The following is a 72,089-nucleotide window of genomic DNA, read 5'->3' on the forward strand; positions in this document are numbered from 1 at the left end:
TAATATTTACTTATAAAGTTTTTAGCTGTGGCTTATAAAAATAAATGTTTAAATTAAATTGATAACATTTTACAAAAATTTTTAATGGAATTTACAAACAAAAACCTATTTGATGCTGAATCTGACATAACTTTATACATAGATAAAAATGTTTATGTTAAAAATAAACTAATTATAGTTAATATTAAGTACTAGTGGTAATAGAAAAACTAAACTATATTGTTTGTGTAACTTGAAGCTAAAAACTTGTAGAATCTCACATAATCATTAAACAAAATATACCGTTTCCTTAAAATAATCAATTAGAATGTTTTAGTATAAAAAATTTAGATAAAATATTGTAATGTAGCATGTTAAACATAATTGCTTGAAATGCTTTTACTTTGATACTGTAACTGTTTAAGCTAATTACTATAGTTTTTTCATATAGTAATACTTAAGTCAGTACATAAATAGGTAAATGTTTTAATGATATATCCTTTTTAAAATTTAAACAAGACTTTTAACAATTTAAATGAATAAATTATAAACAAACAATTTATTTTATAATGTTATTTATGCGGTTTCGTTCAAAGTTAGTGTTTAAAAACTGATATTGAATATAAAAATATCAAAACAACTAATTTAATAATACTAGTTATTAAAGTATATTAAAAAAATAAATTTTTACAGAAATAGGATATTTAACCACCTTTAAATGATATTGATCATTTTAAAAAGTATTTGATAGTCTATACTTTTAAATTAATTAGTTTTTTTTTAGCTCTCCATGTACTTCTTGTATTTTAAAAAGAAAAGGGTCCTGCAATTACCACCTTTAAACCTATGGTAAATATTTATTTATTTTATAGATATTCACGATGAAGTCTATCAGCGTTTTTTTTTAGTAATACTGTTCCTCATTTCAAGCCTCTAGGTAGCTAGATTACAGGCGCCTGCCATAGCGCCCAGCTGATGTATTAGCTAACTTTTAGTATTTATTTTAAGAAATAAACATAGTTTAAAATACATTACTTTACTGTTTTAAGTATTTATAAATTTGTTGGTATTATAATACTAAAACTGTTTAATTGATAAGTAACAAACATAACTCTTAAAATATTTTGAATCGCTTTTCAATAATTTTGTTCAGTTATACACTGAGATTTTTATTTTAAGATTTTTATTCTAAGTTTCACTTATGTTTTATTTAGTTACTTATCAACACAAAGTAAAACAACTTTTATTTGTTGTATGATTTGTTAACTAAAAGGCTTTTTAAATACACCAGATCTGTAGACGAATTTTTTTAAGCGCTTTTCTTAAACCGTTCTATAAAAATATACACTACAATTGTTAAACATAGCACTGTTGTTAAATTTTTAAACAATTTATATGATAGAAAACTAAGATAAAAACATTATTTTATTATATTTATTTGTTTTAAAGGAAGTAGAAATACCTTTGTGTAAAATATATTTACTAACGTTAATCGCAACTGATAAAGTTTTTTAAATATTAAGCAACACTTCATTTTATACCTATAAACTAATAAATTTATTTCATATTTAAGATAAACTACGAATCCATCTGTCAAAAGTATTAATACAAACAACGTATACGATTTTGTTTCCGTTTCTCGAATAGATAAATTACTTTGTAATTATTAAAAATTGATGCAGGTAGTAATGTTTGTCATAAGTAAGCAAGAATAAAACTAATATTGACAATTATTCAAATTTAACTATACTTTAATTGCTATATTCAGTAAAGTTGTTAGTATAAACATTACAAAAAAAAAAACTTTTCAAAAAGAAATATATAACCACACTTTTAAGACCTTAAAAACAAAATCATGAAAATTTAGTTAAAAAAGTTAGTTAAGTTAACTTAAAATATAATTACTTTAATACAGCGGTTACACAGGCACCTGTAAAATCAGCCAACTGTTTAGTTTGATAAATTTGAGTGTTTAATCAAAAATTCAACTTTAGTTTTTTGACTATTTTACTATTTAATTACTTTTTCTTTAATCATATAGATAAAATAGTACATTGAAACTAATAATATGACATTAATAAACAAGTTTACAAGTTATTCCAATTGATAAATTAACTAAAAACTGTTTTGTTTGCTACTAAAAAAAGTTGGCTTTTACTCATTATACTGTAATTAGTATTACTTTAAATGTGTAAAAATGATCTTGAAAATTGTGGGTTTAGCGGTACCAAGGATTATCAAGTTGCTTTCTGTTAGAGTTTTGTGCCAGTGAATAATTACTGTTTATAAAGAAGTGTTATTTCACATTTCAATCATCTTCGTAACCAGATCACAGGCGCCATCCCAACTGTTTGAATTGATAATTTAGTCAACTGAATCGTAAATAGTTTTAAGTCTTAACTACAAACTGATATAAATGAATAAATTCTATAATAAAATACTAAAAATAGGTCCAGCGTTACCTACTGAAAAGGCTTATAGTCAAGTTCGTATTGAAAATTAAATTCCAGAAACGTTTTTTTATATTGGTCTTTAACTCAGTTATACCTTTCTCTAAATAAAGCTTCTAGGAATCTAGATTACAGGAGCCTGCCAAAGCGCCCAGCTGTTTAATAACATATATTTATGCATTAAAACGACGTTATATCATTTATAAATCATACTAAAGCTATAATTAGATTTTAGTCATTGTATTAATTGATGTTTTGCTTTTGTTTTAAAAGTATTTGTTAATTCAGCTTTGGCTGTTTAGTATAGTAATAACAAAACATTCAACTACTTTTTTATGTTTTGATATACAAACGATAAATAAAGAGTGAAAGTACTTTGGTAGCAATAAAGTTAAGTAGTATAAATATCGGTATATGCTCAAATTCTAAACAGAATCATAAAAGTTATAAAACATAATCGTTGTTTAAAGGTATACATAATAATTAATGAACTTTACCGCAAGATCAACAACAACAGCATCCGAGACATCCTACGACCGGTTTTGTACTTTTACCTCTCGGATTCTGTTATTGTTGATCTTGCGGTAAATCGTATATTGGTGATTATTGATGGCGCGAAACATCTTAACTCTGTTCATGATTGCCGTAAGAACTACAAGTTAAAAGTATACAAAAAAATAGCACAAAAAGGGTAGAAAATAAAGTTATGTTTAAAAGAAAAGTTCTTACTAAAAAAACAGTTATCAGTTTAAACTACAAAGCTGTTTTACTGTAAAGTATATTTTGAAATATGATTTCAGTCATTTTTCTTAAATAAGTAATTCGGTAAACTACATTTACATGCAAGTATGATATAGTTGATCGATTAGGTTCAGCTTTGTGAGAACTTAAAAGTTTAAAGTAAGTATTTTCCATTCTATTTTTTTCCCTGGTGATAATAAAAACAAAAAAAAAAAACTGTTTCAGCAAACTTAAGCTGTTTAAATACGTTTTTGTTACCTTAGATCCGGTATTACCTTAAATAATAAGTTTAGTGTATATCGCTAGTATTATATGTCATTGTTAGTTCTAATTTAGTAACACCGTCCACATTTCAAGCTTCTTAAAATTAGCGGATTTCAAGGATTACAGGCGCATGCTAAAGCGCCCAGCTGATGAAATTGATTCGTTCAAGTACTTATTTTTTTAATTAGAAAAAACATCAAACGTTAATTTTCAATTAAAACAAGATTAATTAAGTTGTTGGGTAATAAAATAATATTACTGAAAAGAAAACTTTTTTAAAAAGTATTCACAGGTTAGGATAAAAATCTAAATTATCTTTACAAATTTTTTTTAATACTAAAAACTAAAATTAAAGAAATAACTTACAAAACAATCGTTTCATTTGTTTGTGATACGAGTAAAAAGTTGAATAATCAATAAAATACATTTATTCATTTACAATTTAAGATTAATAATTACTATCAAACTATGTTACATTTATTTATTTTATAAAAGTTTTGTTTATAAATACTTTTAAACTACATCAATTTTGTATAATTTTGAAGTTTTTTTTAAAAACATTTGTTAGACCATGTACAGTACTGTATTCGGGTAATAAATTGGTATCAATTATAGTTATTTTTTTTTAAATATATGTTTTATTTTTTTATTGTTTATTTAAAAAATGCTTCCTAAAGTTTTCTTATATTAAAGTTAATGAAAAAATACTTTAATGAAATAGATCTTTGGGACTGTAAAGTGTTTTTAAAATTAATAAATTTTGAACAAAGTCTTTACAGGTTAGTATAAGTATATTATTTAGGTAGGTTTACAAAGTTGTCAGTAAAAACTAAAAGTTTATTTTACTAGAACAATTGTTTCAATTGTTTGTAATACTAGTAAAAATTTAGCGAGAATCAATTAACTAATATTAGTTTGTAATTAATGATAAAACTTATAACGTAGTAGAAGACTTTACTTAAATTATTTGAAAAAAAAAAGTTTATATATAAATAATACAAGTTTTTTTATTAAATAACAATCTAGTATTCATGTATTCGGGTAAGGAAAATTACATTGTCGGTCGAAAATATATTACCATATAAGCGTTATAGCTGTTAGGTTATTGACGTTTGGCTAATTTCCTTAGTTGTATTATAAATGTTTATTGTCATAGAGCAGTTAAAAAGCTTTTCAATCAAAATAATCTACTTATAAATCCTTTTAAACTTTATGAATGTTTTTTTTTTGTTTCATATCTAAGTTTCTAATATAGCAAAAAAAAACAGTCAGCCAAAGTTTGACGCATCAAGTTTTTAAAATGATACTTTTATATCTTTACAGCAAAAAAAAAAGCTTTTTTATAGCAAAAATTTTAAATAAACTTTTCTAAAATCAAACGGTTCCAGTTATTACCTTAAAAAAGATCGAACTAAATTTGTGCTAAGAATTACTTACTATTGTTGGTGCTTAAATAAGTAAATGTTTAACCATATCAAGCTTTTTAGTAGCTAGATTACAGATGCCTTCCTAAGCAAAATTTGTGTCTTTAAATTTTTAATATTATTTTAATCATTAACTTTTCTTTTTTTGCAATTTTTTTAGAATAAAAAGTAGTTAATTTGTTGTACTGTAAACTATTTAAAAAATGTTTGAAAAATATTTACAAGTTTATTTAAACGTCTAACAATAATTTATTATTTATAATTTCGATATGTTTGCATAGTAAAAAGAAAAATTAAAGATTTAAATTAGTAGTACAATGGGTCAACAAAAAACATCGGCGGAAGTCAGCAGCCTGGACTTTCGTTTGCCGTGAGACAAGCTCAAATTTAACAAAAGGGCTGATCACGCCAATTCGATCATCAGACCACAAGTTTCGGTAAACTGAGACCGGTTTCGTCCTTATTAGGGCGAAACCGGTCTCAGTCTACCGAAACTTGTGGTCTGATGATCGAATTAACGTGATACCCATTAGTACAATGGGTTTAATTTTTTGGAAATATGTTTTTTAGCCTTAAAAATTAAGATTTTTTGTAATTTATTTACAACGTAATTTATTTACACAATTTTATTTTTCCTAAGTGCTTGTCATCATAATGTTGCTTTAAGTTTTAAACTGAATAAAAAAGTTAAGTATTTGTATACTTTTTGATATTAATAGTTTTGTATTGCTTAACTCTAAAATTAAGAGTTTGTTTTGTTTTTTGATTAAGATATGCATTGCAATTAAATTTACAATTGTTTCAAATTATGAATATTATTAGTGATGTTTACAATAATTTTGTTTTCACTGTTTGTTAACACTAGTATGAGTATGTATTGAAAACACTAAGCACTTTATTGTGTTTTCTAACATTTAAATATGTATGTAGTAAATGCGGTCGATGTTGGCCAATTTAAAGATACCATCGTAAAGCTAAGAGCTTTATTAAAACATTTTATTGATTTTTGCGATAAGAAATAACGAGCTTATGTATTTTTGAAATTGTTCTACTAAATTTTTTCTTGAACACTATAAATTTTTTTTAAGAATCTCCTATATAAAATTAAACTAAAATAGTTACCACATTGCAAAAAATTAAATCAAACAGTTTTATTATAATTTACCAACTGTGATTTTTGATACATTATAAAAAATATAATTTCAAGTAGATTTAATTTCAATACCAAAATTGTTTCAGTGTAGACTGTATTCTTGAACATAAAAAAGATTTAAACAAAGTCTTTACACGTTAGTATTTCTCTAGTAATCTAATAATCTTTTAATTTAATAGTGTTAGATCAAACTTCAAACAACTAGATTACAGGCGCTCGCAAAAACACCCAGCTGATCGTGGATAAAAAGTATGTGTATTAAACTATTATATAAAATATTAGTTTTTAAATAATCTTTATTGTAGAGAGAGTATTACGAATTACAAACAACCAGTATACTGGCGTAGCTTTTATGAATATAAAGTTCATAGAAAAGCTTGATATTTTTTATGTCTAAATGAATAATGTTTAATACTATATGAAAATTTTGTGTTATCTTTGAAACAAAAAGCTGTCCTGAATAATTAAAAAATTATCCTGAGTGAAGTTAAACTGTCCTAAATAATGTTTAGTTCCTTCAAAAAATTTTTTTATCATTTAATAAGTAATCAAAATGAGTTCTTCAAAAACATTCTTACAAGTATTACATCACAGTCGATCGCAACAACACAACTATTACATCACAGTAAATACAAAGATCACAAAACAGCTGAAAAAACTATCATATTTCAGTAGACACAACTATGAAATCACAGTAGACTGCATTGATACAACTAGCATATCACAGTAGACCAAAATAATACAAGTAAATTGAATAAATATAGTTTTGACTAATTATTTATAGCAAAAAAGTTGTTTCGATAGTTTTAAAGAAAAAAATTTTAATCAAATTTAAACTAATATACGAAAAAAGATCTTAGGCAGTTGTTTACAAAACTTTTAAGTTGTACTGTTTAATTGAAAAAAAATGTTACTTTCAAATAGTTTGTGGCAATTTTAAAACATGTTTACATAAAGTTATTATTAATTTTTTTTGAATTACTGAAAACATATGATAAAAAGTATACTATACGTTAAACAACTTTTTAATCCCTAATTATAAGTTATAATGATCAAAATATTTTATGTGTTATGCTTTTTTAATTAATCTGGTTTTATGTTATACAGTTATATTTAAGTTTAATTGTTTCAGAACGTAAAAGTAAACACAAAAATATAAAATTATTTCTTTTAAAACACAAAAAAAAATAAATCTTGTTTGTAAACAATAACGATTATTTTTGTTACCTTAAGATAAGTTTATAATTAGTTATGTTTGTTTACTGTGGTAAGATTTATGCTCTGTAGTACAGATACAGCCTTAGCAGTTTTATGTAAACAACGTTAACATCATTTTACTTTAAAACTAATGTTAATTTTACGTTTATTCACTTTGAAAGGCAACTTAAAATGAGTACTATGAATATTAAATTTAATCGAGTTCGCCTCAATGGCTACTTAACATAAGCTACTTTTACACAACCTATTTAGTTTATTTTAAAATGTTGTTTAGTTTTTAAACTAAAAGCTAAAGTTATTTAGTTTGCACTTATTAAAAATTTTTACATAAGATAAAAACTAGTAAAGTTAAATAATATCTGTTATCTTTTATATCTTATTTTAAGTATTTACAAGGTAATAAGATGATTAAATATCTTTTTCTGACAACTATTATAACTTAAAATATGTTAAACGTATGCTATTTAAATTACATATCTCATTAATTTCTTAACTTTAAAGCTCAATATACTAAGTATTAACTAATTAGATGAGCCCAATAGTTGTCAATGATTACAAAAGTGCATTATAAAACAAATAAAAGTTTTTTTTCTAACTATCAAAAATTAGACTAAAATTTATTAGTTAAATAAAGTCGATTCTTTGATATACAAAACCTTAGCTGATTTTCTAAGCCTAAAATTTCTGGCTCTTTAGCCTTAAATTTTAATAAAACAATTTAAAATTTTGATAGTAAATTTTAAGTGATGTGCACCATTTTAAAAAACCTGTTTATAAAGTAATTTAGTGTAGCTTATATTTAACTAAAGAAATAAATCTGTAAAATAACTTTTGTTTTAAATTATTTTTATAATTCTTGCAGTATGTTATTGTTTTTTAGCAGGGGTCTTGAAGACTATAATTCAAAACTTTTATAACTTTATTTTCCTTCCTTAAATTATGAAGTTTTTTTGAAAAACTTAAGTTCTGTATTAATTTGATCGCTACTAAATCTAAAGACTAAATTATTGATAATATACAACTTGTTTATGATTCTACTTTTTTTTAATGTTAATCACCAAATGTTATATTTGATTACACTTCTAAATTTACTAGCAGTCGTCCAAAAATTGTCAAATCCTCATGGCTTTTTAAATATGTACAATTTTTTTTTTAACTGTCTTATTTACTGACCTTAATTTTATTATTTATTTTCATAGTCATTTTTTCTAAACGAGCATCAAAAGAAAGCATTTTTGAGCTAACTTTTATACTTATAAACGTATTTTTAAGATACTAATTAAGTATTAAAACTTAATTGTTAATTCACTTTTTTGTTAAGTTTTGTTTACTACTTAGCATTTTATTTGGTGAAATATTTATATAGCAATTTAGTAGCTTTCATTTTTAGTAAGCGTTTTTTTGTGATTAAATATTACATATTTATAGTCAAAATCATTTTTACGTTGTAAAAAACATAAATTCGGTAAATATTAATTTAATATTACTTTATACTTTATTTACAACGAAGAACCTCAAGCAGAATTTTATAAGAAACATTTCCTAACTGATCGCAAAGGGATAATTGAAAAGGTAAATAGTTTGAGACTGATAATTTCACTTTTAAAATAAAAACCTCTTATAATAGTGGTTTTAGTATAAAACAAATATTCCTTATTCATTCTTATCAAATTATCAAAAACAAATAAGCCTTATAAAATCAGGGTTCACACTAATCAGGCTAAATCACTTTTTTTATGAAATTTTGGCAAAATTTTTTTCATTTTTTTGACAGTTCAAATGCATTAAATTTATCAATTTCTATAATAAAAATTAAAAAAACTTAGTTTTTAATGTGTTAATAAATTTAAATTATAAGTAAATAAGATTTTTCTTGTACAAATGATTAAAAACTTTTGTATAAAAAATATATATTTGAGAAACTTATTTTTTTAATTCTATTGGTAAGAAACTACTAGACTTAACAAAGTAGCTTTCTAAAACATTTTTGCTTCAGGAGTTTTTTTTTTTTACTTTAAGATATAGGTTAATTTAAATGTAAAACGAAGCTGTATTTTAAGTAGTTTTGTTGATGCAATTTGAAAAGAGCCAATTATTTTATTGATAAATATTAATTATGTATTTAGAAGAGAGGCTGCATAAATACGTATTTAAGTATTTTTTGACTTTGAGTTTTCATTAGTGTCACTTTACAAAATCTACAGATTGATTGAAGTCGTACAATTTTTTAAATCTATATAAAAATACTAAACTAAATATTAAAACATTAAAACTAAAATAAAAGTTTTTAACTTTATATATAAAAAAAAATAAAGGGTAAGTTTAAACTTCACAATAGCAGCTGTATTGGTAAATTACCATAGTTTTATTTAAGCTTGATATTAGATCCTTACCACCTGGTATTAATTATGGCTTACGACTGAAGACAATTCTACGGTTTGCTGCAAAATAAGTATTTCTTATTAATTTTCTAATTTTTTCTTCTGACATTTCTGAGCTTTTATTAATGAAGGGAATTTTTAAAATTGCTACACATTTTCTGGTCCTTTATAAACTAAAAATTAATAAGCATTTAAATAAGGGGAATTTCATCTTTTTTAACGAACCAAAACGCTATAAACGCATTACATTTTCTTCTGTACGCTTTTTGTGTAAAATCACTTATCACTATTACTTTAGGGTTAAGAGCGTACTAGTTGCTAACTTCCGTAAAAGCTATTTGTTAAAAAGATTTACTGCTTTACATCTACTCATGGGACCTCTGTATTTATAAAGGTTTAAAAAAATTCTGAATTTCCAATATTCAATCAAGTAAAACGACGCTTAAACTGAATAAAAGAATTTACTATCATTTAAATTTTTTATATAATTTTAAACAATAAGACTTCAAAAAGTTGGATTATATAGCTAAACTAAGTGTACAATGTTTGATTTTCTAGTAATTAAGATTAAACAACTTAATAATCTTTTTATCTATGGGGCTAATTAATACAAGCTTAGTTTGCTATAAAAGAAAGTTTAACTTAAAAAATATACTTTTAGCTGCTTAAAAACTTCGATTTATAAGTTAGTTTCTGCATTCTATTAAACAATAAAGGAACTATTCATTGATTTTGAATTCATTTAACAATTACGTGGTTTTATACAACTAAAAGTATTAAAAATAACTATAAGGTATAAAACTTAGTTTTCAAATCAACTTTTTTAATATTATATTATAAAGCTTATAAACAATTTAAAATTGAACGTTTTAGCATTACTACAGTTACAGCATATCGAACAAAATGTAATTTAATTGTTTCACGAGTTTTAACCTCGTTTATAAATTTTGTTTGCAATCACGAGCTTTTAGTATGTAGATTACAGGCACCTGTCAAAGCTCACAGCTGATAAATAATAAAAATATGCATATGTAATTTTTATAAACTATACTAGTTCTACTGAATAAGCTTTAATTTAGTGTATTTAAAACTATGGGTAACGAGTATACTGCAGTAACAAATTTAACGATCGAATAAAAACAAAAAATAAAGAGCTTTAGTTAAACTTTAATATTTTGTAGTATAAAGACTTTTTAAAGTTTTAACTATTTGCTGTAACAATTTGAGATTTTTACTACATAATAAATAAATCAGTTTTCAATAGAAAAAAATATTTAGTTTAAAAAAACCTTTGGTACATCAGTATATATGTTTTATATAACTTTTTAAGCTTTTTGAGTTTAATATTTGACGGAATTAATTAAATAAAAATGTTATTACATTTTATCTTTGTTTTATATAGAAGACCATAACTTAAACCGTTTATTGTAACGTATAATTTTCAAAGTAAAACAATACTTAGTAAAAAAATATACATCAGCACAATACAACGTCAAAATTGTTTTAATAAAAATACAATTTTTTCGAATTTAAATCAAACTTTTAGTTGTCAAAATAAGTCCAAAATAATATTTATTTTACACGAAAAAATAAATACATTCTTGTTGTATCAGTAACTTACATTATGTCAACTTTAGAAATATCATTTAGGAATTTTAACTATTTTTTTAAACCACATAATAACATAGTTTTGTAATAAGCCAGAAAATCTGCCTAGTGTCTATCACTTACATTACCAAAGCATATGACCATTTTTCTTATAAATACAAACAATAGGAGAAACATTATCGTTGATTCCTCTACTTCTTTTCCATGAATGTTGATTAATTGTGACTAACAGAATTTGTTCATACTTCTTTCGTTCTTCTGTCTTGTAATTTACCCAATCTTTCGCAGCATCAACTAACTTGTTCTTATCATACTCAGTACCAAGAAATGGTGTATCGTACAAATGCTGTAAATTTGGAATTTTTGGTTTCTGTAGCAATTTATCGACAAAAAAGTACTCCAGCCTTAAAAACTTATTGTTCTTAACTATTTTAAAGATGCTGGTTTGAAAAAAGGAACAGAAGTTTCTTTCCAAATTGAAAATTTTTGCGATTTCGTGAAAACAGGTAACGTTTTCGGTATTTACATTGTAATTTAAATAACAATTGATTTCTTCGTTTTTGTACAAAGTAACTTTGTTTTCTCTGAAATTGACGAAAAAATGTTTTTCTTCTTCTGTCATGTTAGCTGAAATTATTTTTGTGAAAAAACTAAAATAAAAACTTAACTTTAATAAGATTCTAAACTTTTTTTCTAGTTTATTTGTTAGTTTACAAGTTTATAAATTTAGATATTAGCTCAAAATACTCGAATAATTTAATATAACGTTAGTCTTGATTTTTTTTCATTTTCGTTAAAGGTTAATATTTACGAATCTATGTAGTTTGTATCTTTTTTATTAATTCTGTCGAAACGTTTTGTTAATTAGTCTTTTACTAATTATTATCTACTAGTCTTTCAATTTACTATTTAACCTTATGTAAAAATATTAAAAATGAGAATGACTAGATAAATACAGTAGCTTTCATTAAAAACTATTAACTTTCAAAAACATAAAAAGAATATAACCATAAATTAATTAAAAAAAACTTATCATAATGTTAATGAAACTTAAAAACCTTTATATTATGTAGTTTTTTTTTTTGTTTCGTTAGACAATTAGTACATTGAAATTCTTTTACAGGTAAAAAATGTATTGTTAACCTCTAATAATATTTCAAATTTAATTTGAAAAAAACTCATTAACGAAATCAAGATACACTTAATTGTACTAAATGATTTTTTTAGTTATTAATAAAAATCATTATTATTTTACGAATTAAAATAAAAATTTAACATACTTAAGAAAACTGTTTAAAAAAAAGTTCCTTCATTATAGTTCAGTTTCTCTTAAAATCAGAAGTACAATAGTTTTAAAATAATTTTTAACAAGTTTTACTTAAACTTAACTTACAGTATCATAAAACTGTAATAAGAACATTACAAAAGTATCTAAACAAGTAAAATAACTGAACCTTTATAAAACACTAAACAATTAATAACTTAGAAAATTATTTTGTTTATTATACTAAGTTCAACTTGTAATTTAAGTTTTTATAAAACAACTACCTATATTTAAAACAGCATTCTTTGCGTTTTCTTTATCATCTTCTCTCAGTTTCAAAGTGTTTTCTCTCGCCAAACTAACAAAACAATTAACTGCTGAAATTTTACAAACATTTTTGAAGTTTTGTAAATTTTGCTGACAAATTTTAAGTTCTTTTCGTTTTATATTATTTTGTTGATATTCAACAAATCTTTTTTGTTCAGAATCACCCTGGTCTATATTTGCGTCTAACATATTTTAAATACACCTTTAAAATCTGTAAATTTATTTTATAATAACTAATTAAGTGTATAAATGTTATTAAATACATAATTCTTTTCGCATTTTTAAAGCTCTACAAAAACATATACTTTCGGAACTAAATAACGAAGTTGACCTGCGTTAACTTTTTTATTATAAAAAAGGCCGGTATCACTACAAGGGGACACTTTTTCACGAGCGTCACTTTAGCTCGAGGGGACACTTTTGCATGAGTTTACAATATAATTATATAACAAAGTGTGAAATTTTTTTTTTCCTTTATTAATAGAATATTTATTTGGTATTTTTCTTAAATTAATTATTATGATAAAAGTTTTTGTACTAACTTTATTGACAAACGTTGAAATAAAACCATGACAAGAGTTAATGACTTTTTAATTTAAACTTTTTAACTAAATGTTATAAGAACATCTATTTTAATTAGTTTTGAAGGTTTAAAACTAAATGAAAGTATGTCAGTGTTCGAAATGAAAAGTTAGCCTTTAAATATTCTCAGGTTAAATTGAGTTAATACTAAATAAACAATTTATCGACTTATATTAGCAACAAAACTAAAAAGCTACAACAAAACAGAAGTAAAACCATAAATAAACTATTGACGTCATATAACCTAGCCAAAATTTAAGAAATATCCACGCTAGCCTAAGCCATTATTATTTTTTCTTATTTAAAGGTATAAGCATGAACTTCTAAACTTCTGTGAGCAACAGGAGAAAATTTCAGAGTTTCACTTGCAAATATTTTACTCCACTTTTTATAAAAAAGAAACTTTTTAAATTTATGTCACGTGTATAAAAGACACATTAAAGACACTATTTTCGTGCCCGACAAATAAACCAAACATTATTCAAGAAGAACTCACCAAAAATTCGAACTTAGTTTCAAAATCTATAATTTTTAATGCCTTAGCTACAGAAAAAGTAAAATAATTGGAACTTTTAGATATCTTACATGAAATATATCGCTCTGAAATAAACGGTTTAAAAACAATAAACAACACTAAACCCACAGCAATATTACAAAAACTTTAAATAGCAATTTTTACTACCTAGCACACTTTTTTAGAAAGATAATTTTATCAGAAGTTTATAGACTTTAAAAAAATATTTATAAGTCAAAAAACTATGAAAATGCACTAATCAACTTAAAAATTAAAGGAAGTAGATGAAGTTTTAGTAAAAATTTAGTAAATAATACCTTTAAAGAATTAAATGATGTATGTAATAAAGACCCTAAAAAAAATTACAAAAAAAAATCAGAAAAAAGTGAAAAAAAAACTCGGACAACCTGTTTTAAACAATTTATAAACTTTAGCAAAAATGAACTATGTAATAATACAGAATTAGAGACTTATAAGAGACCAAAACCACTGAGAAATTTAATAATAAACAAAAAAATTTCACAAAAAAATCACAACAAAACAGCTGAATGTGAAAAGTGTGGTTTATGTGGAAATCTTAGAAATTATAATAAAAGTATAATGAGTAATAATTAAAAAAAATATATATAAAAATATTCAACACTTAAGTTGTAAAAATACAGAATATATGCAGCTACATGCAACATATGTATTAACTAAAAACATTGTACAAACTATGAACATCTTTAATAAGAAATTGCATCTTCCGTCTAAACATATGAAAAAACAATAAAACGAAATCATGAAATAAAAGACCAATTTTCTCTAAATGTATGGTATGAAAAAATTCACAAGGAAAATATGCCAGAACAGATTGAAAATACATATACATTCCAGATTTTAGAAAGCGTTATAAGAGCCCATTTTAAGGACTATACAGACAATAGTGGAATAAAAAAAACTATGCAAAAATTAGTTTACACAGTGTGTTTGAGGAAAAATTTTAATAAAAAAAAATTCAAAATGTCATCAACAAAATTTTTGTGTTAAGTACAATTTTAGGGACTTTTTATTATTATTATAATATTATTTTAGTTGTTTATTGTTTATAAAAATAGTTTTTCTTAGTTACAGTAAACAAGAAAAATTTTTCTCAAGTTTTGTTTTCTCAGTTCTCAAAATACAAATATTATTTCAAACTTAACTAACTAATCTCAAATATAAGTGTTCTATTAATCTTAAAAAAAAGTATGAAATTCAGTATATAAGTATAACAATAATTTTTATTCTTTTTTTTTAATTTTATTTAAATTTTTAATTAAAATACCAAATTTTCGGTATTAAAACTTTTCTAAGTGCTAATGAATTTTTTTTTCTATAGAATTGACAATGTTTATATTTTAATAAACGAAAGATCTTTTCAAACTGTTTGTAAAAGACTGTTGACAGTGATTATTTTGATGGTTCTAACCATTTTTATCTTTAGTTAGATATCAAGTTTTAAAAAATGATATCTTAAAGAGCTGCCAATATTTAAAACAGAAAAACTAGTCCAAATGACCTATATTGATAATAAGCTCTGTTAAAATAGCTTATTTTCTTGTAAAATGTAAACAATTTAAGCCCAAAACTTATAGAATTACTGCTTTTGAAGTTAAAACAACAAAATAGTCAGATAAGAATGTAATATAAGTTTAATTGAAAAACAACATAATTCATAAAAATACTAGCCTTAAATTTAGGAATGATATCCGAACTAGCCTGCGTTTTTTTTTCAATTATAAATCAGCCTTTGTTTTTAAAGCTGTTGATTGAAACCCTATTAAAAATCACCAATATAATACTTAATACTTTGGTTGGTCAATAAAAGATACATTGCAAGTAATTAATAAAATGTAAGAACTTTAATTAAAAAAAAAAAAAAAGTAATGTTTAAACAAAACATTTAATACTGATTATTTTATGTGTAGAAATCTTCTTTAGTTCAATCTATATTTAAATGTGAGAGTTTGCGAAACAATATTTTGTTTTTAACAATGAGAAAAGTGTGAATTTACAGTAAATAATAGAAATTATTTATAGTAACAGTTTGATAAATGGTAATTTATTTTCAAATATCAATTAAGTGTAATTTTACAGTAAGTAGCATAAATTATTGATAGAAGGTCAAGTAGATAATTACAGAATGTTGACATATTTTTATTGCCACCATCTTTATTTTTTATTCTATTTAAAATGGTATAGAGTAGTTAAAAAAGTTTTAACTAAAACTTTATTCAGTGAATTATTTGAAGCACAAACGAAACAAACACAATACAAGATGAAAATGTGCATATCAAATTAATGAAAACTCAAATTCAAGATATCAAAGTTTTAACTGAGAAAAATGAAAACAAATATATAAAATTTATACTGCAATCAGAAAATACAAATACTAAAAAAAAATCAAATTTCTGATAGTGTAAAAAATGAATAGCCACTAAAAAAGTTAAAACTTAATAAAAAAACAGTAAGATTCCGCTTTATTATCAACTAAGAAAAACCTATTTTATATATACATAATCTGTAATGTATACATACATAATATGTAAAACTTTTACAAAAATACTTATTAATAAACAACATTAAAACGCATTTAACTTTTGTAATAAAATAAATCTAATATATATACCTCATTTAAAATGTACTATAGTAAAAATAATTTTAAGATGTATAGTTTAAACAGCACAAAAAATATTCTTCAGACAAAACAGACGCAGAAAAATTTTTAATCATTAATAAGTAAAATGGTTTTTAAACATTAAAGTGAAAAATTTTACTTATTAAATAAAACTGATTATTTATAAAACAATAATTATTAAAAACAAAATTTTATTTAGTTTTTATATATAGAAAACATTTTACTAAACTTTTTTTTTTTGTTGAAAACCTTTTATTGTAAGAATTTCAGTTATCAAAAAACTAATAATTTATTGTTTTTTTTTTAATTTTAGCTATAATTTATAACAAACTACTTAAAACTGATTAAGTCATTTATATTTTTAACAAACTCTAGACACTAATATGTCAAAATGGATATTTTGAACTCAAAATTTTTATTCATAATAAACTGAGCTATGATTAGAAAAAAGAGGTTTAGTGCTTTATTGAAGCAAAATTTATTAGATGTCAAGTTTTTAAAATTGATTAAATACATTAATGCCTATATTTTAGAGAAAAAAACTAGCTTGAGTGACTGAAAACTAGACTAAGCTTTTTTAGCAAGTTTGTTTATATTTTATTAGGAAAAAATGAGTTGCAATCATAAATATTAAATCTTAGTAAGCTCATGCACCTCCAAAAACTACAAAAAAATATAATAAAAACATAGATTTATGAAAAATAAAATCACAGAAGGTCATAAAAACAATCTTTGGTATTGGAAAAAATTCAAAATAGCTTGAATCAGCCTGAGTTTTTCAAAAAAAGTTCAAACTAGCTTAGTTTTAAGAAAAATTTTAAACTGGTCAAAGTTACTAACAGTCAGCTTGAGATTTTCAAATTATTAAAACTAGCCTGAGTTATCGTGGGTGTCTGAAAACCCTATTAAATACCACTAAAATGAAAACCAAAGTAGTTTAAAAATTTAAACAGCAAAACTACAATATACCAATAATGTGAATGAGCTTCTGTAATTGATATAAACTGTTAGAAAAATTGATATATATAATTAAAAAGGGACAACTGCTAAAAAAACCAAACAGCATTATTAATTGATAAATAAAAAATGAAGTATAAAATCCTAGAGAAAGCCAACTAAGTAGAACCATATGAAAAATAAACTTAAGATTTTTTTTGATAAAACAACTGCTAAGCAATAACAGATATAAGCACAAACTTAATGAAGAATTTACTTGAGTGCTCAAAAGTTTAAACAGTAACCTAAAACAACCTTGGTTTAAGAAAAATTAAAAACTGATTGTAGTCCATAAACCAAACTTAAAAGTTTAAAATAGCTATTATTTGTTAAAAAAATTTAAACCTTTAAACAACTTAAAATCTAAAAGATAAAGCTTAAATGTAATAAAGAAGATTTGCTTAAAAACTGTGTAAAAAATCAGTAATGTTTCTAAAAAAAATAAACAGTATTTTGTTTGGGATATAAACATAAATAAACCAACCATTAAGTTCAGCCTGATTCAGCTAGAGTTTGTCATATATTCTAAATAAGTTTGAAATAAATAAATAAAGTATTGGTTTAAGTAGCTTTAATGTGTTGCAACCCTAAAATAAACTAAGAAAAATAGGTGTAAAATGTAAAGATAGCTGAACTAATCAATTGCCAATATACAGCTTAAAAACAATTAAAAAAAAAGTTACACATAGTAAATCCTTTCTGAAAAGGAAAAGTAATAAACATTAATCAATCATTAGTATGCTTTTAAACAATGTTTTTTCATGAAATAAAACAGAAATTTATTTTTAAACTACAAAAGTTTAAAATTCAACATTTTTAGTGTTAGTTTTGCTTAAAATTAAGGTATTCCACATTACTAGTAAATTTTTTTTTCAATTTTTTAATAAAAGTTAAACAAAAACGTTTAGGTATTTTTTTTGTGTAGAAAAATTTATAAATTAATTAAATTTAAAACATCTTTAATTAGTTATCTTAATAAAAAATATTTAATGCATTTTCATTTCGATCGGTAACTTTTTTCTACTTATTTTTGTCTTCATGAAATTTTAAACCTTTCAAAAAATGCACTTGGAAACTAAATTACACAAAGATACTTCGTGCACGAAAGGTCTTTCTTGCACGAAGACACTTTTTTTTTACGAGTAGACAATTTTGTACAGAGACATGTTTGCATGTGTTTAGTTTATATATATATACTAATTTTTGTATTATTTTTTTTTATTGTTTTATATTACTATTATTGTTATCCCTAACCGTTACCCTCGATCGGTAAATTTCTTTTCGTTTTTATTAACTTATTACTTAGTTTTTTTCTTTTGGTTTTTTTTTATATAAATATTTTTTATGTTTATTTTTAACTCTCGAACAAAATGACCCTCAGTGCAAAATTGTAACTCATGCAAAATTAACTCTAGGTGCAAAATTTTCTTCGTGCAGTTTTGTCTTTGTACAAAAATATCTTCGTGCAAAAGTGACCCTTCATGCAATTAAGTCCCCTCGTGCAACTTTGTCTTCGTGCAATTTTGACCCGTTCCCTAGAGTTGTAGTATTCAAGTTTATCTTATAAAACAGATTTTTATTAGATGTCAAGTTTTCAAAGTTGATTAAACGCAAGGTTTTCAATATTTTGGATAGAAAAGGTAGCCTGAGTGACCAAAAACTAACTTAAGCTCTAGTTAGCAAGCCTTTTTTTGGTAAAAATGATAAAATGTATAAAAACTATTTTTTTTTCTTTTATAAATATTTAATCTTAGTTTTGCTTAACCACCTGGAATAACTAAAACATTTGTAATAAAAACAAATAAAAATATAATAATTTTTAGTAAAAAAATTCATAGAAAGCCGTCAAAACAACCTATAATTTAAGTAAAACATCCAAAAAAGCCTGAGTCAGCATGAGTTGTTTACAGAAAACCTGAGATTAAGAAAACATTCAAACTAGCCTGAGATAACCTGAATTTGTGGCATAACTTCCACTAATGTATAAACCCAAAAAAGGACACCTGCTATCTAAAGTATAACAGTAAAATGAACGAGTTTCTTTTATTGATATAAACTAAAAGCAAAAATAACTGACTCTAAAGGAGACAACTGTCAAAAAAAAGAAAGCAACAATATGAATTGCAAGTTAAAATAAAATATAAACATCCAGATAAAACAAACAAAGTATAATCTTTCTAAAAAATAATTCAACAACAAAAAATCAAGTTTGAGATGTTTTGTCTGGAGAAGACAGCTGCTAAGCAATTACAAGTATTCAGATTAAACTTATTAAAGAAGTTACCCTAAGTGACCAAAACTGGATTTTTACTAATGTAGCCAGTTCAACCGGAATTTAAGAAAAACCTGAAAACATACTGAAATCAACTAAATAAAGTTTTTAACTTTTTATCAATTTTTTTTTACAAAAATATAAAAACTATCTAAATAACTTAGAGTTCAGAATATTGACTTGAAATTTGACAAAGAAAGAATTGCTTAAAACCTGTTAAAACTAAAAAAAATCTTAAAAACTTTCAAAATATCTTTAATTTTGGATAAAAAAACTAAAACAGCTATAAAAAAAGCCTTATTCAGCTTGACTTTATTAAGTATTTTAAATAAATAAAAACTAATTATAAAATATGTGGCCTAAATAGCTTAAAATTGTGGCAACCCTAAAATAAATTATCATAATTGGATGTACAGTATAAATGTAGTTAAAACATATTAAAAAAATTAATTGCCTTAGTATAGTTAAGTTTTTTTATAAATAAATAAAATATACCCTCTTATGTCTTTTCTGAACAACAAAACTAATAAACGTTAGCTTAGCTTAACTTTAATTGAAAAAAACAATATAAGTAAAATAAATAGTTAACTTTAGTTAGAACCAGTGGCGTAGCGTGGTACTTTGGTAAGGGGGTGCGCAATTTTTTTTTCTCAATTAAACCTCTAAATTAAAACTTTTGTAACTAGCTACAAAAAAACTTTTTATAAGTAATATAATTGAAATAAATTTATTAAGTAAAACAAGTTCGTTAACTGTTTTAAAAAATATTCATATTTTACAAAATTAAACAATTAAATAAAAGTATAAATTTCATTAGAATTACTTATACTTGCAAAAATGTAAACTTACTAAATAAAAGTTGTTTTTATAACTTATAGTAAACTTTATATCTTTAAAAATTAATATATTCATTAAAACGGAAGTATCTGTTTTATTTACGAAAAAATATCAATCTCTTTAATATACAATACAACAGTGATAACAACACCTCATTGCACATAATTTTTATAAAGTTACACAGAAGTAAAAATAGACCAACTTTATAACTGTTATTACAGTTTATTACAACTTTGTAAAATAGTTAAAAGTATACTTTTTAAATTTAATTCACTTGATTGTATCTGTTTAAAATAAAAATCACAAACAAAGTTTATTTCTCATAGGCCGACACGCTTATCTTGTATGTTTACAAAAACAAAATTCGGAAAACTAGCAGTAGTCTTAACAATGTAGCATGAAAAAAAATTTTTAAAATTGTTTAATTTTTCTTTAAGCGTGACGTATTTTTGTAAACTTTTTTTGAGAAAAATAATCTGCCATAAGGTTATACTACAGCGGTGCGCTATATTAATTGCGTACTGTTTAAGTCTAAATTCTTATGGAGTTAATGAACTTATAACATTTTTCCTTATGGAGTTTTTCATCAAGATCGGTGCGCATTTACAATTACGCACCGAATCAGTATATTAAGTAATAACATGTACTTTCCTTGTCAATAATTGGTATTCAAAATTTCGTTTAACTTTTTGAATATTAGATAAACATAGTTGAAAAAAGGCAAATTAAGCAGAAAAATTAAACTATAAAGGATAAAGATATTACATTCTTTTTTTTACATTTTTCTTTTTTTGGGTGGCACGCATGCGCCAGTGTCCCTCCCCACGCTACGCCCCTGGTTAGAACTACAAAAACTTTGAACTTAACATTGCAAATGTAAGTTTTGCTTAATAGTAAGGTATTTCACTTTTTGGTAAAATTCTGTTTGCAAATATTGGTTATAAAAACAGTTTATTTATAAACTTTTAAATGAAATTGAAGAAAGATTTTTAGGAAATTAATTTTGTTTTGCAGACTGTTGAAGTTAAAAAAAAAATTTGCATAACTAATATCAAAATTTTTTAATTATGTTTGTTTAAAATATTCAATGCATTTTGTATCATATCTTAAAAGTAAAATTATGATTTAGATTTAAAATATTTCATTCTCTATTTAAATAAGCTTCTAAATATAAATTTAAAAAACGTCGTACATCGTTTGTCCGTCATTAAATAGCATGAATATCAACAAAAGCAATTTTTATAAAAGTTTAATTGTTTTATTGTTAAATTTCATGCTTGAGTAATTTTGGATACACGCTCATTGCTACAATGGTAACTATATCAAAATTTCTATATTATAAATAACATAGAAAATTACACAACTACAATCTATCTGTGCAACAATATGTTTTTGTCTTTTAGTTTATATTATACAAAAAAGTATTGTGCTTTAGAGTTTATAACTAAAACTTGAAAGAACCATAATTTATTTAACTTAAGATAAACTATTTATTTAAATTACTTACTAAGACCATTCAGGTATATTTTTTTTAACAGATTGTATATGGTTAATATCTTTTTTTAGGTATTGAAAGCAGTATGGTATATTATATTATAATATAGGACGAATGTAAATAATAAACAATTTTGTAGGATTTATAATCCGTAAACTTTAAGCTTTTTAAAACTTGAAAAGATGCAGTTAATGCAATTCGGTAAGGGTAAATTATATAGTAGTTTTATTTAAACTTTTATTAACAAAAATTCGAAAAACTTAAAAAAAATTTAATGATAAGTTTGTAATGTTCTAAAGTCAAAAGTAAAGAAAGTAGTGTATTATTTTGGATACTTAGAATCTGACATTTACTAGGGTTTTAGATTAATACTCCATCTTTGAGCTTAATGAAGATTTTTTTAAGGAACTCTGTAAAGTTGTGTCTATTTAAATAAAAAAATTTGTGTCTTCTGCGAAGAGGACATTGTCCGAACAACAAGTGTTTTTAAACAATTGCCATAACATCTTTGTAATTTGGACTTTAATAACATATTGTTTCGTTCGAAGCTTCTAAGCAGCTAAACTACAGGCGCCAGCCAAAGCGCTCAGCATATAGATAGTAAAGCTGTTTTCATTTTTATTAAACTGATTTAGTAAAAGCTAACCTTATTTTAATTATCAGCCGTTTGTCATCCAGCTGGTCGTATTTATTGGTTTGTGTCAGGGGCGTTTCTAAACTTTTGTGTATTCAATAAACCTATAACGTATGTTATGCGACTTAATAATTTAATAAAGTAGTTATAAAACAAAACTATAGTTGTTGTCTGTTAAGAGTGTAAAATTAAATGTTAATTGGTTATGTTATGACCATCAAAAAGAGAATTAAGATATGAACAAAAAGCTTATTTAATTTGTTATTTTAGTATCATTGAAACAACATCATCATTTTATTGTTTAAGTAAAACAAAAGAGATACTTCTTTAAGTTATAATAAATCAATATTAAAAATACTTGTATACATATTTATGTCTTGTTTATTTTCTTCGTATATAAATAAACCTTAATATATAACAACTCTTTTTTAAACAAACATAGTTTTAAATTATGTCTTGTTTATTTTTCCAAATATGGTCAAAATATTCTTTGATAAATCTTAAAAACTTTAACAGATTGAAAGTTTTAAGATAAACACTTATTACCAGTTTTTAAAACGTAATTATCATTTTATTTGCTAAAATATATAATCAAAGATTTTTGTTATAAATTAAATTTTATGTTTTTTTGAATTGATTATTTATTATTATAACACAACTTATTAAAATACTTTTTCATAATTAAACACACAAAAGAACGTGTGCTTAGAAACAGATCTATATACAAGATACTTTCCTGTAAGAATTTTATTTAAATTTAAAGTATAAAAATGTAAAATAAAGCAATTTTAACGTTGGAAAAATAAACTCGCTAAGTTTATGCTTTAGTTTGTTCAACTTTTGTGTTTGTAAATCAGTTATAGAAAATCACCTTTTTGATAAATTTACTCTTAGTAAAGTTCTACTTCCAAATGATAAGTAATAGATGAATAGAAAAAAGTTTTAATTATTTTTTTATTGATTTTTATTAAAGTCAGCACAAACTTATTTTGTTAGTAAGTACTTTTTAGCATACGGCGTTAATGGATATTCTCACGCTAAAATAAGAATAATTAAAAAACAAAAATTAAAATGATTTCACTAAATTTGACTACTTAATAAGGATTTCTAAAATGAAATGGATCCGGTTATTACTTATGCATGGGAACGTTAGAGGTACTGAATTTATAACTTATACTTTGCCAAGAATGCTATATCGTGGTAGGTCTTTAATTTCGTAAATCCGTCACCATTTCAAGCTTCTTAGTGGCTAGACTACAGGCGCCTGCCAAAGCGCCCAGCTGATGACGTTTGTGTATTTAAGTATTTAATTGCTTTTGAAGCATAACCTTTAGTTTTATTATATTTGTATAAATAACGAATTTAGTTAAGTTGTTCGGATTCAGAGTATTTACAAAACTAAACTTTTGAACAAAGTATTTACAGGTTAGTACAAATGTTTAAGTATAAATTTACATTAGTATTTCATATATGTTTTTATATTATAACGAAAGTTTAACATTTAATTCACTATAATATTCGTTAAAGCTTTTTCGTGATATTGGTAATAATTTAAGTAAATAATTCAAAGCTAAATTAGTTTTTATTTAAACTTATTATTGTTTTTTGTAGTAGCATATATAAATTGAACACTTTTTAAAACTAATTAAAAGTTATATAAAGTTAATAATAATAATATATAAAGTAAACATTTAACCAAATTAAAATTCAATTCTTTTATATGAAATTTTGATAAAACATACCAGCCTTGAATTTAAAAACTCACATTAACTCCAAATATTAAATGTTTTTCATATTTCAAAAGTCCTAATAAACCACATATTTTGTTAAAATGTTGTCGTTAACATCGATCATAGTTAAACTTTTAGATTACTTGTTGTAATACTTTTCTTCACTAAAAAGATTTATATTTTATGTTGTTTAAGTTTATATACAAAACAAATGTATGAATATTTTTTAAGTAAAGCGGGTACGGTTTATACTTAAAAAGTAAACTAGGAACATTTTTTATAAATATCCAATTGGAACATTTCAAGTTTTTCAGTAATATTATTGCAGGCACCTGCTAAAACGCTATTAAACATTTAAGTCCTTAAACTTTTTTAGAAGTAATAACAAGCAAAAAAAATGTTTTTGTTTACATTATAAGTTTGTTGAATTGTATTGTAACAAAAAGATACGATTAAAAATTTAATAAGTTAGCTTGTTAATTTATAATAATCATATTAGTTAAGTTTGTATGTATTAATTTATCTTCTACAACTTGTTTACAGTTAAATTAATTAACATTTATATTCTAAGCTAAAGAATCAACATTTAGTTGAACCAAATTAAATTTCTAGTTCTTAATATACAATTTTCTCACAAAAACATTAAAACTAAAAGCGCCTAACTGAAAAATTTAATTAGATGTATATATGTACTTGAGCCAAAAAACTTTTTTTTATACCTTTGTTTACAGTAAATAACTAAAAACAATTATTTGAACTTTAATGTTAAAAATGTACAATGAAATAGTATCTAAGTTAATAATTAAAGGTTTTAGATTTTTAAAAGCTGTACCTAGTTCCAAATTTCCTAGTAGTTAGATTACAGATGCCTGCCAAGTTGCCGAGCCGATATGTTTTATAAATGTATGTATATAATTAATAAAGTCTGTCAATAATTTTCGTTTTTTTAAGAGCTCTAGTTCAATTTTTGTATTTACTATTGGTGTTTAACAATACAAAAATAAATAGAAGTAACTTTAAAATTTTATATTCTAGAAAAAAAAAAGTATTACACTAATCAAAACAATAATTTGCACATTTTGTGCTCAGAAAAGTTAAAAAAAATCAGTCTTGTGGTGCTTATAAAGTATGTATATAACATAACTTTTACAGTGAATTAAGATAGCTTTTCTGGTAAAACTCATATCTGCTTACATTTACCTAAAAATTTTGTATAAGAAATGTAAACTAATCACTAGGAAAAAATTTTCTATAACTTTAAAATGTTTTAGTTCGAAAATTACTGTAAGAAACCTTAAACTGGGATCTATTTAGTTTAAACTTAACACTTTTAATTATTAATATCGGTAACATTAAAATAACTTTTCTACGCTATAGTTTGAAAATTCTTGTTTGTTTTATCAAACTTATTTTAAATAAAATTACATGCACATGTACAGTAGATAAAAATTAAAACAAATTTTTAAACAAGATCTTAAATAAAATATACAGACTATATTGACATAATACAAACTATCGTAAAAATAACTATAACTTGTATTTAACTTACAATAGAGATATACCAAAAAATATTTATAAAGTTTCACAGTTTTGTTTCATTTATAATAAAACTATAACTTTGTTTTTTGTTCAGACTTTGTATATTTGTATTGTAATTTAAGGTCAGAGATATAGGGTTGCAAGCCGTAGTGTTCCTTTTCTCGGTCTTAACTCTACTAATTTTTTTATAAGCTTTGGCGGCTCTTACATTTCTCATTTCTGTTTTAGAAGTACTGTATTATTCTATTTACAAACATATATACAGTTAACCTAAGTGATTGATTAACTACTATATTAATCATTTCCAAGAAGTAATTTTTACTAAGTTCTTATGTTTATTCGAGTTTCTTAGTAATTAGATTAACACATTTGCCAAAGCAATAATTATTAGTCTGCTACGCGGTTTTATAATAAAAACTGTCAGAAGCTAGAAATTTAACATAATGAAAAACTTATAACAATATAATCTAGTAATTTTATAGTTTTTTTAAATTGATTTATTAATCACCACTTTTTGTGTGGTTATTTCGTACAAGTTTGATACTAAGTATTTTTTCATCCTTTGAATCAAATTTAGTAATGTCGGCGTTGTGTCAAGCTTCTAAGTAGTTAAATTATAGTCGCTTGCCAAAAACCGAAAGCTAGTAAAACATATAAGAACAAATACTTATTTTCAAATTTAATAAGTTATATACTTTTAAAAAAAGTACATATAGCAGTACGAAAAAAAGAACGTAATTATAAGTATCTATAAAGCTTGATTGTTAGTTTCAGGAAATACTTAAAAAGTTTTATTTTATTTTTTTTAAATTACTGTTGACAAATGTAATTTTAATTGATTGTCTTTTTTGACAATTATTGTCAAAGTACAATAACTAAAGAAGTCGAAACAATTTGTATATAAACACTATTAAAACTTTATTAAGTATTTTTCTTTAAAAGTCGAATAAAGCAGTCAGCCTTCATTTAACAAATAATACTTTATAGTTTAAGAAAAAATGTTACGCAAAATTTAGTACATTTAAACAAAAAACTTTTTATTAAAACAAAAAAAAATTTAAGTTTTTATAAAGTTTTCTAAAATGAAACGGATCCGGTTATTACCTACTTTGAATTCCATATATGTGTACTAGTTTATCATACAAATTTGTGCCAAGAATTATTTATCAATACTGGTTTCTAATTTAGTGAAACCGTCACCATTCCAAGCTTCCTAGTGGCTAGATTACAGGCGCCTGCCAAAGCACCCAGCTGTTGAAAGATATGTATTTAAGTACTTAATCGTTTTCAAAAGCAAATAATTCAGTTTTTTTTTTTCTTTTTTAAATATAAGCAATAAAATTTTAAAACTGTAGAACATCTACAAAAAGATATGAATAAGTCATCTGAAGTTAAGAGAAACAACTAAAAAGTAATTTTTATTACTTATTTAGGTAGTGTTACATAAATTTAAGTAAAATGTAAAAGTTTTTTTTACTAGAATAATCGTTTTCAATTGTTTGCAATACTAGTAATACAAAAAATTAAACATTTTACTTGTAGTAGTTAAAGCTTAAAAATACTGCACCAGAAACTCAGAGAATGGCAAATTATTGGTTTCCGAAAGGTAAATAACTGACTTATTTATAATTTTAAGTTCGGTTTTATTAGCAATCGGATTACAGGCCCCTGCTAAAGCGCTTGCTGTAGTATATAGTACATCCAAGTACATAATATTTTTTAAAGCAGTAAGCAAATTTGTTTCTCATATATAAAATAGCAAATAAAAAAAAATCTCTCATGTTTCAAATTCATTACAGTCGAAAGTTTAAAATATTTTGTTATTTAAAATAAAAACAATTAAAAAGTCAATGCGATTAGTTATTGAGTTATAGTAATGATAATAGATAATTTGATTTGTTATAATAACTGTTTACAACTTTTCACAATAGATTACAGGCGCCTGTCAAAGCGCTTAGCTGATTATAAATAAAAACAAGCGTATTTAATGATTATAAGAAATATAAATTTCAGTTTATAAATTTAACCTAATGATCAAAATTTAATTGAAGTAAAACATATTAATACTAAATTACTGCAATTATAATTTAGTTAGTGACTATTTTATATGAAGTTAACTTTTAGATTTGCAATGTATTCTTTAGTTGGATAATAAGTTAGAATTTTAATTATATATATATATATATATATATATATATATATATATATATATATATATATGAACGTAGTTCAATAATAAGTCACTAACTTAATTTTAACAATTTTATTTTTGGTGCTAATTTTATGTTATTTTGCAAAGCAATTCAATAGATATAAGAGAACTTATTTCACTATAATCATTTATAATTTTTATTTAATGATAAGTTGATGGTAATGAGAAATATATTTTATTTGACTTCTAAAGTTTGTAACTTTTTTCTTTACAATTACAAGTTTTATTTTTACTAAGTTTTAATGTATATATATTGCGTGAAATCGTACTTTTCATTAGATTGTGTAACAGTTGTAAAAATATAAAACCGTTTCTGAAAAATACTTGACCATAACATTACTTCGTTTTATAAAAATAATTAGAAAAAAAAGTTGTTAAAATTTAGTTTAATATTAATTGAAGTAACGTTAGTTTTCATTAACTAGTTTTAAATAATTAATATTACTTTTCAGCTATATTGATTTTACAAGTAAATTACAAAAACTAAAAAAACGTTTAAAAATTAATATACTAAAATTTGTTTGACTAGTTTAACCAATATTTGTTGTTATATTCCTGGTTTATTTAGTTAAACGTGATAATTGTCACTTTTATAAAAAAATTATATCGTTCACATTTAAATATGTTTCAGGCTATTGTTTTATTGTTGCTCTTTATTAATTCAAGCTTCTTGTAAACTAAATTACAGGCGCCTTTTCAGTGGATAATAATAAAAAATAAACTTTTTAGACAACGTACATATAAATCATAAAATGATTATAAACTGCGTTAGTGTTGTATTTTTAAAGTAAAACTAAATCTTCAGTTAGTTGTTAAAATTGTGTAAACTTTTACTGTAACAAATGTACTTTTTAGTTACTAAACAACACAAAAGTTTTAATAACAAAATGAACTTAATGTTATTTTAATAGTTTTCTAGTTTTTATTTTGACGATTTTATATTAAAATTTAGTTTAAAAGAGTAATTACTCTGTTTATAAAAAATCTTGTATGATGAATTGTTATAGAATAATTTCTAGTAATAACTAGCTTTTAAAATTTTGCATCATTTAAAAAGGTATGTTTTTCCTTAGTACATTGCCTAGTTATTGTTTTCATTTTATACAAAAACCTGAGAAATACGTATTTCTTTTGTGATTGCTCTAAAGTATATATGAATAATTTTTTTTTTCTAGATTAGTAAGTTTTGTTTATTTTGTTTTAAATTTGTGCACACATTAAAAAAATGTTTATGAAGTTTGTCATACGTTTTTATGTTTCAATAGAAGTTTAAATAAAACATATTATGAATAACATTGAACTGTCAACCTCACTTCACAGTGGTCTTTAGTATTCAGTTTTATGTTTTTTATACTCCTGTATTTTACTCCATAATTAAAACTTATTAATTTAAAAAAATGTTTTCGACAACTACTTTTTGTTTTAGTTTTTTGCTTTTGCTTCTTTTTGAAAAGTATCATGGTAATGTATTTCAGCGTTCTTATTTAGTACAGTCGGTACTATTTCTAACTTTTAAGCGACTAGAATACAGGCGCCTGGCATATTACCCAGGTGATAATAATTATAAGTCATACTATGTACTTTAGATATAAACGCTACTTTGAATTTATTATATATTCAAGTTTTACTAAGGTATGGTATAAATTTACCTTAAAGTATTAAGTATTTGTTCGAAGTGTAGATATTTAACAACAATAAACGATTATTAAAATAAAAACTTTCATTTCAAAATATATTCGCAGACTTTTAAATATCTTACTCTACTAGTATTTCTACATCTACTATAGTATGTAAAATGCTAAATGATATTATAACTAAAAGCACAAAGAAAATTAAGTTTAATAATGTACCAAAACACCTTACAATAAAATATCGGAGCTCTAAAAAACTTGATGATTTCACTTTATCATAACTAAACAACAAAAAAATTGCTAATCAAATAAATGTTTTTCCGTTACATATTTAGAATAACTTGGTTCTTTTATTAAACATTTCCATTATGAAAAAAGCTTTACTAAGTTAGTAACTTTACTATAACTTCTACATGTATAAACAGTAATCGAGAAAAATAATACTTTGAGTAAACAAATTTAATTTTGGCAGTTTAAATTAGTATAAGATTAAAAAGATACTGGTCCAGCTTTACCAAAATTTATCAGACTCAAATTAGTTTTTAAGACTTTTTTCGATTTTTTTATCATAGAAACAACAACTAAAATAATGCACCATAAGAATCATAAAAGTTTATACAAAAACAGTAATAAATTAGCAAGTGAAGCTCTCTAGTAACTTATTGTCTGAATCTCAACACATAACGTATAGTTATATAAAACGAAAAGTATTGTTTTTGAGTTAGGTTACTGCTCAAAAATAAAAGATAGAACTAATATTAACCTAATCTTATGAATAAGCATAATATAATTAGTGTTTAATTCAAATAAATGGAACACAAAATTAAAAAAGAAACGGGTCCAGCACCAACTATCTTCCAATCAGCTATATTAAATTTTTAATGTTCTCTGGGTAGTTCAGTGATACTTTCTCCAATTTTAAACTTCTTAATAGCTAGATTACAGGTGCCTAACAAAGCGCCCAGCTAAAGAAGATCACAACTTTTTGGGTTTATTCGAGTTCTAAAAAAGCAGTATTGTACTTAATATACTTTACAACAAAAATAATAAAAACTATTATTTTTTTCGAGAAGCATTTTTACAACTATATGAGTTAAAATATTTTGTAGTGTTAAATCAAATAAAAAAAAAACATTGCGTTATATGTTGCAGCTTAATGAATTAAAAAAAAGGAAAACACATACTAAATTACTTTTTGATGAATACATTTTTATAATTAGCTATAGCATATCTAGTAAAAACAAACACTGCTGTAGTTCATTGACACAGATTAGTAGTACATATAAATATGCTAAAATTACTAATACAAAAACGCTGTGAAACAATTAAATGTTTTTATTTAAAACAATTGAGTTGATTTACTTGTGAAATTTAAACTTTTACTATTTATTTTTTTAAATTTTAGTGCAAATAATATTTCTTACGTTAGTTACTACGCACTATCAAAACTTTTATTAAGTTTATGAAACTAATTGTTTTACTATCTGATAATAAATTAAACTTTACCGCAAAATCCACAACAACAGCATCAGAGACGACCGGTTTATTAAAGAAAAAAACATAATTTATCATTAAGTTAGAATTATAAAAAAAAATTAAAATTTTAGTTCGTTACATGTGAAAAACTGATATACCTATGAAATATAAAAGTTAGTTGACGAATAGAAATCGTGTATAAACAAAATTATAAGAAATATATCAAGAATATTACTTATTGTAAGGATTGCATCTTGTATGTCTACAATTATGGTTAGGGAAAAACATGATTAAAAATTTTCTTGTTTACAGGTTTGCACAAAACCACAACAAGTCACAATAGTTGTTATCTATATTTTAGATTTGACTTAATCCATTAAACACTTATTAAGAATATAATAATGTAATTAATCTCTAATAGTATGGTTTTAATAATTTTCTTTAATAATACAACAACTAACATTTTTCTAAATTTAGTAATGACAACACTTTTTTTTAAAACAAAACCTTCTATTGAAAAACATATACAAAAAAACTTTAACTAGTTAATGCAGCTGATAATAATCATACAAACTTACAAGACATGTCAATTCAACAAAACACAAAATATTCTTTAATGAGTCAACTAAGGTGCATTAATCACATAATACAGTTTAGTTCCGTTTTGTTTTCCACTATGAAAGGCGTTCGAAAAGTCACCTAGTGGGGAATTCCCATACCTGTCATAAAATAATTCAAAACTGTCCGCTCGCAACCCTTCATTAGCCTGAATTTGACCTTTGAGAGAAGCGATGGTCCTAAACTTGTGACATGAGTACTTTACCGTTCGATCAAACATTTTATTACTCGGGAAAAGGATATACAAAATACGCCCAGACACTTTACCAAGCACGAAACTAACATGCATGTTTACCACACGTATCAGAAAGTTATAGTTATCCTCGTACAAACGTAATCCATGTCCTAGATCTTCAATCTCGAGTACTCGAACAAGTTCTGGTGTTCAACGGGTATAACACTTCTTTGACTGATCGTTTGTTTTATAATTAAAAAAGAAACAGGGAAATGTACATTATCAAAATTATCCTGTTTACCGTTTAAGTTTCGCATCCTAATAAGCTTTCAAAAACTGAAAATTGTTCATGATTGTAACTTTAAGCTTAGCATTAAGTCTTGTAAATATTAAGAACAAAAAATCATATCTTATATTTCTGATCATAAAAAGCACTCAAGAAAAATGTTTTTATCGAAAACTTTTAAAACTTATCTAAGATTTTTTTATTTTAGTAAAAAAATAAAGAAAGTACAAAAACTTACCTAGAACTTCTACAATTTGTAAAAAACTACAAATTTAAATTTTACTACAGTGCTATTAAAACCAGTGGGAGTTGTTGACCCAACTTTGAAAAGCTCATTTACCCTAGTACATTCATGCTTGGGGCTTAATTTAAGTGTGACTTTACTATTCGAATTTTACATATTTACTAATTTAGTCTAGACTTAGTATTATTAGGTATAAATAACCAGGCACAACAATTGAGTGGGTTTCTTTATTAAACGAACTTCAATGAATACAAAATCAATTGTAAAAATCACAAGAACTGTTAAATATGTAATTTGTGTACTAAAATACTGTATAATAACTTCTATAAAAAACTCAATAAAATTTTAAGAAATACTTAAAATTAAATGCAAAACCAAGTGTTGAAAAATACATGAACTATAAAAATATGTCACTTATGTATTATTGAAATTGACTGCAAAAAAAGTGCTCAACTTACACAATGTAAAGAGCTAAATATAATAAAACAAATGTTTAAGCACTGCTTTGGTTTATTACCGGTTTCGGTGAGCCTTAGCTTAAAATGCTTAATATTTAACCACTTTAAAAAATGCTTTAAATAAATCACTTGTTGAAAATCAAAAGTGCTATAAAAATGTACAGTAGGAGAACTACTAAACTTACTTTAAATAACAATCTTTAAATCTAACAAACACAATTATAATTATATATACTAATCTTTTTTAAAACAACTTAATACCAATATTCAAGTGTCTTTCTTGTAAACAGTCTCTGCATTGCAGTCCTGGCGATTCAACACACCCCGCAGTCTGGACTATCAGCTTGTGACTATGATTAATAATAAAAAAAATTGTCAGTCAGTTTCATAAAAGAAAAATGCGCTGTTATTCTCTTTATTCTCTTTACGTCATAAAAGAAAAGTGCGCTCTCATTTTCTTTCTTACTTTTTGTTACATCAGACTTTGCCTGCGTAAGAATTTTAAGTGCTTTTAATTAATAACTGCAATTAATCTTAATTTTCTCTCAGACACAAAACGGTTTTCAAGTAAAACTATGAATATCGTTACACTATTCCTCAATATAGTGTTATAAATGATTTAACTATAACTTAACAATTAGAAAAGTTTTTGACTTTTTAGTACTTCAAACACTGTAATATGTATTTCTTTTTTCCTAGTTAAAATTTAATTCAGTGTTTTCGGAATGAATTTTATTTATCATCATATGGTTTATTCGCATTGCTTTTACAAAAAAAAACTAAATACATCATATTTTTTTGTTTGAAAAATTTTAGAATTTAATTTCTATTACGCGGTTTTAACACAATAAGTTATTATTTTCTTAAAGTTGAAACATACTGATTGTATATGTCTTAAAAAATGTACAATAGTAAATAATTTATTAAATAATATATGTTTTAATTTATACACATATAATACCTTTGATGTTTCTAAATTTATACTTATATTACTTGGTAATGGTTTTTTATTAAAACAAACTATTAAAACAAACTTGTCGTTTATCAAAATATGAATTCAAAGCTGTTCGCATTGTTTGAGTTGTTTAAACCTACTTGTTATCACATATAAATTTTAGTATGTATAAATTATAAAACGACCAAATGGCTCATCTTAGCTATGCGAATGTTTTACAAAAAGTAATAGTAGAATCAAAGTTGACAATACTGAATAAAATTTTAATATCATAAACATACAACAATACTCTAAGCTTTAACATGTTCGGTGGATTTTAAAAGCCTAAACTAAAGTTTTAACATTTTCAAAAAAATGAGAAAGTTTGAAATTGAGTTGTATCCTAAAAACCAAAATAAAAAAACGTTGTTTCATAAAAAAAAATAAATGGTTACCACATATTTATAAAACATCTTGTTAAGGAAGTTTGAACACTCAGTATTATACACATGTAGCCAGCAAAAATATAAACTTTATAGCTTATTATAAACAAGTCCTAAACAAATGGTTATTGTGTTAAATCTAATTCATTCATTCTGATAACAATAGAATATCTGAAAAAAAAATATTTAGTATTTTTTTTTAGTGAAAACTATAAGTATAAACAGTAAACTTAAAATAAATATGTAAAACTAAAATTTTGTTTTTGTTTTATTATATTGTATATATGTATCTTTATTTATAACGTTTAGTTATCGAAATAATTTTAAAAAGTAAAATAGGTTTAACATTACCAACCCTCTTATTGTTCAATTAACTTAAAAACCAATGATCAGTTTTAGTTCAATGTTTACTTTAGTAGCGCTGGCCTCGTCTTTAAGCTTCCAAATAGCTAGCTTACAGGCGCCTACCAAAACGCCCAGCTTAACGAATAAAATTTATTGTAATTCTTGGATATTTAAACTAAAAATGTTTATTTGTAAGCTTTGGTTTACTTATAATTTGAGTTGCAAGATTGCTGTACTCTTAACTGCACTGTTGTTAACTCAATACAAGTATCAATCGTTGTTTTAATTTTTTAGTGTTAAAAAACAATTTTTTCTTTGAATTAATATATAATATAAAACAAAACAATGTTTCAAACTTTAACTTGTTAGTTAAGAGTTTATGCTTTAATCTATTTGTAATAGCATAACTTGTATTATGTACTTTTAGGTGTATTTCACCCTATTAAATAAACTAAATCAAATGACAATATATGTTTTTTTGCGTTAACTACAAAAAAATTATATAAGCTATGATTTTATCCATACTTATTGTAATCAATCAACCAAAGAAAAATTAAATTAATTTAGAATATTCTTCTTGAATTTCTTACTTAAAATGTTTAATTTAATGTTTGTAAGTTTTTTATTTAAAATGCAATAAATTTTATACACATTATATGCTGAATATTATTCATTTTTATTGCATTAGGAATTTACAATAGATTATACCAAACACATTCTTGTGTTTAACAAATTCCAAACATACTAATTGCTGGAGAGTAAAATTTTAATAATTATACTTAACTTTGTATAAAAATCTATTCAAAACACTATCTTTTTCTTTACATCTCGTCACTATAAGCTTTATAACGTAAACTTTTAATATTTACAATTTGTATGCTAAGTAAACATTTAAAGCAAACAAATGGTTTACAAGCACAAATAAGTTTTTGTAAACTTGCTACAATTCTTTTGCATTTTTGCTTTATTAAACTGTAAGTTTTTACTAAAGAATAAAACGATGTATAAGTTTTGTTTAAAGATGCGTTTTTTTTATTAACTGAAATACATTATATAAATGTAGTCATGTGTAGCATACAAACAGTTTAAAAAAATTTATGGGAAAAACTTTAGATTTAAATATTAAATTAAATATTTCATAATATATGTGATTTAATCTAAGTTGTAATTATTCAAAAAAAATACCTTTTTAACTTATTAAAATAAATAAAAATTTTTTATTCTTTTAATAACTTTAAAAAATATTCAGTTCTTTTTTCACCTTTGTAGTTAAAAGATGACTTTAATAGTAATTGATAAAAAATATTGGTAAAATAAAACGTATCCTTTTTTTTAATAAGTTTAACTAACAATAATTATAAACTATTAAACTAGCAAGTAAATTTATAATAAAGCAGATCGAATATAATTAAAAACATAGTTATAGTAGTAAGTGTGATAAAAACTTTTCTTTTTATTTAAAGTATTTAAGTTTATACAAGTTTAGTTAAGTTACAAAATATAAAAGCTTTTTTAAACTTGTTGAGTTTTATGTAACAATCTAATGACTAAGAAATTCATATATATGTCATAGGAGGATGCAAAGTCGGAAAACTTTATGTAAAATAAGTTTAAGCAAATAAGCAAATTTTTCCAGATATACATAAACACGTGACTATGCTATTTACAGTGTAAAATTAAACCGTTTTAAGGTATCTTAGTGATTTTGCGAATTTATAAATGTTTTCAACTGCTTGATTTCTACAAAGGCAAAACTTAAGTTTTCAAGTTAAGGTAGACTTAGAATATTTATGAGCTTTGATAATAAATTTTCAATTGCTTAATTTTAACAAAGGCAATGTCCTAATTAAAAGTTTTTTATTGTTCTCAAAAAATTTTCTATTTTCTTGAGTTTATAGTTTGCTGTTTTGTTTTCATATTAAGTCTATTATGTATAAATATAGATACTACTACTAAATTTAAAACTAATTTTAAATCTTTTATAGTATTATCACGTAATAAAAATGAACAAAATTGTAGAATTTATAAAATCATTTTTTTACCATGAAAGCTCAAATATTCAAAAATGTTAGTGTTTAATAATGAAAAAATTCTGAATTTTTTTCTGACCGAAACTGTCCGGATAAGTGAAGTCCGGATACGTGAAAAGCACTGTATTACATCACTTGCAGATTGTAATGATACAACTATCAAATCACAGTAGAACGCAACAATACAACTATCATATCATAGTAGATCGCAACATTACAGCTGTCTAATCACAGTAGAATACAAACGATACAACTATTACATCACGGTAGACCGCAACTTTTCAACAATAACATCAGAGGTATTTTATAATTTTAATCAACATTTGACAGAATTCTTTAAAAGACGTAGCATTGGTTTTAAATCTAACAAATATATTTACAGCGTCCTAAATAAAATTTAACGTAAGTTCAATTTAGTAAAAAAGAAAAACTTATCATTTTAAGAAGCAATTTCAAACAAATTTTATCTACGTATTTGTATCGTTGAGATCTACTGTGATGTGATAGTTGTATTGTTGTTGTCTATTGCGATGTGATAGTCGTATTTTACCGATCTACTGTGATGTGATAGTTGTATCGTTATATGTACTATAATGTGATAGTTTTATTGTTGAGATGTACTATAATGTGATAGTTGTATTGTTGAGATGTACTATAATGTGATAGTTGTATTATTGAGATGTACTGTGATGTGGTAGTTGTACTGTTGAGATGTACTGTGATGTAATAGTTGTATCATTGCTGAAACTTATAAATTAGAAATTAAATAATCAGTGATATATATTATAACATGTTAATTTATAATCAAAAGTTTGTGACTAGTGATAAAATTGTAATCACTAATCTTTTTTCTTGTATTTTTTTTAATGAGTGTTTGTTAAGCTAACTACTCTCTGTATTAATACTTATTTTTTTGCTATTGATTTGTATTATTGTATTATTAATTAGTAAGTCTTATATTACTCTAAGAAATATGTCGAGTACTAAATGAGATAGTTGACTTTTTACTAGGCCTATACAAAATTATAAAAAAAAATTAAGTTTTAGCTTTTGATCATACAGCAAGTGGTTATATTTTAGAAAAACATCAAAAATGTTTTGGTAAGATATCAAATTTATTTAAATTAGATTTTTTAATATATTTATTTTGGAATCACTATTTGTCAATAGTATAAAACTGTTGGACTTGACTTTTTGCAAGGTTTTAATTTGTTTCATTAGTTTTATAAAGGAGATTACCAGAAAATTGTCAAGCATTCGAGTAAAATTTAAGCAGTGAAGGTGTCTAGAGGTCAAAAAAATTTAGCTTGACTTTTCGCAGCATAACAAAGAAAAAAGTAAATGTTAGTTTTGAAGCATTTCGAGTTTTTGAATAAGCGCTTATTATTGGCCAAAACGTTTTCAATTTTTATTCCTTTAAAAGGCTTTAAAGCAGAGTTTCCCAAAATTTTTTGCAAATGGCCCCCTTTATAGAAAATTAAAAAGCAATGGCCTCCTTTAACAAGATTACTCATAAACTACGATGAAAAAACACCGAAAACCTTTTTTTTTTTTTTTACTCTTCATCTGCAACTCGAGAATGTCTAGTGTAAGATTCATGTTATGGCCTCATGGCCCCCTTGTGGCTCCTTTACTGCTCATGGCCCCCCCTCTTCCCCCTTTGCTGCTCTTGGCCCCCTGAGTATCTGTCATGGCCTCCTAGGGAGCCACTTGGCCCACTTTGGGAAACCCTGCTTTAAAGTCACATAAATCAGTTAAAGTTTAAAGGAGAAATAAAACAGTATACTAGAATTAAAACAAGTTTACAAACGCGGTAAGACAATTGTTTGCGTAAAAAGAGTAGCTTAAAAATACGTGTAAAATAATTGCATAAACTTGCAAATTATTTGCATTATTGCTTAAATATTAGCATTTATACTTTGCTTTAAAATTTTTATGTAATTGGTGAGCCGGTCATATATATAATTATTGTAAGGCTAATAGATTGAAAAAAGCAACAAATATTTTGGAATCAATAATTAAAAATAAGATTTCAGAAACTTATATGTAAATATCTAGTTTCACTTTACAAACTTTTTAAAAAAAATTATATACGTAAGTAACTCATTTAAAAAGATTCTAATTTCATTTATCTATCACTTTTTACCGATTATATTAAATAAAAAACAAGTATTTACTTTTCACAAAATCCTTGCAAAAGTTGTTAACATCTTTTTCTTTGTTTTTATGCTTTTTCTTGTTATTGATTACCTTTTTTATAAGATTAATACCGTTTTGAACATATTGAGTGTTTTAGCTAGTAAACATCAAAGGTATATAGTAAATCTAGTTATTTGCATTTTTGTTACCTTTGAAATCAAGTTTAATAACTTTTATTAATTCTATTTTATACTTTATTAGATATTTTAAACTTATACTTAATAGTAGTTTTCTATTTTATTTAGTTGATCATAAAAATACCTTTAATGTATTCGTTTTTTGATACTTGGCTAAAAAGTTGAGTTGACCTATTAATAAAGTATCAATTTACAACCATATTAGTAGCTAGATTATACTTGTCCGCAAAAACGCCCAGCTTTTTGATGATGTTATTATATGATAGAAAAACAAACTCTTTTTTGATAAAATTTAGTAATGAAATAAGATATCTAACATTTTTTAACATTAGTTAATATGTGACCTTTTAAGTCCCGCAAAAAATAATTAACTAATAAAACTAATTGCTCAAATGTTAGTATAACAAAAAAATCTACTGTTCAACTAGTTTTAATTTTTTGAGTGTACTGTCGATTAATGTTATTTCTCTTATTTACTGAGACAGTTTAATCTGTTAGATTAGAAACATCTAGTTTAAAACAATTAAATAAATACATAACTAGGTTGAACATATTTTTCTAATTTAGTTGTGTTACTGATAGTTTTGATATAGAATAGTTTCAAAAACAGTACAAATCAAAACAATTAACTTAGAATTACTTTTGAAACTCTACGAAATGTTTTGTTGATTTTTTAAAGAGCAAATCAAAACAGTACGGCTTAGTTTAAAACAAAAAAATACTTTAAAGATATTTTTTGCGCTGAATCTAATTTAATTTAATTATTTCTTTTAACTATTTTCAAAGGTTTTAATTTTATTAAAGTAATCAAAATGAAATGCTTTTGGTTGTTACCTAAACTAAGCGAATAGTAAGTTTGTGCCAAGAGTGATTTGTCAACATTGGTCTTTAGTTTAGTAACTCCGTCTCCATTTCAAGCTTCCTAGTTGCTAGATTACAGGCGCCTGCCAAAGCGCCCAGCTGTTTATTTCAATAGATTTAAGAATTTTATACCTTTCCAAAATATAAAATTCAGTTTCTTCTTACATTTAAAATAAAAGTAGTTAAATTTTATAGTTTGTAAAATGTTTACAAAAAAAAAAAACTTGTGATCAAAGTACTAAACATTTTGAATAAAACAACTATTATTATAAAAAGCATGAAAGTTTGTTCAGACACAAAAGTATATTTTTGTTAAAGCAGTTGTTCATGTTAAATAGTTGTTTGTTTTGTTTTATAAACAACTTTCTTGATAAATTGAGAACATAAAATCTTACTACTCGAAAAATGTAACTATAAAATTAGTTTTATATGTCTAAGAAACTAAAGTACAATTAGTTTTATAAATATTTGCGTTGGAAGACGGTGTCAGTTGAATTGAAATAATCTAAAAATGTGTTTGTAGTACTCTTATTCATTTGCATTATTATAATTATTAGTCTTTATTCAAAGCAAAAGAAAAAAAAAAATATGGTTAAAACAAAGTGAAGAAGATATTCCGTGAAATTGTTCAAAACCGCTGCAGAATGTAATACTACTATCGATTTAACTTTTAAGCTTTAGAGAATGCTATAATATTATGTTAAGTTATGATAAATCAGAATTTAAGATTGACAAAAATACATACAAAAAATCTTTAAAATAATATATTTAAATTATATGTTTTTGTTTTTAGTTAGTGTTTTAAAACTGATACGAAATCTAATGAGATCAAAAAAAGTACCTTAATGATACTAGTTATGGTATTAAATACCATAACTAGGTACAAATGATATTAGTTTATGATATTAAATAGTTATTATGTTGTTTCTAAAATAACAGAACAATTAAACACATGATTAGAATATTTCTAACCTTACCTTTTATAAATTGGTTCACTACAACTTTCATAGTATAACTGTTACGCTAGAACTTTTTAATGTTTATTTCAAGTGCAAGTTTATAACGTTCTAATCATAAGTGGTTATTTTAGTAAAATAATTTTGTACGTTTAACTCATACTTTCTAGTACTAAAGTATAAATAGTTGTATAAGAAATGTAGATTTGTAAAATCAGTAGGATAAACTATTTACCTAGCTAAAGCTTAGATTCAAAGTTGTTTAAAATGAAATCGAACTAAGCATACCAAAATGATATTTAAATTAGTAACTTTCATTATTTAGAAAAATAAATAATACAGGAGAGATCAAAAGAAGTGTTTAACGAGGAGTTTTAATAAAACTCTAAAAAATATAAAGTGTACAAAAAAAGATTACTGCAAGTATTTCTAACTTAAAAATTTTAAAATGTCGACATCTAACAAAAATACTTAAACTTTAAAGATGCTAGCTGTGAAAAACTAGTGTGTAAAATTAGTAATGTCGTCGACAATTTCAAGTTAATTGATAACAAGATTACAGGCACCTGCTAAAGCGCCAAACTGATTGGTTTTATTGTTAATGTATTGACAGCTAAAAGAGGTAAAATAAAAGTAAAATCAATAAACAAAACATTTTCTATTACAATCAAAAGTTAATAAACATTTTAGCTTGGAGTTTAAATACATAATAATTACTTGTAGCTTGCAAAAAACAAACTATTTTTTAAGTTCTAAACGAATTATAAAAAAGTAATTATGTTTTGGTATAAGTATTCTATTAAAAATTAAAAATTTATTTTGGTTAAGAGTTGTTTCGTTATTTCGCCTTTAAAAAAATTTAAGTATAAACAGTAAACTTGAATTAAGTATATTATTTCTGCAACAACTGTCACATTAAAAACTGGCTTAACTTAGATTAAGAAATCAAGTAAGCCGTATCCGGAGTTAGAAAAATAAAATTTAAGTAACTGTTCATATTTTGGTTATTTTTACTCTTATTAACTTGTTGTAAAGTTACTCCAGACCTAGTTACTTTTTATATTTGTGTACTTTTTGTACGTTTAAAGTACATAGCAACTTAAACTTTGATTATCTAGTAACATAGGTATCGTTTAGGACTTTTGTTTTGTAAATAGTAAAGTGTAAAAAGATTTAAAGTAAAAGGCTGTTAGTAACGATTACATTGTAACGATCTATAAAATATTTATTGCATGAGTTATGCTTCTTTTTATAAAGCAACAATAAAGCAGTATTTATAAAATTAATTTATTTTGTTTTGTTGTTGTAATTAGTAGTAAAGTAGAAGTTTTTGTGAAAGATAAAACTAGGTTTAAACTTTTAAACTCTTTTAGTAAGCAGTTAATGAATACATATTTTTAGCTATTTTTTACTAAATCTCAAAGTCAATAAGGCTTTTAGTTTTATAAAACTGATTTTTTTATTTTCTACTTTAAGGCAAACTTAAGTAAAATAAATAAAATAAAAGTAGTTAGAAAATCAATCAATTTTATTAGAGTGAACTTATTTTCAACTTTAGAATTTATATGTATACTGCTGTATACTACTGTATTACAATTTCTTTTTTTTTTAATGGATTCGACATATACTATGCATTGATTTCAATAAGGAGATATACTTTTTTAAACACAGTGATGATTATCAGCGTTTTAGTTTGGTAAAGTCGTTACCATTTCAACCTTCCAAGTACCCTGATTACAGGCGATTGCCAAAGCGCCCAGCTGTTAAGAAAACTAAGCTTGGCTTTTAAAGCGTTTATAAAACAAATTATTATTATTTAATATTAATACTTTTTATATAATACAGTTTAAAACAAAAAAATACTTTAAAGATAATTTTTGCGCTGAATTTAATTTACCTAAACTAATTCATTTAACTATTTTCAAATGTTTTAATTTTAATAAAGTAATCATAATGAAATGCTTCCGGTTGTTACCTAAACACAGCGATTAGTAAGTTTTTGCCAAGATTTATTTGTAAACATTGGTCTTCAGTTTGGTAACTCCGTCTCCATTTCAAGCTTCCTAGTAGCTAGATTACAGGCGCCTGCCAAAGCGCCTAGCTTTTTATTTCAATAGATTTAAGAATTTAACACCTTTCCAAAACATAAACTTCAGTCTCTTTTTACATTTGAAATAAAAGTAGTTAAATTTGTGGTTTGTAATATATTTACAAAAAAAAAACTTGTGATCAAAGTACTAAACACTTTGAATAAAACAACTATTATTATAAAAAGAATGAAAGCTTGTTCAGACATAAAAGTATATTTTGTTAAAGCAGTCGTTCATATTAAATAGCTGTTTGTTTTGTTTTATAAACAACTTTTTTGATAAATTGAGAACATAACATCTTACTACTCGAAAAATGTAACTATAAAATTAGTTTTATATGTCTAAGAAACTAAAGTACAATTAGTTTTATAAATATTTTCGTTGTAAGACGGTGTCAGTTGAATTGAAATAATCTAAAAATGTGATTGTAGTACTTTTGTTTATTTGTATTATTATCATTCTTAGTCTTTATTCAAAGGAAAAACAACTTATGGTTAAAACAAAGTAAAGAAGATATTCCGTAAAATTGTTTAAAACCGCTGCAGAATGTAATATTACTAACTATTTAATTTTTTTTAGAGAATGCTACAATGTAAAGATTATCTTAAGTTATGATATATAAGAAATCAAGGACTGACAAAAATTCTTACAAAAAATCTTTAATATGATTTAGTTAAATTAATTTCAAAACGTATATAGCAATCTTAAAATGATATATATAGTTTACTGTAATAGATTTCAAACTGATTGATATCCTTTTTAAAAACTATTTTTAAATAGTTTATAAATATTTTCTCAAAAATAATCTCTACTTTTAGCTAGTAAAGGTTACGTCTCTAACAATTACTTAAATATTCTAATAACATTTTTGTGATTGTTTCAATTAAGAAATTTAGTAAGCACATATAGTACTTTTCTAAAAATTAGGATTATATACAGTAAACTTTAGACTTTTTTAAACAAGAAGTCTTGATTTAATTTTAATATTTTATTCATTGTTTACTCTAATAGTTTAAACAATAAAATTGAAAAATGAAACTGGTTCAGCATTACCGAATTTGCTTCTAAGACTATACTATTTGGGTATTTTACCAGTAAACATTGTTTTAAACTCTGTTTGATTTAGTAATTCTGTTCTCTACTTCAAGCTTCTTAGTAGCTAGGTTACAGGCGCCTGTCGAAACGCCAAGCTGATGAACAATAAAGAATATAGTAAACTAAATAAAATATAAGCTTTCTTTCAAATAAACGACTACTGTACTTTAAACTGCGCTATTCTTATATACAACATTAAACTTCTTGTTTTTATTAAATATTTTGGAAATTAAATTGTTTACATTAAGTAATATTTACTATATTTTTTTCAATAAATTTAATAGAGAACATATCACTATAGACACAGTAATTTTCATAATTGTTTTTTAGTTTTTAAAATCATCACTTAGCTTTTATGCTGCTTAATTACCAAATAGTACCAAGGCTTATATGTTTTATGCTTTATATTTTTGTTTTAACTATTTTGGTAATAAAAAATAACTGAACTCTGATAGTAAAAGAAATAAGAATATACTCGAAATGCTTTTAACTAACTGTATTATATTAACTATTTAAAGCATAAGTGAAGAGCTTTAAACAATGTAATAGTAATAGTGTATGTTTTTTCTAGCCTTAGTACAATTAATAGTTTCTACTATTTAAAGCTTATTAGAAGCTACAAAATATGTGTCTGCTTAATGGCAAAGTTAATCCGAAATATTTTGCAACGTACTTTACCAATCTTGAAAATGAAAAGAAGGCTTCATATTTACATAAAATAAAATTTGTTGAGTGTTACTTTCGCACGAAGTAATACATTTGCACGGCGTCACTTTTGTACGAGTGGACAATTTTGCCTGGCCACTCTTTCGCACAAGAAGACACTTTTGCACGAAAGGTAACTTTTGTACGAAGACATTTTTGCACAGGTAGAACTTTTTTTTGCTATCACTATTACCCCTAACCCTTACCCTTGGTTGGTAATTTTGCTTTTTTTAATTATTTTGTCTTTAAGAAATTTTTTAATTAATTTATTATATTTCCTGTCTTTTTTAGTTAATGATTTATGTTAGGTTTATAAATATAGTATTTTGTTTTAAGTTTATGCATAATTTAAATGGAAGTTAATGGAACTTTTCTTATATTTTTTATATTTTAAGAGAAATTAAACAAAGCATTTAATAAATTACGTTCAAAAGTCAGTCTCAGTTTACACTGAGCATTAGTATTTACCTTGATATTCTTTTATATAATGATATATATAAAAAAAAATGTTGATAAGTTAATAAATAAAAGAAATGGTTCCAACAGTTACCTTTGAAAATACTTCTTTTTAAACCTTTATTGTTTCTATTGTAATTTAACACGGTGATGATTATCAGCGTTTTAGTTTAGTAAAGTCGTCACCATTTCTAGCTTCTAAGTAGCTAGATTACAGGCGCCTGCCAAAGCACCCAGCTGACTAAATTTTTGTTTTTAACTATTTAATATTTTACAAAGCACAAACTTCAAGTTTTTGCTTTGATAATAAAAACATAAGTAGTCAAACTGATGGATTTAAAGTATTAACAAAGAAAATAATTGATAAATTTTTAATAGGTTAAGTAAATCATTAAAGTGTGCATTTTATTTATACTATTTACTTACACATAATTACATAAAAATTAGTAAAACTTTTTGATTTTGTTTTAAAGAACACTCATTTTATTTGTTGGTGATAGTAGTAAAAGTTTTAGTTAAATTAAAAGTTTTATAGTATTTTAAAACTAAAAAAAAAATTTTTTAACGTATATAAGAATACATGAGTTGAGTTTGTTTAAAAAAAAATTTAACCCCTTTCGGACAGGTAATGACTAAACCTTTTTATAGTTCAAATATTAAATTACGTTAAAGAATAACTTAAATTTTATTCTTCAATTGAATTAAAATTTCACTTTTATTGTTTCGAGTTTTCTTATAACGGAACTTCAGCAGCTTTTCAAAGAATTTAAGCTTGAAATCAAAAGATATAATTTATTCAAACAATATAAAATGTATAACGTTCTAATATCAGTAATATATATAGATATATATATTAATTTATTTAAATATTGTTCGTTTATATTATTACAGTTATGTTTTTTAGTTACTAAGCAAAACTAAAGCTCAAATTAATGTGACTCTTTTTTTGTAATTTTAATATAATTTGTTTGATAATAACAAGACTTATATTCTAAAACGTAACGTATTTATTTTAATTGAATAAACTTATTTGTACTTTTATGATAACAATAATAACAATACCAAATAGAAGCTGTATAATTTTTTAAGTTGGAACTGTTTGTTAAATTATTTTTTTTAATTAACTATGTATACCTAATACTTTATTCTTTTTATATTTGTAGTGAAACAAGTGTCACTCTCAAGTTTTACTAAATGTAAAAGTATATGAAAATGTAATTATAAACTAATGTATTGTTAGTTTTATTTTTTAGTTATGTTTAAAATTTAGAAAACTCTTCAAATATTGTTTATTATTACTGTCGCAAATATATTTGTTAGTAATCAATCGAAACTAAACGTTAAAGTAAAATTTCTATTATTTAAAAATTTACAATAGTTAATATTTTGTTAGTCTAAAATAATAAATTTAATATAAGCGAAAAAATATTTTGTCAACACTACATTTTTATAGATTGCTATTAACGAATTTTTGATAACGATACTTTTTCAAAACTTGTAGCTAATAATTACGTTCTGTTTTTACTTATTAATTACCTAATATTTCTTTTAACTTAAAACAAAAGCTTGAACATTTTTTTGAGATTATACCAATGTAGTTATAAATGATAAAAATGTTTACTTTGTAAATGATAAAAAACGAGAAATACTACATTAATTTATTCCCATAAAATAATTAAGTTTTTTATTTATTTTATTTTTCGATAAAAAAGAATTTCAAAATATTTGGTCCTAGGACCTAGTGTACGAAAAAACATTTCGGTTTTTGAGTCGTACGCCACTTGGATACGTTTTAAAATCTTCTTCGATATTAGTTTGTTCTGTTTTAACTTTATATAGACGTCATATTATTAAATTTCTATTTAAGTATTTTAAAAGAACTTATAAATAAAGATATGGGTATAAACAACACCTTTAGACTTAAAAAAGAAAGGTTTTATTGTTTTTATTTTTGTTAGAGATATAGCTGACTGTCAAAATTTATTTTGTTTTGTTCAGATTTACTGTAACTTATATTTTTTTAGTTTTTTGATAACAAAGTCAATTACACATTCGTTTAACCTTAGCAGTTGTCAGTTATGTTATAAAATTTGGTTATTATGTTACACTTACAAAGGTTTATTTAAAACGTTTTATAAAAAAAGTTTTTCTTATAAATAACTGCTCTTAACAAAACCTTGAAATAAGTTTTTTTTTTGAAATTTGTTGCAACTAGTAATGTTTTATTTTCCATAATAACGTTTAAGCTGTAATTGCATAGAAAATAAATTATAAAAATTATTACTTTTATTATTATACTTAAACAGATATAGCAGATAACAGAAAATAATTTAGAAAGTTAAAGTTGAATTTAATTCTCTAATTTATTCTATATAGCAAAATATAAACGTTTTCACAAAGTTTTTAACACTGTTGAGACAAAAATAACAAAATTTGTCTTGTCCAAATGTGATGTATGTATGTTTTAATTCAACTTAAACTTAGACTAAACAATTTATTAATAAAGACAGCACTATATCTCAGTTTACTCTTAATTTGATATTTATGGTTTTTTGATATTTATGTAATTTATTTACACTTTAGGATTTAATGAAATCCAGCATCTCACAATATTTTTTAAGTTGTTTCGGAGTAAGACAACGTTTTTTAACTATACAAAATATAGTTAAATAAATACAGAATAATTGTTGTTTGAAAATTTAAATAAAAATAAAACAACTACCAAAAAAAAGAGTGTAAATATCTCAACCCAACATTTAGGTAAAACTATTAATTAAACATATTAATAAATTCATGTTTTTTATTATCTATAAGACGGTTTTACTTTATTTTAGAGTAAAAAATTTAAAACATATAAAAGAGTGGCATAGTTAGAAGACTGTTTTACATTAAACTTCCTCACTCAAGCAAGAATTTAAGTTAAAAGAACGTTTTTTATTTACTTAAAATGTTAAGACTGTTATAAATGTGAAATATCCTTAAACATGGCAAGTTTATCTAATGTTCATAATTCTTAATTTTATGTATTACTACTCAGAGTTTTAAAATTTTATTATTGTTAAAAAAGGCCCTGGTAAGTTTATATTGAACATTAGTATCAAAGTTTTCCTTAAAAATTACGTTTTAAACTAGTTTGTTATTTTACAGAAACAATTTGGATATTATAATGGTTTTTGTTATTATGTAGTATTTACAAATAATAAAAATTAAATAAAATTTCATAAATAAAAGTTAATTAATAATTTTTCATTATATTTAGTTACATTATATTTTGAAGTAATAATAAATATATGATAAAGACGTACAGTTTAATAAACTAATAAAAAGAAACATAAGAAATAAAGTGAACACTAATAGCTAAACTTAATGCTTGCTTTTTCTCAATACACGATTAGTTTTTAAAATTTTGTAAACTTTTGTACTTGTAACATTTATATGGTTTTATAATAAAATATATTTAAATAAATCTGTAATTAATTTAAAAAGCTTTTGATAAGCAAGAAAGATGCGGAAACTAAAATGATCTATCTCTATTAAAACTAAAGCTTTATGTAGTAATTTTTAAGGAGTTGTTATCTATATATGCAAATGAATAATGTACTTAAGTCGTTTTAAAAACAAAGGTCATATCTTTTTTATTTATAACTTTGATCATCGGACCATAAGTTTTTGATACATCCGGCCCCTCATGATATTTTTCTAAAAGTACTGATCAATCTTGGACAGTTGAACTTCTTCATATTTCTTTCTCTCTTCAGTGTTGTGGTTAACCAAAGCTTTTGCAGCATCAACAAATAATTCACCGCTTACAAACTGGTACACTGTTGGATTCTCTAGCAATTTATCAACTAAAACATATTCTAGTTCTAAAAAATTTTCGTGCTTAATTATTCGATTGAAATCGCTTTGAAAAAAAGAACAAAAATCTTTTTCCATACTGAACAATTTTGCTACTTGATTGAAACAGGAAACATTTTTTATGTTTGTTTTTGTATTTAGAAAGTTTTCATTTTCTTCATCCTTGTAAAGAGTAAGTTTATTTTCTCTAAAATTGACAAAAAATTGTTTGTCTTCTCTTGTTAAACTGTCTGAAGTTTTATTAAAAATTTTTTTATATTAAAGTAAACAGTAATACATTCATTATTATTTTTTTTTATAATTTAAAACTATCAAGAAAGATTTAAAATTTTAGTTAAATTATGTTATAACATACAAGATAAAGCGGCTTTTTTGAAATCAATTAATGTTTTTTACCTATATTTATCACTATATACCAAAGTTTGCCAAAATGATGAGCAGTAAAGGAGCCACAGGAGGTAATGAGATAATAATGTGGTTAATACAATAGATATTCTTCAGTTGCAGATGAAGAACAAATAAAAAAGGTCTTAGGTGTAATTTTGAGTAATTTTGTTAAAAGGGACCATGACTTTTTAAACTTATTTAAAGGAGGCAATTTGTAAAAATGTTTGGGAAACCCTGCTATATACCAAGGTATAACAAATTTTTTTTTCGTGTTTTTGAAAAAAGTTAAAGAAGCTGTGGCCCCCTATGAAAAGGTATCTTAAAAATTTACCCTTAACTACAACATCTAAGGTCTTTTCTTTTTGCTAATCATCATCAACTCAAGAATATCTAACAGAAGTTTTAAGTTATGAACTTTAGGCTTACCATTTTACAGCTTAAGGCCCCTTAACTTCTTAAATTGTCTCATAATCTCTAGTATAAGTTCCAAAACTATCCTAAATACGGGCAGGTGTCAAATTTAAACTAGCTGACAAATTGCACGAAGTTTAATTTGTACGGGTTGAATTTTAAACTTATTTTTAGTGTTTTGGTTTTTATTATTTTTAACTATTTTTAATAATATTTTCATTAAGTTAGTTTTTTTATTTACATTTTATTTACTAACACTGTTAACCTTAATCTTTACTCTCGGTCGGTAGCTGTTTTTTTTTATAAAATATTACTGTTTTCTGTAATAACAATTTTAATTAGTTTTTATATAAAATATATTTTCCTATCATTATTATCCTTAACCTTAACCCAAGATCAGTAATTTTTTCCTTATGTTTTTTCAATATTTAATGTTTTAGTTTTTTTGATTTTTTTTTTCTAGTGCAAAAAAGATTTTTCTAGTGAAATTGTAACTCCTACAAAACTTAAAGTGGTGTTACAATCTCTTCGTGCAATTTAGTCTTCGTGCAATTTTGTCTTCGTGCAATTTGACCTATTCCCCTTAAATACACCTAGTATTTTGTGTGCCTTAATAGCACCATTATTAAATACGGTTCTCTATCTTTTTAGTTCCTGCACTGCTTATGAACCCTTAAATTTCCTAAATGATATCCAAGGGGTCAATGTTGCCCATTATATAAAACCCTGCTTTAAACAAGTTGATATGTTTATGAGGCAATTTCTTAAAGGTATACAAAAGTGTAAAATATTTAATTGTTTCACTAATTTTCATAACGGACATTCTTTACAATACAATTAAATTATTGTACTTAATCATGTATGAACAACAACTAAAATTTAACTGTATAAAAGCAATTTTCAGACAAAGGTTTAAGAAGTACATAAAAGATAACGATTTAATTAATCTAAATTTATTATTTTTACTCTAATTGCTCTTAGAGATTACTCTTATTGTTCTTAGTATAATAAATTTTATATAAAAAAATTTGTACAAAACTGCTTCAAGTGCTTTATCATTGATGTCTTCTATATGTTTTAAAGAATTGTTTCTTGCCAAATTAACAAAAGGATCTATTTCCTTAATAGACATTATAACAAGTTAACCTGAAAAATCATAATAAATATTGTGAACACTAACGAACATAGTGTAGAATAAAAGAACTTTATATGGTAAAAAATTAATTTTACTTTTTAGATAAAACTAAGTTTAATGAATTTCAAAACAAAAATTAAATAAAATGTAAAATACATAAAAAAACGAAAAGTCGTTGAACTGAAGAAGAATACTGCTTAAAATAAAAAAGATCGAATCATTATTTAAAATTAGAAATACTTCAAAAAAAATAAAGATGAAAATAAAACTTTAACAGCTTCAATGTTTAATTTTAGAAACAAAGTCTTCAAGCGTGGTTTGAAATTAAATTTAGATGTTTAAAAATAAATTTCTAAAATTAAAAAAAAACGGTCCAGCACTTAGTTTCTTAAAAATATTCTACTGTGAATATAAGTTATTCAGTGTATGCCAATTGCATTTTGGTTTTGAATTTAGAACCGCTGTTCTCAATTCAAGCTTCTTTGTAGCTAAATTACAGGCGCCTGCCAAAGCGCAAGGCTGATAAATTTCTTAAAGGTATGTATTTTTATAAGATTGTCAAGAGTTTTAATTTTTTGTTAAAAGCTGTAGTTTAGTTGTTATATTGTTAAAGGTGTTTTTTAATTCAAAATATATAATTTCACCGCTTTACTTTGTTCAGGTAATAACAATACAATCAACTAAATGATTTATTATGTTAAAATATATTAAATAAAAATTACAATAATTTTCCAAAAACAAAGTTTAAGTGTTAGACAGTTCGATTAAAATATCAAATAAATTTCAGAGATTGAAAAAAAATTATTTAACAAAATAAAATATCAACTAATCATTCCCGATCGTTATGTTTAATTATTGAGGTAAACATTAGGATAGTAACATTATCATGAAAACTTTATTTAAAGTGAATAATCAAATGCTTCAAACTAAATACTATTTTGAAAAATATGTACAACAAGTACTAAGTCAATTAAGTTTTTGCAATTTGCTGCTTAAGATTTTCTCAGTTTTAACAAATAAAAAGAAATAATTTTTGTTTAAGCCTTTATGGATATACTTATAAAGTGCGAAAATTTTAAACAATCAGTCATTTTAGAACGGTGCTTAACTTTTGACTCTGTCTCTCCATTTGAAACAAAAAATTATTGCAATACAAAAATTATAGCAGTCTAGTTAGTTATAAGAAGTTGTAAATTGTATAGCTTTAGAAGTTGATGTTAGCAGCAACTTTAACCTCTTCGCAGATGACAAAAAAAATGTTTACCATCCAAAAACAACTTTACAATATTTCTTGATATGATTTACGATTAGCTTGAGTAAATCAAATTAAACTAATTCCCTAGTAAATATCAAGTTCTAAATATTGAAAATAAATACTATCTCTACGTTTGTTTTTAAAATAAACAATATCAACTTATCTTTTAATAAAGTATTTAATGGTATTTAAATTTTTATTCCTAAAAATCTTAAATTGAATTACCATATTAATTACGTTTACCGATATGCATCAACTACATCTTTTCAAGAATTACAAAGCTTTCAGTCTCCGGATATAAACAGCCTTAATAAGTTTTTTTCTCATTTAAACTCGTCTTACCTTAAAAAATTAAACACCAATCTGTTATACATAATTAAAAAAAGATATAACCATATAGAATCTGTTCAAAGTAAATATACCATATTAGTTTTCAACCGCTGCAATATTTAAATAATGAGGCTTGGCAGAATTTTTTTTTGTTGATCAGTTGAAATATTGAACAAACTTCGATATGACTTAGTAACTTGCAAAAATTATAAAGAATTTCGATAGAAGAAGTTAAAAAAGTTTTATCTGAGTTATATTGGTGTAATTAAAATTAATAAGTAACTTTTTTCAACCGTTGATTTAGTTTTACGATTTAGCTTAGTATATAGTTCAATTGTATTAGCAGTACCTTTACTCTATTAATGATGAGTCATTTTTCAATGTATTTAGTGATTATTCTTCTTGGCATTCTATTGATAATGTCCTTGGAGTTTATGTTTTTATTTTTGTTGTTTGTCAATGCATTTAAATATTTTAAGTTGATCGTTCTACATCAAAGCGTAAATAAGTAAAAGTTTGTGGTTAGAATTTTGCTTTTTATGTTAACGAATAAAATTTATATTAAATTAAGTTTTTATCTTTTTTTAAATAATAATCTATTTGTATTAATTTTACTTTCTGTTTATGTTTTTTTTAGTTTAAGTGGTCTAGGTTTTGATGCCTAGGTCCATCATATGGACAAAAAACTTGTACATTATGGTTTTTAGGTTTCTTAAGGTAAGCTGTTATAACTATATATATCTATATATATATATAAGTATTCTCTTATCATTTACTAACTAGAATATTTTTAATAAAAGCTGATTTCTAAAGTTAAACCTGTATAAATATAATACTCCGATACAAAATAATTAGATTATAGTGTATAAGATTAACTGTATGTCTAGCGCCAACATTACATAGCTTTGATCTATTCTATCATATTTTTAAGTCCGGTAATTTCCTGTTTTAAGTCAAAATCATACAAAAATTTTCTTTTAACAATTTGCACAAAAATATTTACTCTAACTGTTAAATATTTTAACTTATGTTATACTGTAATAAATTAACCGAATTTAAACGTTAAGCGATCATTGTCTCCGATTAAGTTTTACAACGTAAATGAAATATGACCTTCATACAGACATTTTGAAAACTACTAGTATTTTATTCTGTCAGTGAATTTTTCGCATTATCCATGCTTTTAAACAGTAAAAAAGTAAATTTTTTCAAGTTGTAATTTTTAATGCAAAAAAAATGACTATACCACTGAACCTCAGTTAATAATAATATATTTACTAAATACTGTTGTATCACATACTATTATATTTTTTGTAATTAAAACATTAATGGATCCGATGATTACCAAGGATTAAAATTTTTAGTGAATCATATATTGATAGACACGGTGTATATCATAAGCGTTATAGATTAGTAATGTTGTCACCATTTCAGGCTTCCTAGCAGCTAGATTACAGGCGCCTGCCAAAGCACCCAGCTGTTTGAATTAATTAAAGTTTAGATTTATATTTATTTATCAAACATAAATTAAAACAAAAATTAATTAAATACATCAAACGTTTATAATACTACTAATAGAAAACAAGTCTTAAACTAACAAAAAAAAATTATTTGTCAGACAGTTGTAAAATAATAAGGTTAGTCTACTTACAACATGTAAGTGTGTTGGAGTAAAGGTTTAATAAATTAAATCTTTTTACAAACGTTAAATTGTTTACTGTAAAACTTTAATGTAGTTGTTATTTAATACACAATGGTGATTTATTCTTACTAAACTAACTATTAATGATAAACAACTTTAACATTTTGAATAATTTTAAATAAAAAAAAAGTTAAACTAAACGAACGTTCTAAATTAATTTTAATTGTTGTTAAAATAATGGTTTTTGTAAGCAACTAATTATAAAACATAGGAATATTTATCAGCGTTTTATTTTAATATCATTATAAAACTGACCGATTGTTCAATCCTGGTAAAGTTAGTATTTGTCTAGTTTAGGTTTTCCTTAAGTTTGTGACCTGGTAAATACGTTTCTTAATGTCGTCTAAAGCATTTATACGAAATTATCTTATAGGTTATTTAATGTTAGTCTTGGAAACATCAAAATGGATCGTCGTTAAATTTAATAAATTAATTTTGATACTAAGCTAGTGTTAGCAAAACAATTGTTAAAGAAATACGCTTTATATATTACGAGTTCAAAAAAACAATAATATGCGACAAAGGTAATAAAAGTGACATAGTTCTACCATTAGAGGCTTTCGTAAGCTTAATAACTTACTATTGGCTGAGACTTATCACCTACTAGTTTTTCTTCACACGATGAATATTTTTCTACAGTAATTCTGACTGTCTTTTTTGCTCGTTCCATCCAAAAATAACGCAACACACAAAAAAAAAACATATTTTTTATTCACTAGTTTGACTTTTTTTTTACTCTCTTCTCTACTTTATTACGTCACACAAAAAGCTTTTTGTATTTTTACACTCAAACTATCGTTGACTCCTCTGTGATAATTCTAAAAAGCAAGTAGAAATTCTACTACTTGAAATAATTACATTCTAGTCATACATTTATGATTTTGTGCCTTACTTAAACTATTGTTGTACTTCTAGAAACAAGTAGTAAACGACTTGTAACAACATTGCCTATCATTTCAAGCCTCTCAGTAACCTGCCAAAGCGCCCAGCTTTTAAGATTAATAAATGTTTGTATTTTAATCACGTTTTTAAAGATATATAATTTTTGATCAAAGCTATAATTGAATTGTAATCATTATAGTATTTGTTGTTTTTTATTATTAACCAAAAAAAAACATACAGTCTTATTACATAATCTACACACAAATATATTAAAGCTAGAATTAGTTAAATTTTATAACGTATTGGTAAAATTTTTCATGTAGTTTCTTTTCAAATAAACTTTGGTACTAAAAGTAAACTTGTTCCTTTAAAAAAATCTAACAGCTTATATGAAAAAACAAACTCAAGATAACTACTCAACTGATAAAAATAACTTGATTGAAAATTATTTCTCAACTATTGTGATCATAATTATGACGTGGTGCGTTGATTATCAATCTTTAAATTTTAAACAACATAAAAACTGTTATTATGTTTATGTTATTTTTAAATAATACTTCTAATAAATGATTCTAAAATTTAAATGGATCAAGCATTACCAAACAACTATCAATAAATTTAGTTATTGTAAATATATATACTTTTAATTATACTTATTATATAGTCATATTTTAATCAAACTAACAGTTTTAAAATACTACTACCATCTTAAGTACGCTTTAGTAATAAAATTTACTAGAGTTTGCAATGATTACACAAATTTAGTAACCTTTGTAGTTTTAAGCATGATTTTGTGTCAAATTAAGCTCTTTCATCCAATATTTCAAAGTAAATACTTTCACTTATTTAGTTTAAAGAACAGAACTTAAAAATTTAGTACACTTATAAAAAATAACACTATTTATGTAAAAAAAAAAGTTAAAAATACCTTAATATAATAAAAAGGATATAAATCAGTAAACATAACTACTATTAAGTTCTTTTTTTTAATTTTAAGCTTTAGCTCAGCGGTTTTTTAAACTACACGACTACTGTACTTTGAATTGCGGTATTCTTAAATTAAAAATAATTTTTTTTTTAAGTATATAAAAGAATAAATCGTTTACATTAATTTAGGTTTGTTCTAATTTTTAAAACTCTTTACAAGCTATATTGTACTTTAATTACACTTTTAACAGGTTTCGTAAAGCGCATTAAGTACTATGTTAGTAAAAAAATTCTAAAAAAGCTTGTCTAATTCTGTTATACCTTTACTCATAAGTTATCTTGTGTTAACTATTCTTATTATTACACAGTAAAACAAATTACAACAATTTAAATTAATTTAAAAAAATTAGAGAAAAGAATTGGTTTGTATTCATTTTACTGTTAATAGTAAATTTTAAGTATGTATTAAAATAATCGGGTTCAGCGTTACCAAGACTTATTAACTTGTTTTTTATTAGGTTATTATGCGTTTATCAATGAATACTGTTTATAAAAAATACTGTTCCACATTTCAATCATCTTCGTAACTAAATTACAAGCGCCTGACAGAGCGCCTGACAAAGCGCCCAACTACTTCATTATTAATATAATGTTTAACAATATTCAGTTTAAATTTTATATAAAATTATTATTTAAAACTAAAGACTTACAAACTGTTTATACCTTTTGACTAAGTTTAAGTTAAACTAACTGACTTACACAAACCAAAACCTTTAACAAAAAAAGTTTTATTTTAGTTTATTTAAACCACTATTTAAAAACGATGTAAAATTTCACAGGCCGCTATACAGAAGAACAAAAACTCCTGTTTGTGTCATTTAGAGCAAACAAAATTATGTTGCGCAAGAATGAAGAAATTAACAATTATTTGAACACAAAAGTCGATATCAAAACTATCTCATGTTTCAACAAAATAGCGAAAATTTACAGCTTGGAAATTTTGATTTCTTTTTTAATAGCATGCTTACAAGCATAGTAGACAGCAAGTTTTTAATGCTAGAATATGAACTGGTGGAAAAATTGCTGGTAAACTAAATATATGCTTATGCTGTCTGTAGTAAAGAAATTGTACTTCTGTAGTACAGGATTTGATGATATTACAGCTGAATGGCATGTTTATCGCTATCCTCTAATTTGTAGCGATGTTTTGGATGCTGCGAAGTCTTGGTTGAGATACAAAGCTGAAGAAAGAAAAAAACACAAGAAAGTTTTTTTGGATAAAATTCGCATTGCTTGAGTAAGTTTAATGACATAAAGCATGTGGGATTGTTTTTTGTGTATAAAGAATCATGTCACATAAGTTCAGTCGGAGTTTTAGTGGTTTAAATGTACTTTATCAATCAATATTTTTAGTGAAATGCTTAAAACGACTTTTCAATGTTTTAAAGAAGTTAGCGTTTTTTCTTTAAATATAACTTTTTATTATCCGTTGAATAAGATCTTTATAAAGATTAATCGATTAATAGACTATTTTTAAATTATATAGTTGCTGTGACAATTTAAAATTTTTTGAATTTAATTTTTATATATAAAGTTTTAAATTAAGTTTAGAATAAAAGTTTTTAGTAGGTTTTGATTGTAAATAAACTCTGATCATATGGAATGTTTTATTAAATATTTAATTAGTTTGTTGTCCAATAATTTCATACTATTGTACTTAATTGTATAATAATTTTTTCTCGTTTTGTTAAACTTGAGCTTGTTTACGGCATATAAAAGTTCAGGATTTTGCTCTTCAGACTTTTGCCGATTTTTTTTGTTGATTTTATTTAATATTAGCGTACAAGATGTCTTGCTTAGTGGAAAATGTTATTAACGTTGCATGGAAAAAGATAATGGCGACTTCATTGATCAATACTAGCAATTAGTTGTTAAATGTGAAAGCATTTATTATTATATTATAGATTGAAGACTGCAAGTTTTTTGGTTGTGACTATCGGATGAGAATTGGTAATTTATATACACTTTTTGACTTAATAAAATACAGCATCCGACAATATTTTTCTAAATAATTTCGGAGTAAGACAACGTTTTTTAACTTTACAAAATATAGTTACATAAACTTATAAAACAAATATTGTTTAAAAACTAAAACAGCTACCAAAGTATTAAACACATTATGTTAAAATATTTAAATTTTTTATAAGTGTTTTTAACCGGTATATAATTTTATTTTTATACTGGTTAAAATGTTCATGAATTTATTCTGTATAAGACGGTTTTACTTTATTTTTGAGCAATGTAAAAACCTATAACATCTTTTGGCATAGTTAAAAGACTGCTTTACAGAAAATTTCCGCATTCAAGCATGAATTTTAAGTTAAAAGAAGCTCAACGTTTTTTATTTACTAGAAATGTTATGACTCTTATACACGTGAAATATCTTAAAATTTACCAAATCTGGTTTTTAATATTCATAATTTTGTATATTAAGTATTACTATTTAGATATATGACTTTCAGTGTTTTAAATTTTGGTAAAAAAGCGCCAGGTAAGTTTATAATGTACAAACACCATAGAGTTTTCTTGAAAAATTACGTTTTAAACTAGTTTATTACTTTACAGAAACTTTCTTAAAATTAACGATTTATATCTACTTTGTTTTTTTACAAAAAGTGTTAGAAAGTTTTTTCAGGACCCCTTAACGACATGATGATTTGTTTTGACTTACTATAAACTTTTAATGTTATTGGAGAAACATATATTGAACGACACCGTGACATTTATCAATGTTTCAGTTAGTTAAGTCGTCACCATTTCAAGCTTCCTAGAAGCTAAATTACAAGCGCCTGCCAAAGCACCAAGCTGTTTGATATAATTAAAGTTTAGATTTAAATAAATTTTTTCAAATAAGCTTGACAAAAAATTGATTATATACCTAAAATATTTATTATATTACTAACAGAAAACAAGTCTTAAAATTAAAAAAAATTATTTATTAGACAGTTGTTATATAAGTAAGGTCAGTCTATTTACCACATGTAAATGTGTTAACGTACGGATTTAAATGATTTAAACTTTTTACAAACTTAATGTTTTTACTGTAAAACTTTAATGTATTTTTATTTAAAATATGGTGGTTACTTATACTAACTAAAATAACTAATAAATTAGACTTTAAAAATTTGTATAATTTTCAATAAACAATAAGTTAAAATAAAAGATACATTAATTGTTTTAAATTATTGTCAAAATAAACGTTTTTGTACGCAAGTAAAAACCTTACAACTGACCGATGGTTTGGGTGTTTCCCCAAGTCTGAGACCTGGTAATACGTTTGATAATGTCGTTCAACGATAAACGTTTGATCGATATTTGCTTATAAGTTATTTAGTGCAAGTTTTAGAAACGTTTAAATTAAACGTTCATAAAATTCATAAAACTATTTTGATACTAAGCTAATGTTAACCAAACAATTGTTTAAGAAATGTGCTTTATATTATACTAAATAAACAATAATATGCAACACAGATAATAAAAGTGACACAGTTTTACTGCAATGACACAGTTTTACCATTCGAGGCTTACGTAAGCTTAAAAACTAACTATCGGGTGAGACTTATCACTTATTAGTTTTTCAGTTCAAAATAACAGTACAAAATAACATGTTGTAATAAAAAGTATAGAAATCAGTAAACATAATTATTATGAAAGTTATAAATTTTAAATTTTAAGCTTTAGTTTAGCAGTTTTTTAAACTACGCGACTACTGTAGTTTGAACTGCCTTATTCTTAAAATACCAATTATTTGCTTGTGTTTATTAAGTATATTGAAAGAAGAATATTTTACATTAAGTAAAATATGTCATAATTTTTAGAACTCTTTTTAAGCTATGTGGTACCTTAGTTACAATTCTTACAGGTTTCGTAAAGCGTATTAAGTATTATGTAAATAAAACTTTCTAAACAAGCTTGTCTAACTCTGTTATACATTTACTCATAAGGTTTTTTTTGTGTTAACTATTCTTATTATCACACTATCAACTAAATTACAACAATTATAATTAAATCAAAAAGTTAAAGAAAAGAATTGGTTTGTATTAATTTTACTGTGATTTGTAAAATTTTAAGTATGTATTAAAATAAACGGGTTCAGTGTTACCAAGACTTATTAACTTGTTTTTTATTAGGTTATTATGCGTTTATCAATGACTACTCTTTATAAAAAAATACTGTTCCACATTTCAATCATCTTCGTAACTTAATTACAAGCGCCTGACAAAGCGCCTAACTATTTGACTTAATAATATAATTAATTTAAACGTGAGAAATTTTAAGTCTGAGTTATAAACTGTAAAAATTAATAAATTTTATAACAAAGTTCTTAAAAACGAGTCCAGTAAAATATCGGTATACGTTAAAAAAGTTTATAAACAATATTATTATTTAGAAGTACAGAATAAAAATAGCACAGTAAGGGAAAAAAAGTTAAGTTATGTTATAAAGAAAATATTTTACTCAAATTATAAAAACTATTTTAAAACACAAAGCTCTTTAACTGTGTAAAATTATCTAAAATATAGTTATAATTTTTAATTTTTTTTAATTAAGTAATTTAGTAAACTATATTAACATGCAAGTATAATAAAGTTAAATAATTAAGTTCATTTTTGTAAATTTTTTTTAATTTAAAAAAAAAACTCCACATAAATTTTTCTTTAGTGATAATAGAAATACAAATACTTTTCAAATACTACTTTAGCGAACTTAAGTTGTTCAAATACGTTTATATTTTTGTAAAATAACACTTTTACTTTTAAATGTTTTTGAAGTAATCAAATTGTTGTACTTCAAAAAAGAAACTTATCAGAATTTTAAATTTTTAAGATATTTAATTTTAGGTTTGCGAAATTGTGAACTATGGTGTCACTATGACCTTAAGAGCGAAGTTTAAGTAAGTCAAAAAGTTTTATTTAGAAATTTGGTTACTCACAGTCTATATTTATATTTTAAGGTTTTACTTTTAGCTGTCCATCGGCAACAGTTTTTATGTAAAAAACTATTTTTAAACAAGTTAAAGCTAGAATAAAATATCAAAAAAACTACTTTAATGATACTAGTTATGCTATTTAAATAAAAAACGTTTTTCAAAAATTTAATACTTAACCACATTTAAATCATTTTGGTTATTTTTAAGAGTATTTGATAGTCTATTGATTTAAGTTAACTAGTAGATTTCTAGCTTTTTATGTACTTCTTGTAGTTTTGAAAAGAAAAAGGTCCACCAATTACCATCTTTATATATGTTAATTGTAAAATTATGTTGTAGTTTTGCACGGAGAGATATAAGCGTTTTTTTTTTATAATACTGTTCCTCAATTCAAGCCTCTACGTGGCTAGATTACAGGTGCCTGTCAAAGCGCCCAGCTGATGAATGTGTTAACTGTTGGTACTTATTTTACACCTGTCCAGTAGATAATAGTAAATTAAACTTTTGAAAAAAACTTTTAAATAAAAGCTACGAATCACTATTTACATAATACAAGCTGTAGTAAAAACAACTGTCACTATTAACTGTTAAACTGTTAAAGTGTTGCTTTTATATTTATTTTAAATTAAAACTTTGTTTAGTTGATCAAATTTTGTACACTTTTATTAAAACAGATATACTTTCTAGTTACCAAGCAACACTAAAGTTGAAAAGAGTACGTTTTGAAACTTTAAATTGTATACAAGTATTTATTTTATTAGTGTTATACTATAAGTGCATTTTAAGAGAGAAATTATTTTGTAAATAGTAAAATTTATTGTAAGATGTCCTGTTATTATAAATAAAGTTCTTGTAACAAACAGCTTTAAAAAATTTATTGCAGTTAGTAATGTTTATTTTTACCTAGTATATTGCCTATTAGTGTTTTTATTTAAAACAAAAATTTGAAAAATTCGTATGTTTTTTCGTGATTAAAACAAAGTAGATATAATTTTTTTTCTAAGGAAAAAAAAATTAAATTTCCAAGTTATTCTGGTTGGTAAACTATGTTTTTTATTTAACGTTAAAACAAAGTTAATGATTTTTTTCTTGTTTTTGTTTTATTTTAACAGAAGCTTGAGTAAAGCAGTTTATGAATAATGTGAAATAGTTAGCCTCAGTTTACAGTGAGCTTTAGTATTTACATTGATAATCATTTCTCTAATGCTGTATATAAAAAAAGATGATGATCAGTGTAAGTATAAATGAGTTATTTAAATAACAAATTGATAATTTTCAATATTTAAAGAAATGATATCGACAACTACCATTAAATTAAAGCCATTATTTATAATAATTTTTATTTGAATATTTTCATGGTAATTTTTATCAGCGTTTTAGTTTAATAAAGTTGCCAACACTTTCAAGCACCTACATTACAAGCTCCTGACGTAGCGCCCAGATGATAATTTTTAAGTCTCACTAACGAATTTCGGTTTGAAACATATTTTGACTATATCGTTTACTCATTAAAGTTTTAAATTTTTGTTCAAAATATAAATACTTGACGTCAGTATAAATTAGTAATTTGAAACATTTTTAGTCTAAAAAGTTAATTTATTATTTAAGCGATATTATGATAAAAGTAGTTTTTTAAATTAACAAAGTATGTAAGATGCTAAATGCTTTACTTGAATTAACCACAAAAATTGAAACTACTGAACAACCCTTATTCTCTCAAACTATATATATATTTTAAATGAATAAATTTTTTTTTTTTTTTTATTCACAGCTACAAATATGAAAATATTGCAATGTTAGTAACCTAAAATTTAGTCAAAGACAATTAAAATTTAGCAAAGTACAAGCTTTTTTATAAGCATTAGAAAATTTTTAAATATTAACTATAATTTATTATGCATCACAAGAATCGTTTAAATATAGCTCGCCTATTTTTTATTATAACTGAAACACTATAAACTATAAAAATTAATTTAGCTTTGCTTTATTGCTTTATTAAAAACTACATGTAAAAACAGTGAACCTAAGATGAGGTAAAGTTTTGTAAAGTTTCTTTTTCATTATATTTTATTCATTATTTAAATACCTTTTGCCGTTTAGACAAAAAAAAAAGAAAAGTTGAAAAGGGTACAGAGTTACCAAGATTAGTTTTACGTATACTCAATCAGGTGTTATGCCAATGAAAAGTTTTTTATTTTTTGTTTAGTTTAGTACTGCTGTTCACAATTTCAAGTTTCTAAGTAGCTGGATTAAAGGCGCCAACCAACGCGCCGAGCTGATAAAATCATAAATTATTGGTTTTTATTATTATGTTTAGTGAAAAGTATTGTTTATAAGATTTGGTAAAATTGTGTTGTAGTATTGCACGGAGAGATATAAGCGTTTTTTTTATAATACTGTTTCTCAAATCAAGTTTCTACGTAGCTAGATTACAGGTGCTTGTCAAAGCTCCCAGCTGATAAAAGTTTTAACTTTTGGTACTTATTTTGCACCTGTCTAGTAGATAATAGTAAGTTAAACTTTTTAAACAAACTTTTAAATAAAAGCTACCTATCACTATTTACATAATACAAGCTGTAGTAAAAACAACTGTCACTATTAACTGTTAAACTGTTAAAGTGTTGATTTTATTTTTATTTTAAATTGAAACTTTGTTTAGTTGTTCAAATATTGTACACTTTTATTAAAACGGACATACTTTCTTGTTACCAAGCAACACTAAAGTTGAAATGAGTACGTTTTTAAACTTTAAATTGTATACAAGTATTTATTTTGTTAGAGTTTTACTATAAGTGTATTTTAAAAGAGGAATTATTTTGTAAATAGTAAAATTTATCGTAAGATGTCTTGTTGTTATAAAAAAAGTTCTTGTAACAAACAGCTTTAAAAAATTTATTGCAATTAGTAATGTTTATTTTTACCTAGTATATTTCCTATTAGTGATTTTATTTAAAACAAAAATTTGAGAAATTCATATTTTTTTTCGTGATTAAAACAAAGTAGATATATTTTTTTTTTATTGAAAAAAAAAGTTAAACCTAAATTTCTAAGTTATTCTGGTTGGTAAATTATGTTTTTTATATAAAGTTAAAACAAAGTTAACGATTTTTTTCTTGTTTTTGTTTTATTTTAACAGAAACTTCAGTAAAGCAATTTATAAATAATGTGAAATAGTTAGCCTCAGTTTACAGTGAGCTTTAGTATTTACATTGATATTCATTTCTTTAATGCAGTATATAAAAATATGATGATCAGTGTAAGTATTAAAGAAATGATTCCGGCAATTACCATAAACTTTTGTTTATTTTGTTGTTATTTTCAAAATTTTATATGTCGATGATTATCATCGTTTTAATTTAGTAAAGTCATCACCATTTCTGGCTTCCTAGTGGCTAGATCACAGGCGCCTGCCAAAGCGTCCAGCTGATAACTTTTAATATGCATACTAATTATTCTAGGTCTTAATAATATTTTTGGTTTTATCGTTTACTTATTAGTAGAAATAACAAAATCATTGGCACTACTAAGCTATGTTATAGATTTATTTGAAAATTTTATACCTTTGTTTTAAGTGTACATACTTAACAACAATTTACGACTTTGAAAATAAATAATTTTCATTTTAAAAAGAGTTCGTAGACTTCTAGTTACATTACTATACTAGTATCTTGTTCAACTACTATAATATGTAAGATACTAAATGCTTTGTTAACTAAAACTATGTTAGTTTCATTACAATACCACAAAAAAAATATTTTGTTAGAAAACTTGTATTCTTAAACTTAAATTGTGTACTTAAACTTGATAAACCTATTTGCACTTTAATGTTTAAATGCATAACTGAAAAGAATTAAAAGGTTCTGTACGATTTTTTAAGTTGCTATGCTTTATTAAACTATAAATTTATTAGGTTATTCATAATTTATACTTTATTCATTTTTACTGCTACTAATACTTTGATAGTTAATTAGCAGCACAACTACACCTTTGTGCTTCGATAAATAAAAATCATAAATCTCTGCAGTTGCATAAAATTAATACAGTTATACAACTTTGATTTTGATAAAAATATATTTACACTGATTAGCATTAATTTAGGTGAAATAGATGTTTAACTAATATTTCAAATTATTTATTTTCTAGCACTTTTTTTTTAATAAGTATATACTAAAGTAAAGGTTTCTGAAGTTTGTTTACCTGATTTACAATAGTTTGTTAATAATAAAAATTCGACAAAAGACATCAAAACGAAAACCTAAATTTTCATATTCCGTTAGATTTTTTTTTTACTCCAAGTACATTTTTCTAAAATACTTTTAATATTTTTCATGTGTTTTTCTGTTGCTAATGTATTTATACTTTACTTAATAGAAGTGTTTAAAACATTAAGAAGTTTATATCTACGTATATTTAGAGTTGATGTGTATAGTAATTTACTTAAAAATATTCTATCATATTGTTATTGTTTCTTTGTTTATTTATTTAATATTTGTATAGTATACTTTTGTTTATTTAAAGTTTTTTACTGTCAACCTGTTTGATATAAGGTAATAATTTTTTTGTAGATGTTTAAGCTTTTAGATTTTATTAAAGTACGTTAAAGTTAGCACACAACTAGGTTGAAGTAAGTTGATCTTTAGATTATTAAAAGTATACTTAATAAATAAGATAGTTTATGTGATTACTAAAAAATCATGTAACGACTTAGTGGTTTAAATGACTGTTATTGTTTATAAGTTTTTAAAAAAACAAACAAATTTGTAGCATATTTTTTCTTTAAATTAGCGTTTATAAAGTTAATTGATATATTAATTAAATGATTAGTGAACAAACACATAATGATTTGTTTTAGTGGTTTTACCGACATTAATTGTTTGTTGAGATGTACTGTGATGTGATAGTTGCGTTGTTGAGATGTATTGTGATGTGATAGTTGCGTTGTTGAGATGTACTGTGATGTGATAGTTGTAGTGTTGAGATGTACTGTGATATGATAGTTGTAGTGTTGAGATATGCTTTGATGTGATAATTGTGTTGTTGAGATCTACTGTGATGTGATAGTTGTATCGTTGAGATGTACTGTTGTTATAGTTGTATTGTTGTAATCTACTGTATTGTGATAGTTGTATTATTAAGATGTACTGTTATATGATAGTTGTTTTGTTGTAATGTACTGTGATGTGTTAGTTGTAGTATTGCTGAAATTTGTAATTTAGTATATAAGTATTCAGTGATATATATTAAAACATCATAATTTATAATCCGATGTTTTTGACTAGTTATAAAGTTATAATAACTAAACTGCTTTCTTGTAATTTTTCTAGTTTTTTTCTTAATGATTCTTTGTTAAGCTAACTACTCATAGTACTAATACATTTTTTTTCTATTGTTGTTTGAATTTTATAAGTGATGTTGTTATTCAGCTACCACTAGTGAGTCTAATATTCTCACTAGTGGTAGCTGTATTCTAATATAACTCTATTGCAGTCTCCTGTGATGTGATAGTTGTAGCAATGCAATTCGCTTTTATGTCGTAGTTGTAGTTTTGCGGTCTACTGTGGTGTGAAAGTTTTATATTTTATGTCATAGTTTGAAAGTTACACTAAATATTTAAGAGCTCATGGTGAGAAGCAAAAAGAAAAAGTTTTTAGCTAATTTAATCGCAGTAACAAAATACTTATACAGATATTTCAAGAAATAGGCATAGTTCTAATTGAGATAGTAGGCTTTTTATTAAGCCTCTGCAAAATTAAAAAAATCAAGTTTTAGGCTTTGATCATACAGCTAGTGGTTATAATTTAAAGAAAGATGAAGAACATTTTGGTAATGAAATAAAATTTGTATAAATAAGGTAATTATGTTATTTTTGAAATCAGGTTTATCGATAGTATAAAACTGTTTGAATTAACTCTTTGCAACGTTTTAATTTTTACCATTAAAGTTTTTAAAGGAGATTGCTAAAAAAATGACAAAATTTCAAATAAAATGTTAACAGAAAAGCTGTCTAGTGTTCAAAAAAATTAGCTTGATTTTTCTCACAGCATAACAAAAAAATAGTATGTACATGTTAGTTTTTCAGAGTTTTGAGTTTTTAATAGGTTCCTATTATTGTCCAATAACGTTTTCAATTTTTATTCCTTTAAAAGGCTTAAAAGTAACTTAAGACGGTTTAACTTTAAAGGAGAAACAAAACAAAATATTAAAATTTGTAAAAGTTTACAAACGCCGTAAGACAATTGTTAGCGTAAAAAAGAGTTACTTAAATAATTTGTAAAATAATTGCATAAACCTGCAAATTATTTGTATATTTGCATAAAGATTAGCCTTTATACTTTCCATTATAAATTTTATGTTTGGGTGAATTGGTTATACAAACAATTTTTGTAAGACTAATGGATTGAAGAAAAGCAACATGGTTTTTCGAATAATTAATTAGAAATAAGATTTGAAAAACTTTTATGTAAATGTATAATTTCACTTTACAAACCAGATACAAAAAAAATTGATACACGTAAATAACACACTTTAAACTTTAAAATTTGATTAACTAAAATTAGCAATCATTTACATGAACTACAAACATTCTAAGTTTCTTCTACTTATTAGTTTTAATAATAATATAAAAAAAAACCACATATGAAAAAAGAATTTTTGTTTTTAAATAGTTAATTTTTATTTAGAAACTTTGTAATTACTTTAAACAAAAACTTTGAAAAAATTGCTGTTATCTTTTTTTGTTTTTATGCTTTTCTTTTCTTATTGATATTAAAATTTTATAACATTAATAGTTTAAAGAACAAATTGAATGTTTTAGCTAGTAAACATCGAAGGTAAATGGTAAATCAACTTATATGTATTTTTGTTGTTTACTTTTGAAATAAAAATTTATTAATTTTTATTAGTTCTGTTTTTATACTTTTTTATCTATTTTTAATTTATACTTAATAGTAGTTTTCTTTGATATTTGGGTGATCATAAAAATAATTTTACTGTACTCGTGTATTGATGCTTGCCTAAAGAGTTCTCTTATTAATAAAGTACCTATTTGCAGCCTTATTAGTAGCTAGATTATACGCGTCTACAAAAACGCCCAGCTTTTTGAGGATGTTATTGTATGATACAAAAACAAACTCGTTTTTATTAAAATTCACTTATAAAACAAGATATCTTGATTTTTTTAAACCTTTGTTAATATATGACTGTTTAAGTCTTGCAAAAAATACTAAACTGATAAAACTAACTGCTCAAAAGTTAGTATAACAGAAACTAAATCTACTATTCAATGTTTTAACTTTTTGAGAGTACTGTCGATTAATGTTATTCTCTTATTTACTGAAACAGTTTAAGCTATTCCATGGAAAACATCTAGTTCAAAAAAAATTAAATCAATACTTAACTTAATTGAAGTATATTTGTTTAATATAGTGGTGTTACCAATAACTGTGTTATAGATTAGTTTCATAAACAAAACAAATCATAACAATTAGCTTATAAATATAATAATATATAATATAACTGTTGTTTAGAAATCGAGCAGTAAGATTTACCAAGATAGGTAAGTTAAAGTTGGTCTTCAACTTAGTAACTTCGTCATCATTTCAAGCTTTCTGCTAGCTAGATTACAGGCGCCTGCGAAAGGCAACTACCAAATATACACATTCTAAGGTTAAAGTAGTCTAAATTAAAAAAGAAAATAATTTTTCATAGTTTTACTTATAAAACAAGATACCTTAATAATTTATCAACATTATTTATTATTAACCATTAAAGTCCCGCAAAAATAAACTTAACAAACTAAACTAACTGCTCAAATAAAAGTACAACAAAGAAAAATTAGAATTAAGTCTGTTTAAGTTTTTTGAGATTACAAATGAGTAATTCTATTTCTCTTATTTACTAAAACAGTTTAAGCTTTTAGATAAAAAAAATAATTTTAATTAAAATCAAAATCAGTACATAGCTAAGTAGAAGCATATTTTTCTAATTATAGTTATTTTATTGATAACTATTTTTATAGATTACTTTCAAAGGAAAATAAAACAAAACAATTAACTTAAAAATACTTTTAAAACTCTTTAAAGAATTTTTACTTTTTCAAAGAGCAAATAAAAAAATAGTACGCCTCAGTTTAAAACAAAAAAATACTTTTAATATAACTTTTAAGCTGAATTTAATTTAGTTGAAGTAATTCATTTAATTATTCTTTAAAGGTTTTAATTTTTAATAAAGTAACCAAAATGAAATGCTTCCGGTTGTTACCAAGGAATGTTATTTAGTAAGTTTGTACCAATATTGATATGTTAACATTGGTTTTCAATTTAGTAACTCCCGTCAGCATCTTAAGCTTCCTAGTGGCTGGATTACAGGCGCCTGCCAAAGCGCCCAGCTGTTCATCTCAATAGATTTAAGAATTTGATATCTTTCCAAAACAAAAACTTCAGTTTTTTTTTAACATGAAATAAAAGTAGTTAAATTGTTGGTTTGTAAAATATTTACAAAAAAATTAATTGATGAAAGTATTTACAGGTTAGTAAAAGCATCTAAGCGTAATTTTTTTTAACTTATTTAAGAAGATGTACATATTTTACTAAAATTGAAAGAATATTACATAGAGGAATTATTATGAACATTATCTTACAAAATATATATATGATTTATTATAATAAACATTTTTTATAAAACAACTATTATTATAAAAGACATTTAAGCTTGTACAGACATACAATTATATTTTTGTTAAAGCAGTCGTTCATGTTAAATAGCTGTTTGTTTTGTTTAATAAAGAATTTTCCAAAAAAAAATGAGAATCTAACATCTTACTACTCGAAAAATGTAACTATAAATTTAGTTTTATACATCTAATAAATTAAAATGCAATTAGTTTTATAAATATTTTCGTTGTAAGACGATGTCAGTTGAATTGAAATTATTTTAAAATTGTTTAAAATACTCTTGTTAATAGGTATTAATATCGTACTTAATCTTTTTTCAAAGAAAAAAAAAAGACATAACTTATGGTTAAAATAAATTAAAAAAGTCATTTCGTGAAATTATTTAAAAGTGCTTTGATTTTTTGATAACATAGGTATCGTACAAGAAAGATTTCACTTTTTGAATGGTAGATTTTTTGTTTAATTAGAAAAAAGTATCATGTTATACGTTATTGAAACATATTTTGTTTAGTAACTTTTGTTATTAAAACGTAACACTGAATCTGTATTTATATAAAAATATAACTTAAAAACTATTAAGATAACAGGTAAGCCGTACTCCGGGGTCCGAAAACAATTCAAATTAACTACTGTTTCAGACAAAACTATACTAAAATTTTCAAATACAAAAAAGCTATAAAATAGCTGTTAAATAGTTGTCTAATGAAACAAAATCCAAAACACTTTAATTGCAAAGCTTTCGTCCTTTATATAGAACATTTTCAAAGTAAAAAAAAGCTGTAAAAATAAAAATTAAAATTAATATACAAAATATATACAAATAAATGTTTAATGACATCTATTAACAGCAAACAAAACACTTTTTCTAAAAAATTTTTACTAAAGAAAAAAACACACATTTACTTTATTCCTATAATATTAAAAAAAAAGTTGTTTTATAAAATTACATATGTACATTAATATATAAATATATGTTAAGATCTACTAAATAACACAAAGATATACAAAAATATACAAAATAATACAAAAAAGATGCATCTAACAATATGTACTTTAACTATTTTACCCCTATAAGTCACTGTATTGTGTTTTATCTAAATTTATACTTGATTCGAGTTCATTTATCCACAAATATTCTTTATTGTCAGGATTCTTCAAATTCTTAAAAACTGCTCTTTGATAATTTACCTAAACTAGAAAAATCTAGTTTCATAAACGCTTTTTCTTAACAAACTAAGCTTTTATGTATGTAAAAATTGAAGAAGTTTAATTGAAAATGATAATCTTTATTATAGTAAGGTTATACAGTTGATTTCTACATTTAATTTAATTTTTGATAAACAGTTTTACAGTAAATCACAAATTTAACATTTTATAAATTTTACTAAAAGACTTAAGACTTTTTATTAAAGTTATAAATACCAAACAGTTAAATTTACGGTGTTATAACAATTTTGTTTATAATTCATATTTATTAACATTTATTATTTAATGACATTACAACAACAACAACAACAACAACAACAACAATAACAACAACAACAACAACAACACCAACAACAACAACAACAACAACAACAACAACGACAACAACAACAACAACAACAACAAGAAAGTAAAACGTATTATGTTATAAAGTATATCATTCAAGTGGAAAAATATTCAAAGCATGTGGTCTAACATCTTATTTAAAATTTACTGAAACATCTCGTGTAAAGCATTTCGTTTTTTTATTATCATCTAACTTAAAGATTAAAATATTTAGCAACACACTTGACTTTTTAATCTGTAACCGAAATGCGTATATAAATATAGAAGTCACGTCGGCGAAAACCACAAACTAATCTTAGTTTTTATCTCATAAATCAATTATGTAACATCTTCCATAAGAGAAAAATATCTAATTTCTGTATTTCAGCATATTTTTATTAACATTTAACAAGTTAAAAAACACTATTAACAAAGTTAAAAACAATTCGTTAAGCTACAAATAAAATTAAGCTTACTTTATATCGAATTCAAACAAATCAACTCGACCGGTAAACTTGCTGTAGAAGCGCAAAAAGTAACTCTAGATTTAAATTAGAGTTTATTCTAACTTTAACTCTGATCTTTGCAGCTA

The sequence above is a fragment of the Thalia democratica genome, chromosome 2 (assembly GCF_965202585.1).
Source record: "Thalia democratica chromosome 2, ktThaDemo2.hap1.1, whole genome shotgun sequence".
NCBI classification, from domain to species: Eukaryota; Metazoa; Chordata; class Thaliacea; order Salpida; family Salpidae; genus Thalia; species Thalia democratica.